General features: G+C 34.8%; 6 protein-coding genes across 7 annotated transcripts; all 6 read right to left on the reverse strand.

The window, feature by feature from the left end:
- Nucleotides 1-3,990: 3,990 nt before the first annotated feature.
- On the reverse strand, nt 3,991-23,476 carry LOC136810948 (dnaJ homolog subfamily C member 7-like). The gene is made up of 14 exons (XM_067067536.1): nt 23,237-23,476; nt 11,288-11,379; nt 10,734-10,972; nt 10,379-10,453; nt 9,835-9,953; nt 9,531-9,600; nt 8,713-8,796; nt 7,642-7,898; nt 7,031-7,104; nt 6,733-6,879; nt 5,950-6,008; nt 5,138-5,228; nt 4,771-4,866; nt 3,991-4,159 (listed from the first exon to the last, which is right to left on the reverse strand). The coding sequence occupies exons 1-14, from the start codon at nt 23,335-23,337 to the stop codon at nt 4,110-4,112; spliced, it is 1,554 nt and encodes a 517-aa protein (XP_066923637.1). The 5' UTR covers nt 23,338-23,476; the 3' UTR covers nt 3,991-4,109.
- Nucleotides 23,477-31,258: 7,782 nt separating this feature from the next.
- On the reverse strand, nt 31,259-36,946 carry LOC136810952 (blood vessel epicardial substance-like). Its single transcript, XM_067067544.1, has 4 exons — nt 36,430-36,946; nt 36,050-36,167; nt 33,033-33,246; nt 31,259-31,482 (listed from the first exon to the last, which is right to left on the reverse strand). The coding sequence occupies exons 1-4, from the start codon at nt 36,861-36,863 to the stop codon at nt 31,403-31,405; spliced, it is 846 nt and encodes a 281-aa protein (XP_066923645.1). The 5' UTR covers nt 36,864-36,946; the 3' UTR covers nt 31,259-31,402.
- A 1,265-nt stretch (nt 36,947-38,211) lies between these two features.
- On the reverse strand, nt 38,212-42,370 carry LOC136810951 (ADP-ribosylarginine hydrolase Tri1-like). Of its 2 annotated transcripts, none has more exons than XM_067067543.1 (9): nt 42,252-42,370; nt 41,996-42,103; nt 41,388-41,528; nt 41,148-41,291; nt 40,660-40,814; nt 39,932-40,088; nt 39,076-39,234; nt 38,614-38,744; nt 38,212-38,357 (listed from the first exon to the last, which is right to left on the reverse strand). In XM_067067543.1, the coding sequence occupies exons 1-9, from the start codon at nt 42,336-42,338 to the stop codon at nt 38,309-38,311; spliced, it is 1,131 nt and encodes a 376-aa protein (XP_066923644.1). In that variant the 5' UTR covers nt 42,339-42,370; the 3' UTR covers nt 38,212-38,308. The 2 variants fall into 2 exon arrangements, with proteins under 2 accessions (XP_066923644.1, XP_066923643.1); XM_067067542.1 differs by having other exon boundaries at nt 42,243-42,370.
- A 682-nt stretch (nt 42,371-43,052) lies between these two features.
- LOC136810958 (partner of Y14 and mago-like) lies at nt 43,053-44,570 on the reverse strand. Its single transcript, XM_067067552.1, has 4 exons — nt 44,371-44,570; nt 43,954-44,021; nt 43,352-43,616; nt 43,053-43,211 (listed from the first exon to the last, which is right to left on the reverse strand). Exons 1-4 carry the CDS (start codon nt 44,539-44,541, stop codon nt 43,137-43,139), a joined length of 579 nt encoding a protein of 192 aa, XP_066923653.1. The 5' UTR covers nt 44,542-44,570; the 3' UTR covers nt 43,053-43,136.
- Nucleotides 44,571-45,254: 684 nt separating this feature from the next.
- LOC136810959 (UPF0488 protein C8orf33 homolog) lies at nt 45,255-46,720 on the reverse strand. The gene is made up of 5 exons (XM_067067553.1): nt 46,625-46,720; nt 46,486-46,538; nt 45,858-45,936; nt 45,665-45,744; nt 45,255-45,398 (listed from the first exon to the last, which is right to left on the reverse strand). The coding sequence occupies exons 1-5, from the start codon at nt 46,653-46,655 to the stop codon at nt 45,333-45,335; spliced, it is 309 nt and encodes a 102-aa protein (XP_066923654.1). The 5' UTR covers nt 46,656-46,720; the 3' UTR covers nt 45,255-45,332.
- A 2,776-nt stretch (nt 46,721-49,496) lies between these two features.
- LOC136810955 (CTD nuclear envelope phosphatase 1A-like) lies at nt 49,497-54,096 on the reverse strand. Its single transcript, XM_067067551.1, has 8 exons — nt 53,946-54,096; nt 53,598-53,664; nt 52,430-52,496; nt 51,829-51,880; nt 51,269-51,340; nt 50,998-51,114; nt 50,591-50,702; nt 49,497-49,750 (listed from the first exon to the last, which is right to left on the reverse strand). Exons 1-8 carry the CDS (start codon nt 54,069-54,071, stop codon nt 49,608-49,610), a joined length of 756 nt encoding a protein of 251 aa, XP_066923652.1. The 5' UTR covers nt 54,072-54,096; the 3' UTR covers nt 49,497-49,607.
- Between the last annotated feature and the right edge of the window lie 16,502 nt (nt 54,097-70,598).

Consider the following 70,598-nt stretch of genomic DNA (forward strand, 5'->3'; position numbering starts at 1 on the left):
CTATGGTCATTTTAAAACGTGGAAAGTGCCAAACGAGAGGGGTTGAAAATCAAAAATTTCTCTGTCAGCGCAAACCACGGTTGTACTTGGCCCTTTCTTTCTTTAAAGCTAGGTTCTAGCCTCAAAAGTTTTCGAGAGGCTTTCTCACTTGCGTAGATACTGAAAGAAAGACCTCTACTTTAACCATGTTGACTAAACATTACTAGGTCTCAGAGTTTATAAAATTTGATATAACCATACTGCTCCTCTATAGCCCCCTCCCCCCAGACCTCATTACATCTCCTGTTACAGTACTGTAAGAGTATATCCACCTGATCAAGATGATATTTCGACGATAGAACTAAGCGGTTTTTGTCTAACAGGCTAACCAAAATTTAGCTCATGCAAAAAATTCTTTCTCGCACAGAGACAGGGGTGTATGAAAAAGAGGTAATCTTAGGTGCCAAATAAACGGGGGGGGGGGTTCGAATAAACGGGGGGGGGGGGGGGGGGGGTTGGAAAATTTTTTCAAATCAAATAAACGGGGGGACCTAATTACCGGGGGGTTGGAAAATGGACTTTTAAAAACCCTGAAAAGGGTCAAAATAGACTAAATTTAGGCTTTTTAGAGAAAAACAAGAAACTTTCCTTTTGGGAGCTGGGAATTTTTTCAAAAATTAATAAACGGGGGGGTCCTAATAACGTCCGGGGGGGTTGGAAAAAAATCGAAAAATTAACAAGCGGGGGGCGTTTATTTGGCACCTAAGAGTAGGGAGGTAATAAAATTTGTCGAACTTGCCAAGAAAACAAATCAAAACTGGCCAAGAACCAGCAAGCCATCTTTGCAGATTTTTATTTTGTTTTGTTAATTTCGCCTAGCGAAAGTATTACGATAACCTTTCGCGGCGGCGGCGGCGGCGGCGGTGTAATAAAAAAATTGGAAAACGAAAGTACTCGATACGGTGGACAAACTCACTAAATTCAATTTACAAATTACACGCTCGTATAACCACGGACGATTTTCGCGGGTTTTCTTTGGATTACGTCATATATCTTTGTGTCTTTAGCTTCACAGTTTGGATTTTTTCTTTATTTTCTTATAAGCATATACTTTATAAGAATCAAATCGATAACTCTTGATAAACGCTGATATACCCTTCGGTAATTAGTTCTTACAAAGTAAACAAGGGATGGCGCACAATAAGCATATTTATTTTTCTTATAAGCATATACTTTATAAGAATCAAATCGATAACTCTTGATAAACGGTGATATACCCTTTAGTCTGGCAGAGATAAAAGTTGACCTGGAAAAAAATTCCGCGTAAACTTTCTGGTATCGTTGGAAGCGGAATTTTACGAGGTTTAACATACTCAGAGCCTCATGTTGAGGCCCTTGGGGAAAAAATTGGTGAAATAAAACACTTAGGACCCATTTTCGATATAAAATGCCTTGAAAAGTGCTATCCTTGCAATGGTAGGTGTCTTTCAAAACACTCAAATATGTATACCCCTGTCTCAAAAATCTGGGGGGGGGGGGATTTCCCAACAAACACATTTCTGGAAACCAAAAGCAATTAAACAGTGTCATCCATGATATGAAATGGGTCAAGTGCAAGGCGAAAGCACATGGGGATAGCGCTGACTTTCAAAGACTTTGAATAGCTTTGATAGGTTTTTAGTGTAGCTGATGACCAGTACACTGCTAAAAACGTATCTGTTTTGGGGCGAAGAAGTACACTTCAGTCTTGATTTTACCGAAAGTTTTTCCCAAGGGCCTCATCATGAGGCTCTGAGTATGATAATCTACATAAAATTTCGCTTCCAACGGTACCAAGAAAGTTTACGCGGAATTTTTTTCTACGTTCACCCCTGTTTTATTGTATTTCGGCCAGACTACTTCGGTAATTAGTTCTTACAAAGTAATCAAGGGATGGCGCGCAATATGAACATATTTACCTTATCGGGGAAAACTTCGTCGCGGAAAAATATTCGTCACTTGCTGGTAGTTGGTAAACGCATTAAGGCCAGGGTAAACTGATGATGGCGTAAGCCGAAAAGCTTTTTATTCAATTTTTCAAATATATTTTACTTCACAACTTAACATGGCGAAAATTCACTTAACTCTTTATAGTTGGTGATATGCCCTTCAGTTATTAGTTCTTAAGGGCTCTGACCATAGTGAATTTTTCATAATTGTCGTGTTTAAAATGTGTTTTCTGACTGATGTAACCAACAAAACTATGGCATGTTTTACATTTTCTGTTAGACAAACTATTCTTGAATCTGAAAATTCAAAAATTGCATTGAAAAAATTTGATGAAGAAGAAAATGAAGACTTTTGCGAGGAAGAGTATTTCAACTTTGAAGAGCTTAGTTTCGGCGAAGAAAAAACATTTTGAAAACATTTTCGCAGTAGATGGTGTATCTTTTACCAAACAATAAAAATTTTTGCGGAAAATTTTTGTAAATGCTTCTTTGTCTCGAAATCTTCAAAATAGTGGTTTTTCATCAATTTTTCATCCGGATTTTGCTTAAAAAAACAGTAATAACTTTTGACACATCTTTTTAGAAAAATTTTCCGCAAAATTTAAAATAGTTCAATTCTTTGCGGTAAAGAAAGTGTAAAGAAATTTTGAAACAAAAAAGATAATTACCCATTAAAACTAAGCACTTTTTGTAAAAGAGGGTGATGCAACATATTATTAACATCTTTTTAAAATTCATAACGTCATTTTTGCAATTAAATTCTAAATTACTCTTAAGGGATTCGATTAAAAAGCAATTTATAAAGGCAATTCTTTGTTAAAAGTGTTAAGGTACCTGAAATATAACTTTTATGTTCAAATACCAAAATTAATTTTTGGACTATGGTCAGAGCCCTTAAGAATTAAATAACCATTGATCGTAAATTGATCTTATCTTTTTAGAGATTTTGAGCCTCGTTGTTCATATAAATTTGTTTCATCAAGGCTCGATGTAAAGTAGACTTCAGATTAGCTTCCATCTCTACTTCTTGTTTTTTCCCATGCAGTTTAAACTTTAGGCGAAATTTTCGACTTCAAGTCGTCTTGTTATGTTTTGATTTCGACAGACGATTCGAATAAAAATGTTTGATCGTTCGACGACTATTGTTCGATTTTATTAAGGCACCATTTACACTAGAAGAACTAGAGGGAAAGAAAAGGGCGGTAGGCGGGGGCGGCGGGTCTATTTAGGGATTTTCAGAGTGTCTCTTATTTTGCTAGCAACTTGCAAATTGAGGTGGAGTCAGGATTGCTTCGCAACCCTAATATAATATGACTAGTTCGTTGCTAAGGAAAATACTTGAGACCGGGGTTTAGAAAAAGCCTTAAAATATCTCAGAAAATATAAATGGTACGGCCTTAAAATTTTTAAGGTATGTTTAGAAAGGGTATAAGGTCATGAAACGCCCAAACTCCTGAAAGTCGATAATTTTTCCACCAAATCTCAAAGTTTCATGTGACTCCCACCTTAAGAAATTTGAGCGACCTGAATTCAATTTGTTTGGGAAGTGAACACAGCACGATATAAATTGAATATTGAATAATCCAAAAGTATTACCTTCATAGCTCTCAATTTTACTTTCACCAACCGCTCTAAATACTGAAACCCCTGAAGGTAACTTTATATAATAAAGATATCGACAACCTTTGTCGGTTATAGTTAAACATATAAATAATGTATTTCCTAGGGACATTTTTCCTGACACCCTTTCGCCATCCAATGTCAAATTAATTTTATAGAAAAACTGAGGCCCAAAATGCCAAAAAAGAGAACAATTTAAGAAAAATTCTGAGTCTGGAAAGTTTTTAGTAAATTAAGGATCGAATTAGTTAAAACAAGGTTAGTTAAAAACACCTCAGTTTCGCCCTAGGAATTCATGTGATCATTAATGTTGAATTGACAATTCTGCCTGTAACATAGTCTTTTACCAAAAGAAAGTCCTTTTTTTCAACGAAAATCTCAGACAAGAAATCTAGAATGAATATCACTTTTTAGTCAAAATATATTCTTAAAATATTACGGTCTTTTTACTTTCTAAAGTACAAATGTCTTTCCACACAAGTCGTTGAGTTGATCCAAAGCTCGATCATTGCCATGGTGATTTTAGCCAAACGAAAAAGTGAATCCGCCAGGGTAGCCACCACCTCCTCCACCTAATGACAATTAGTAAAATCTCGTTCAATTACGCTTCTTTTATTGTCCCACGTGCAAGCCTTACTACACCCCTTTAATTATATTTCTATATTTGGAACTCGTTACAAGATGCTACGAAAGTCAGAGTTTTGAAGAGAAAAAAACGAAAATAAAGATATTTGACGAAGATTTTGATAAGTGCCTTTTTAACTTCTTTCCTTCTAATGTACCCTCTCGTACCTAACAAAGGGTTGTTAACAATCCGTTGTTAGGCATATTTGACTTTTTTAAATCTAATTAGAAAGTGAAGAGTTTGGAATAGAGGAATATCTTGAGTTTAATTAAGTTTTAGAAAAAGGAGTTCACAGAAAAATAGGGTAAGAGTAGACACATCAATTTAAAATTTTCTAAAAAGTCAAAACAAAAGCACTCACCGAACTGAATTTCACTTTGTACAAAATGGTAATTATTTTCCTAGGTCGGGTGAAGGTTCATAAATTCATTATTTTTTTGATAAACGTTACTGATTTTTTTTAACTATTATTGGGCACCCAAGTTTCCTTTTCAGAATCTTTCAGTCACGAAACTGGTTAGTTTACAAACGGGATACAAGATAGTTGTTTAATCTTACCTCGTTGTCTTCCATGCGAAGGAAAGCCGCCTCCGCCGAAACCACCGCCACCGCCACCGCCGAAGAACGATTGGAAAATAATGTTCGGGTCAAAGTCTGTGAGAAATAAAGTGAAAAGGTTAAGTTGTATTATTTACAGTATCCAAGTAGGAGTATTTCATTATGTGTCTCGCTAATACCTACTTTTTGGTACTAGATTGAGGAACAGGAATGTAAGCGTGCTCTCTTGAAAGAAAAAGATACCATTCAACTAAGGTTGAGGTAATTCAAAATTCTAAAAAATAGCCTTCCCTACTTTCCCAAATACCCGTGCGATATTGTTGAAATACAGTAAAGAAGATTTACAGTGAAAATATTAATCTCTTACCAAAATCCATTCCGTGATCGTCGAGGTCCTGTCCGCTATCGTAACGTGCCCTTTTTTGTTGGTCCGATAATATGTTATATGCCTCACTTACCTGGGTGAAATAATTATTTCATGATTATCAGCCCAATTAAACCCGATTAACAGTATCGAACCAATTATTAACCCCGCGAGCATCTTCCTATTTTTTACTAGGGTAGGGGAACCTTGGGGAGGGGGGCTCGCAGCTCCCACCTTAAAACTCAAGATTGATAGTGCTATAATCTTGAACTGGTTGACTGGTGAAAATTTCAGTATCTATGCATAATCGGAGATGATTTGGTTCGGCCACCTGTCTGATTGGTATTTTACATGCCAGAATGAGAATTTTGCTAAAATCATCTGGAATTTGGAATTTTACAAAATCGGAAATTTCGGTTGTAAGCTTGCATTATCAACACCTGACAAAAAAGTCAATGGCATTTTCCAATCCCTAGATACAGAAACCTAGGCCTGATTTAGGCAAAAAGGGCCGGACCAACTTTTACCCAGTCTGTCAAATACACAATACCAGTAGTTGGTAAAAAATGCTCATGTGTTCCAAAAATAAAAGAAATATGATAATAAACGCCACGTGGAGCGGCCGCACGGAATTTGAGAAAAAATAAGAAAGTGAAAAATGTTAGAGGTTCTATTTTCGGTAATTTCAAAGAACGATGACGTCATAAGGTGGCAATGATGTCATCAATGATGCCGAAATTTCCTTGCAAAGATGCTCGAAAGGTTAAAGCGATAGCTGTCCTTATGGAACTATTTTAAGTTGGCACGATACTTACATCTTTGAAGAGTTGTTCTTCAGATTTCTTTTTCTCTTCATCTGCATCGGAATGTCGATCTACAGAAGAAGTGAAGGTTCTTAGTGAAGCGGCGAGTAAAGCTTTGATTCCCTTACAATTAGCTTATTGGCACCATATCGTCATTTACTCCCTCAGAGACATATGTTTTGAATACCACAAAAGAGTTACCCCTGATCGACTTCAATGAGTATGATTTTTACACCCTCGATCCTAGAGCAAACATAAACGGCATTTATATTTGGATGCTATCTGGTAAGTTTTAGCCCCGGTCTCGTTCCCTCAAAAAGGTTACATGATCTCGAAAGGTTGTACAAACCCGATTGATACAACATAACTGAACTGAGTCTCTTGAAAACTGTTTTACTTGTAACAATATATCTTTTGACAGAGCAAAACAAAAGAAAATATATTTTTTGTATAATAAAAAAACATCATTCAATCGTTAAATATTTCTATTCTTTTCTGTTTCTCTTATAAGAACATCAAAATAACGAGATTTGTTACTCTAATGTAATGGTACGAAATGTTAAAACAAACATTGCTTGATCGCAAGAATGCTACAAACGATAAAAAATTTTAGTAGTCAAGGAGTAATCTCCTCCTCGTCAATCAAAAAACGAGAATAGGCATGAGGACGAGGTTGTGATTATTATCGTGTCAATGTGCATCTTCACTAAATTTCAACCATTAATTGCAACTCCTGAATGATCCTTCAGCGAGCCGCCTATCAATTCTCCATAATAAGAACATATATTTAGATACCTGGGTGATGTTTGAGGGCTTCTTTTCGATACGCCTTTTTCATTTCTTGTTCAGAAGCTGTTTTTGAAACGCCAAGAATTTTGTAATAGTCTTTTCGTTTACTCTTTTTCAACTCCAGTTTCGCTTCTTTTAATAGACGCCTATACTCTGCAAAACATAACAATTTGAAAGAAAACGTTTTAGAAAAGTCAATGATAAACCATTTGTTGGTTGAGGAGAAGTAAGAGTTCAAACTAATTGAACGTTTGAAAAAACAGCACGAAAAAAATGTCAGTAGCTGAGAAAATAAATTGTATACCATGGTTGTGATCCATTTTGGTAATTTTTTCATAATCACGCACTGCTTCTTCGTATAATTCCTGGTCCATGTAACTGAAAATAATGAAAAGAGCTATCTTATCAACCGATAGGACTCTGCTTTGTTCAGAAATCTTACTGTGTACGCGAGATCAATTTTTCAGAATTATTATTTCAATTGTTAAACTTACATAACTACACGTATCTGATTGGTCAAGAAGGACGAAATCAATTTACTTTAGATCTTTAGTTTCGCGTGACGTCACTTTTTTGATATTGTTTTTACTAGAAGTAAAATCTCTGCTCTACATTTCCTAGATCCAGCAACTTAAAGTGTTTTGGCCTTATAATAGTTAAAATATGTACCCAGAAATCGCATATTCAAGTCGAACAATTGACGATCAAAAGACCAACAATTTTCACCTATGCGCAAATCCGAGTCATACCCATAGGTTTTGTCACGTTAATCTAAATTGAATATAATTTCGGACTCTAACTATACCTCAACTCTACAGATACAGAAGATGAAAGCAATAATGATGCTAAATGATCTGTGCTTTTAAATTACATCAGTTTTTCAATCGAAAGAAGTAGAGAAGTGATCAAGCTTACCTTTTGGCACGCCTTAAGTAAGCTTTTAGATAGGAAGGATCCAATTCTATGGCACTTGTACAATCCTTTACAGAATCTTCCATTTTTTTTAGTTTGAAATTAACTGTGGCTCTGTTGCAATATAATTTGGAGTTTGTAGATTTGTTAATAGGGTCGATCTCTAAAGCTTTTGTGTACAGCCTCAATGCTTCCTGGTAGTCTCCACCTCGGAAAGCTTTGTTTCCTTCCTCTTTCGTTGCTTCCAAATTCTTTGCTTTCTGAAATTAAAAGTTTAAGAATCAATTGAAAGTACTGCAACTAATTTCTCTTTCATCAGATTGAGTGGAAATAAAGAGTAAGGAGGGACAAGCAGTTAATACACAACACTACCAAATGAATTTTTCAAAAGGACCGCCACCCCTTGACACTTAGTACACTGTGTATTAACTGTTTTTGACCCATTAAATATATACACCACCCCCAAAGTGAGTTTGCAGCGGCCGACAAACCGTCCCATGCAGGTCCACCGCTTATTTTCCCGTTAATTTGATGCAATACAAGGGATTTTAACTGTTTTGAGACTACTTATGTCACAGATTTATGTCATTAGAAAATTTAAATTAAGTTTTTGTAAGTCGGGGTGCAAATCCCTTGCCAGAAAGTTGCCTAAGCAATGCAACAGTTAAAATTTGAGTAAGCAGAAAAAGATTTTGAGGTTTTCCAGTTGCATGGTTGCTTAGTTTCAAAATTTATAGAAAGTGCCAAGCTATGGTAGGCAGTTAATACACTTTTTGAGTTCTAAAATTGTCTTAACACCACCCCTTTTGACAGTTAATACACTGGTGTATTAACTGCAATTTGCAAATTTCAGAAAAGGACCCACCACGGTACTAATTGTCATAGGTGTCGTGTATTAACTGCTTGACCCCCCCCCCCTGAGGGGAATTGAACTTTGGCAATATATAAGTTTTACCCTGTTTGTAAAGAAGTTGAAGCAATAAATCAGCAATCAAAGAAAGTAACTGAGGAAGAGCGTATTATCGCTCTCATAAAATGATTGAACGGGTGAGAGGAAAACTTAAATAGCAGTACCTTGTAAGCTTCTCTAGCTTTTTTGAAGTCCGGAGCAGTTCTAAGCAGTTGTTGAAACAATTTGTAAGCTCTCTCTGTTTGATCCTGAAAAACCAAAGTGAAAATTTACTAAACAAAGAACTGCGCGAGAAAAATGAAGTTAATTACCGGGTAACCAGAAATATGATGAGTATGATGAGTTATGGATACTAAATTTACCCATGTATTTAGCCATAATTGTACAAATACTTTTTGTTGGTTACCCGGTAATCAACTTCATTTCACTTCGATCAGTGATTCCAATTAAAGTCATTGTTTTAGAATACATCACTTGAATTTATTTGAACAGTTCTTTTTCATTGAACCAAATTTAAAAAGTCATGAATCGAATTGCGCTATCCAAAGCGTCGATTCCATCATAACAAGTGTTATCTTTTTCTCAAAGCCAAGTACTAGCTAATCATGAAAAATTCTAAAGCAGTGCAGAGACGAGATTTTTATGATAATGTTTCATTAAATTTGAATTTAAAATTTTTATGACTAGAGGTTCATACAATCATTGAATTTCTAAACTACTGTAAACCTTTTTATAAAAAAGTTGAAACAGGTTAACCCAAATTTGGGGTAACTCTCAGACAGGAATTTTATACACAATTACCAGCCCCTATATATCAAAACATATCAGAAGGGATGCGTGCAGCTTCATATGTTGCTATGTGGCGACGCAAGAAAAACTGAAGTTGTTGGAATGGAGCTCAAAAGAATCTCTCGTGTCCCCACTCCTTAACAGCTCATAATAGCCAAAAATAAAGTAATTACTTATAAGTTTTCTGTGTTACCTGATAATACAAGCATAAGCCACGAACATATAGAGCCTCGGAATGGTGCTGATCTTTGCGCAAAATGTCACTAAAATATTAATGTGATAATCAATGATGATACATATCCTTCCATTGTTTGTAAGTTTGGATTTCAATCAAACCAAAAAGGTGACTAAAAAAATGGATATTAACACACCTATACTTCCGACACTCAGTACTGGGGATCACTTTTGGCGATTGATTGAACAACACATGTAAAATACACACGAATAAACACCACACCATGTTTTGTTTTGGTCATGATACTTAGATAGATACTTACTTAGCAAGGATTTGAGCATCACTATACTTTCCAGTCATGGCCATACACTCTGCCTGTAATCCTTTGTAGCCCAAACAACTTGGTGCATATTCCAAAAGCTTACGCATGCAAAACTCGATCTGAAAAGAAATAATAATAAATCCCCTCATCTAAAGTTTAAATCCCCCCATCAGCCATAGCCCCTCCATGACCAGAAAACAAAACTTAGGGACCCGTCATAGGTCTTTATCATTATTTGCCCTTATTTTCTGAATAAAAATGAAAAAAACGGCATATAATAATTTGACTCGTAGTTTTGTAGAGGAATGTTGAGTTTTACATAATGTGAACGGCGGTGAAAAATTTTCTAAATCCTAAACAACATAAGAAGAAATGCATAAAAAACGAACACAATAAAAGAGAAGGATCCAATGGGTAGGGGGAGCCTAACCTTATGGTACATAGCTATCAAAACATGATCCTTTGGAAGGCTTCGATTGCGGGAGTAGGTCTCACTTCAGTACACTCCGAGAAAAAAAGATTTTAAAGAGATCACAAAGTTTACTTTACGGTAATCCTTGATTTCAAAAGCATTCGCACTTTGGTTTTCGTAATCCGCCATTATTTGAACATTTTTCAGCTATAAGTAAAGAACAGGGCAGTGAATTTCATTTTAATTGGCAAATCAAAACCAAAACAATTGTCCTGAAGGCAGTTAGTTTAAGATAATTCAAGACACCAGAAATAAGACACCAGAATAAGTATAACTTTAAAGTTGATCAGGTACTCTTGGTTACCTAATAGCCGGGGTCGGGCCCGCTAATCCCGCTAATTAATTTTTGAGATTTTTTTCCAACCCCCTTGCTTATTCCAAACCCCCTGGCTATTAGGTACCCGAGAGTATGATCTTACTCACTGACCTCACTCAATACTGATTTATTGGTTGGTTCAAGCGTTTTGGCCTTTTGTAGTGTCATCATTGCATTATTAGTCTGTCCAGTGGCAATATAACACTTGGCTGCTCTTAAGTATGCTTTGATAAACTTGTTATCCAAATTGAAGGCTTTTCGAGCATCTTCAAGTGCTTTGTTGAACTCTTCCACCATCATTAATGCAGCCGATCTGTTTGCGTAAAATGCCGCCTTACTTGGTTCCAGATCTAGGAAATTAAGTAAAAAAAAGAATTGAATTGACAAAAAACCTAAATATTCAATCAAGTATTATTCAGGTATTTGATATTAATTAGATTAATCAGTTTTGTATGAAAGTAGACAATTTCCAATAGGCTTGGATTAAAAATCCATCAATTTCAAGAAGTAGGTAGGTCATATTATATTATAATGAACCATAAGCAACCCCATAAGCTTCCAGTTAATAAAGTAAGCAAAATACTATTATGATGCTATTGAAATTTCTCAATTTGCTTTTCTAAGTTTTATCAACTTTGAGAGAGATTTGATCAAAATAGGCTTACCTATTGCCTCTGAATAAAGCTCGATAGCCTTCCTGTATTCTTTACTCCCATATGCTTTGTTACCCTCCTCCTTTTTGGACAATGCAAGTGCTCTAAAAAATCAAATATTGTTGAAATTTATTACTCTGTCCTACAAGTCCTACAGTATCTTTTTCTGACTCATTTCCGATAAGCTGATGGCAAGAGAGCAATGTTAAACATTGTAAAATGTTGCACATCCCTCTTGGACGTTTACTCTAGGGGCTCAGTTCATACAGATTGTCAAATTGAAAAATATGGGCTAGAGTTGAAACTCTTGGATGAGAAATGAAGCTAATTTTTCCCATCTAAAATTATTTTTTTCTAACCTACTCAGTAGGTTAGGTTGCATTCATTTGCAATTTTTGCTCAAAATTTTAACTGAAACCGAAATAAATAGGTCAAGACTGTCTTGTTTTTTAAAGGTTTTCTAAGAGAAGCTTAAAATATTGAGGTTTCCTCGGAGCCGAAAAATTAAAGCAGAAGGCGGCAACAAGGGTTGAGAGATAAATAAAGCCTCTATTCGTAATGGCGGGAAAGGAAAAATTTTTGTTGATTTCTTTTTCATACTGCATGTGCGGAAAAAATCCAAATTTTTATCTACCCAACGAACAATGGACCTATTATAAAAATCCTCTACAATCAGCTAAAGTAAAATTAAAGTGGGGTCGAAACTGCGCCATAATTTTTAAAGCAGCAAGAAGTGAGAACTTCAAAAGAAATAAACAAAGCATGAAGCGGTAATATAAATTACATATAAATTTTCTGCTTTAATCACTTGTTTCTATGACAACGAAATAAAGCATGCTTTAATTTTCCAGTGTGACCCCCCTGAAAAAAATTTAAATAGTTTACGGATTAAAACAAAAGGATAGAGGATAGACAAAATTACTTTGGTTTTTGAGTACTAGAAAGAGATGAGACTATTTAAAATAAATTCAAGGAAGGTATAAAAAATTGCTTACTCAGGTGTGTGATCTCAAAATCTGAATTTATGAAGCCTACTTTTTATCTCTGCCTTTCTCTGACTTTTAAAGTAAGTGGGCCGGTAGGTGGGACTGGGTTAGTTATAGTTAGTAGTCGAGCGACTTTGAACCCAGAGAAAATTAAAAATACAAACTTTAAAGAAAATCCCTTTTGCTATATTCTTTAAAACCTTTATTCTACCATCTATGAAAATACATAGAATGCACCCCCCCCCCTGAGCTTAGAGGGAGGCTAAACCATTTTGCTTGATTGGGGGCTGTATTTTTCAAAAATTACTGGGGGCTTGCTTTCTAAGGGGGGCTGAGTGTTGTGTAATAGAAGTGGGGGCAGAGCAGATAGGTTGAAGATATTTTAAATTATGTTAAAAATCTATGCTGTGGGGTAGGTTTTTATCCCTCTTGAAAGAAAATTTTGCCTGCAGCGCAATAAATTTATCGAAAATCTGCATGCAAAATTTCTTGAAGGTGGGGGTTTCTAAAATTTAGCCAGGGCTTATTTTCCTTAGCCCCCCCCCCTGAAAAAATGCTTGGGCTGGACCCCTCTGCACACTATGAAATATTGCATCCAAGCGATCATCAAACTTGAAAAATACACATTTTCGTAGGGGTGCTTGAAAAACCGTCAATTTTATGTCAAAAGAGATTTTCTGAAAAAAATGAAAGAGCTTTATTGAAAAGTTAAAATAAAAAGGACAAAAATGAGTAGTCTTGCTTAAACTACAATATCTTAAGTACCTTTGTACACAGAAAATCGAGTTGCAACAATCAATAAATTAGTAAAAAACTAGTCAAAATGTGGGGGTAGGTCGACATTTGAGCTACCTAGCAGACTACTTTTGCGCCATAAAAAGACAGAGACCATTCCAGTGTCGTCAAACTTTGAAACCAAATTACCAGACTGACATCAATGAAGACATCGCATAGAACTCCTTTTTTGACGAAAGATAAACAGAAAGATGAAAAAATGGATGAAATGCATTTTTTTCAAAAGTGACCATATCTCAACTAAAGTCTGATTCTGATAAAAGTACGCTTTGTGAGTGAAATAAAAGATTAGTTGTGAATAGCTAAGAAAGTCCTCCATCAAAATTCATCACGATTTTGCTCTCTTAAAATCGTTCGCCAGTGAGAAATATTGACTTTTCAATATAATCATTTGAACAGGATCTTTCAAACTAAGCCACAGAATGGCGTAAAAAGTTTCATCTTTAGTTAAATTATAGTTTTTAAGAAATTGGCCTGTATAACAAACTGTATACCAAACAATCCACCAACCAGCACCAACCAGCCTAATGACTCTACTCCAGCATTTTTGATTTGATTTTTTTGCAAAAACCTGACATTGCTTACGTTAAGTGCAAAGCTATACCTCAAGTCCTGATATTTGACGTCTTCGATTTTTTCAAAAATGGAGAAATCTTAACAAATCTACAAAAATATGAGGAAAACTGCCAAATTTCAACAAAAAAATTACATCACCTGCCAAAATCTTGATCGATGATGAGACTCAAAATGTAACCAACCAATGTAGCGAACAGGATTGTGTTAAAGATAACGAAAAAATGAGGATCGAGTGTCAAAAATGTCAGAGAACACTGCATTGCAGTGCATTGTGCATGCACCGGATTACCAACTTACTTATTACAAATGTTTCTAAACAAAGGCCTGGCATAAATTGTTGTCCTGTTGATAGAGAGCTACAGAAGAAGGTGACTGATCAATCAGGAAGAATCAAATGTTGTACACTTAGTTACAAAGAAATATCAGCGTGTGAAGGCATTATCAAGGCGAAAAGCGAAAATGAAAGAGGCTTAATGTTGTTATCAAGGAATTACAATCAAGGTGCCAGGAGTACAACAAAGAAAAGAATCAGGTCACCGATCTCATCCAAAATCAATTTTCCATCTTGGAAAAGAAATTGACAGCAAAAATTGAAGATGCAGTAAATGCCAAACTTCTAAATGACCAAACGAAGGGTCAATCAATAAAAAGTTTTGCTGAGGTCACGAAAATACACAAAGAATTAAGCATCACAAATATCAAACAATTGATTCAGAGTGAACAAGTGATACTTTTATGGACCTACCTGGTTATGCATTTAACACATATATAATTGATATCTACATAAGCGTGACCATTAAACAATCATTCAGAACACAAATAGTGACGATCTATTAAAATTAGTCGTTTGTTTCTTATAAAAAAACACGTTTAGAAACCAAAATTTCATACTCTTGAAGAATTCTTTCATATTCAAGACTTCGAGTGCAAAAAAACATCTCATCAAAAAATTCAGTAATTTTAAGAACATTGATGTATGCTTACAGTGATTCTTATAGATAAATATGCGTTTTTTGAGCTGAAAAATTCTTTTTTACGAAAATCTGCTGAAGCCATCTTTTACCTACTTTCATGAAAAAAGTCAGAAAATAACAAGTCCAAAAAACCCTTTTTTATCCGTTTTTTAGCTGAAATTTACCCCAAAATTTTTTTTTCCAAAAATCTAGCTCCGTCACATTCGAGGGCTTATAGTTATGCATCTTTGTGCAAAAAATCATAAAGAATGAAAGAGCCAATCTCGAGAAACGCTAATACCTAAGAAATTGATAGTGTGCTTATAAAAATATATCGAATTTGGCCAGTTTTTCTATAAAAACAAGCCAAACAACCAAAATTTCATGTCTAAACACATATATTCTTTAAAAGTAAGCCCTCATGAGCAAAAAAAACATCTATCTCATAAAAAAAATTGAGTAATTTGACTAAGAACATTGATGTATGCTTATTAATAGTGATTCTTATAGATAAACATGCGTTTTTTGAGGCAACAAAAATTTTTTGCAAAAATTTGCTTAAGCCATCTTTTACCTACGCTGGTACCCTACTTTCATGCAAAAAATCAGAAAAAATTAACGACTTAATTTTTCACAAAGTCCAAAAAACCCGTTTTTTAGCCGTTTTTTGGCCCAAATTCGCCCAAAAAATTTTTTTTTGAAAATTAGGCTCGGTCACATTCGAGGGCTTATAGTTATGCATCTTTGTGCAAAAAATCATAAAGAATGAAAGAGCCGATCTCGAGAAACGCTAATACCTAAGAAATTGATAGTGTGCTTATAAAAAAATATCGAATTTGGCCAGTTTTTCTACAAAAACAAGCCAAACAACCAAAATTTCATGTCTAAACACATATATTCTTTAAAAGTAAGCCCTCGTGAGCAAAAAAAACATCTATCTCATAAAAAAAATTGAGTAATTTGACTAAGAACATTGATGTATGCTTATTAATAGTGATTCTTATAGATAAACATGCGTTTTTTGAGCCAACAAAATTTTTTTGCAAAAATTCGCTTAAGCCATCTTTTACCTACGATGGTACCCTACTTTCATGCAAAAAATCAGAAAAAATTAACGACCTAATTTTTCACAAAGTCCAAAAAACCCGTTTTTTAGCCGTTTTTGGCCCAAATTGGCCCAAAAATATTTTTTTTTGAAAATCGGGCTCCGTCACATTCGAGGGTTTATAGTTATGCATCTTTGTGCAAAAAATCAGAAAAAACTAACGAGCCAATCATGAGGAAAGCTAATAACGAACGAACGAACAGACGAACAGACGAACAGACGAACAGACGAACGAACGGACAAAGGTTAATTTATAGGACCTCCACCGGGGTAGGTCCAAAAAGTAGAAAAGCAAGTAGAAGAACAAAGGAAACAATCAAGAAACTCAAATATCATTATCCACAGTGTAAAAGAAATTGAAAATGAAAACATACATCATTTTGTAAATGAACTGCTGGAAGATGTCAATATCAAAACTCAACCAGCTTATGTATCCTGAATTGGAAAAAGAGTGTAAAATTAGATTGCACCCAATAAAAGTTATCTTCAATGACGGACATGTGAAATACAAATTTATGAGGAGAATGACGGAAATGAAATAGTTTCTACCCCCCCCCCCTTACATTTAGGGGGGTCTTGGGTTTTGATGAACCAAAAGCAAGAGGGGGTGTTAAAAGTATGACTTTCCTAAGGGGGGTTGCCAGTTAAGGGGGGGGGGTCTTCTTACCTAAGGGGTGGTCTTCTTAGATAAGGGTTTCAAACCTGCAAAATGTCTTCAGCTTTAAACTAAATTAGCTTTCTTTTCTAAACAAGTAACTTTTTCCTTTGTAAATAGAAGTCTATATTCAACAAAAATCATCTAACCATCTAATCATCTATCCTAATTATGACTCTTGTACAATCGTTTCATTTATACTGATTTTCTAAGGGGGTGTGAAATTTCAAATGAATTTCCTAAGGAGGGGTTAGCACTTAAGGGGGGTCCTCTTACCTAAGGGGGGTCTTGACCCCTCTAGAAACTATGATTGAAAGAACTTCACAAGTACGACATGATCAGTATAACAGATGATTTGACTAAAATGGAGAGGGATAGAGTAAAAGAGTTAAGAAAGATAGCTGATGTGAGAAATAAAGCACTGTCGTCGGACAGTGATTATAAATGGAGAGTGTGAGGCAGTCCTTGTGATAAATTGTACATTAGAAAGATTTACAGTATTGTTAGACCGGTTTAGGACCTACATGGGCCTGAAACTGTCTTTGTTGTAATAATAATATTAATTATCATTCAATATGTCAATATCAATTCAACGCTAACCTGTTAAATTTTTAAACAGCTATTTTATTTGCTTGATTTTGGAAAAGGATTTCAACTACATTAGCAAGCTTTGAAAAGCAGAAGAAAAGAGCTTATAACCAACGAATCCAGGAAATTGAGAGGTGGACTTTCACACCATTGATTTTTGGTGCTACTGGCGGAACTTCCCGCAAATGTTCAATATTTTTAAATAGACTTTCTGAGAAAATCTCAGATAAGCAAAATTGCATGAAGAGTGTCATGATTGCCGGGATTCGACGCAAGATTTCCCTTCATCTTGATCCGATCAGTTGTTGCTTGTCTGAGAGGTGAAAGTGCGAGTCGCATATTAACCCTGGACCAAGTAGCACTGAAAGATCAAAAGCTGAACGAAGTCTTGTCGTCTTTCTGTGAGTGAGGTTGTGAGGTGTGATATTTAACAAATATTTTAATTTTTATTTATTTGTCTATTCATTTATTTAAAGATATTAACTTTTGATACAAAAGACCCGTCTCGGGACTGGCTCCGGTAATAGTATATAGCTAATTTGTTCTAGGACAAAAAATTGTAGTATTGTTGATTTTTGAGAAGATTGGAATTTGGAAAAGGAGCAAAAGAGAATTTGAAGAAATATTTGTTTCCGATCAGGTCCACCATAAAAATGTTTCTCAAGTTCTATGACTTTTAGCAAACTGAATCCTTCTCTGGAAAGGGGAAGATATAGTATTTTCAATTTTGGTGATATATTGGGTCATTTATCAAATTTGGTTCATTGGATAAAAGTTATATGATAAATGAGTAAAAAAGTTAGTTCCAGAAATCAATCATAGTAAAATTTAAATATCAAACTATAAAAATGAAGCAATACCAAATACCTTTTGCATGAAAGCGAGCTTTTGTTTAAACCAAAAACACAAATCATAAACGTAAACTAACTTAAGTCTTAGAATTCCTTCTGAGAAAAACTCTTTCATCAAAACAATTTCAACTTGTTTTTACCATTTCCTCAGATTTTTTATCCGCTTAGTGTAAAAAATTTTACAAAATTCCCTCTCCAAGTTGAACAATAAATTCAAAACTAAGACAGGAAGAATGTCAAGGTGATCCAATTACTAATTCTTTTGAATTATTTACAATTGTGTCCTATAACTTCCTTACAATTTTCAAAAACATTTTGTTATCATTTTCAACATTCCGGCATGGCCCAAGTACTGGTTATAATTAGATAAAATTTAGAAATGGCTTCACTTGTTCTTAGTCTTCTTTTGTATTTTCAAGCATGCTTAGTGCCACAGTGAAAGGTTTGTTTCTATTATAGTTTGTATCTTTCAAAGACCCCATTGGCAGTCTAGATTTTGCGATATTAGCTTTGTTAGGCTTATGCAAATAAATGGATAGAAATAGATAGACTTAAAACTCCTATAATATCAGGATATCAGGATACTAGGCTAGTCTTACCCCTTTTATCTTTGCCTTTGTATCAATACAATGCTGACAAATTGACACAACACATCAGGGGGGGGTCTTGCAGTTACTCCTTGACACTATGTGGAGTAACTGCAATTTTGGACATTTTCCAAATGCCCAATTTGGCAATTTGTTCACTGAATTCCTCATTTTTGATACCATTTTACTGGGTACGTCTTATTAACGACCATTCAAAAGTTAAATATCTCAACCATTTTCCAAGTTTGTTAAAATATCTTTCATGCCTTGATTGAAGAAAAAATTTTGTGATTTTTTTTTGACTTTTGAAAAAAATGATTTGAATTTTTTTGCTTCCGGAATTTTTAAAAACCTAAAATTTTAAGTGAAAAATTGAAAAATGTGATCACTTAGTACACCATATCCTCCCAAAATCGACAATTTTGGGCTTAGGCACCACCCTTGTTGCAGTTAGTCCACTGGTGGAGTAACTGTTTTCCCAAATTTTGGTTTATATACCACCACGGTAGTAATTGTCATAGTGTTTATATAATAACTGCATGACCCCCCCCCCTGAACACATTGACAAATAATCCGTGTCACTGTGTGAGAAGTTATATCAAAATCTGCAACAAAAACGAAAGTGGTCTATTCTAGTCTACTGATTGCTTCTCGGCACTCCTTCACAGCTGTTCATCAAATTTCCACCAATGAAATTTAACTGCATTTCACACGGCCCTTATTTTAGGCACCCGGGGCCTCTCAGTCAGTTAGTGAAAATACCTCAATTTAAAGTATATTCAAAGTTCACAATAATAACTTTCTTTTTATTACGGAAACCAAACAAGTGAGAACAAAGTCATTAAAACTAAAAGTCAGCACTCTGTGGTTGTGACGTAGGTTTTGTAATCGATTTTTACAGTTTCTTGTTTCTACGTCATTTTCTAAACCTCTTAGTAGGAGACCGTATCATTCAATAAGGAATTTTATAACACTTCATGGCAGATTAAAAAGACAATTAGAAAACGAAAGTTTCTTATTTTTCATTTTCGCGTTTATGGGGAAGAATGGAATTTTCAGAAGATGCTTTATTCGATGCTTTTTCCTTTACAACAATACAATGCTGACAAGTTGACACAACACATGTGTACAATTACATTGACAAGTAATCCCTGAGAGAATTTTCTATAGAAATCTGCAACAAAAACAAGAGTGGTCTCTTCTACTGATTGCTTCCCAGCGCTCCTTTGCAGCTGTTTATCAAATTTCCACCAATGAGGTTGCCGCATTTCAAACGGCCCTTCTTTTTAGCACCCGTGGCCTCTCAGTGCCTTGCACGACGGGCGGCTGTAAAATCCCACCCATTCATATATTTGTTTCAATCTGTGATCCGTGGCTTAGGTTTTTTCCCATCTTCAATTTCCTGAAGAAAGCGGGAATTTGATGCGAGGGTTAGATTGTCAACAAAGTGCTGTAAAAAATCATTGAATAAAAGAAGAACTTGAAATCTTAAATATTTTCATTTTGAAGAATAGGTGCAAAAAAGTGAAACATGGAAAGGTTTTATTTCTTATTGGTTCAATCCAAATAGGGGATTTGGAAAACCATCTATGTTTCGTTTTTTGTACAAACCCCTGTAACATCAGTACAGTCAAGTATCAATATTTGAGGTATTACGAAAATCACTACTTTTGCTTTCGTTTTTAACATAAGGTCTTAGCAACGGGTACCCAGGGCATAGTTACGGGGCATTGAGAAAAAATCCTGACATAGAATTTCAAAAAGATTCACGTATCATATTCTACATTACAAAATACACCTGTTCTATGTTGGGTTTTTTTCTTGGTGTTTTGTAGGCTTAATTATCATCATGCAAAGTAAATAAAAACCCCTGGAAATCTTTAGGTTTTAATAAGAAAAATACTTACATACTATTGTTTACTTTTCAGGTATTCATGCAATCAGAATTCACTCTCAGAAACTTTCAACCAATCAAAATTCAACCGTGACGCGGGAAATGATCCAATCAGAATCCCTAAGCTAAAGACTTAACAGCCAATAAGAATTTGTTAGCGAGCGGTATTCATCCAATTGGAATCGCGTAACACAAAAGCGAAAGTGAAAGTAAAGGCGGAAATATATTCTTTTTTCGGCGTGATTTGCATATATTAGGACAGAAAGAAACGCCAATTTGTCAAAGATTTGTTTAAAACCACCATATTTTTTGTTTAGTATCGCCTAAATTTATCGAAAAAATATGCTTTTCAACATTAATCTTAAAATTTCTTTTATTGTTAAGTATCCCCGGGGCGCTCAACGCCGAAAGAAAAATAAGCGGGCGGAACCGCCCTCATAGTTTAATCCTGGGATTGAAAAAACCTGGAGAAAACTTTTCTGTACATATAATGTAGCTAAGGAATTTTAAAACACGGCATTTAAAGTGAAACAAAATGGCGGAGAAGTAGTGATTGGAGGTTTTTGTAATAGACCTTTTCGCCTTTCCATCCGCCATCTTGAATTGTATGCAAAAATACAGGAACGAAAAAGCCGTGGTTGGATTTAGTTGGAAAATATGCAAAACATATGCAAGTTTACACAAAGATTAAAAAGACAACAAAGCATCTTATAAATAAATTTTATAATCATTAGAACAATAAAAGATGGAATTTCTTAATCCAAAAAGAAATATTTACCGAACAACAAAGGCCTTTTAGAAATTTGTTCTTAACGACATAGCATATTCTGTTTTCATGCCATTAAAAATTTCCACGAAGATGGAGTACCGTGAGATTGGGTAACTTGCATCAGTGGAGGCAAACATGCATAGCCCTCAAATAAAAGACCTGGCTGGTCATCAAAATACAACTACGCAGCTCTACTCGACCATTTTTGTTTTGATTTAACTTTGTATTTTAATGACTAGCCAGGTCTTTCATTTGAGGGCTATGCATGTTAGCCTCCACTGATGCAAGTTACCCAATCTCACGGTACACACACCAACTTTCAAAACACGCAAACTGAAAGCAGTAATTAGGACGTCACACATTCAGCGGGTTCAGATCAATGTTTTGATTTGATCGTTTGGCGGTTCTATTCCCAGGAGAATAATTTACCGTCAGCCGAATAAGGATTATTTTTTACCTTCGCGGGTGATTTTTCAGTTTGAGTTTATGTCTAATGTTATGGTTTTTTGAAGTGCTTGTTCTAAGAGATTATTTGAATTTGATTATTTCTAGTTTTCAAAAGAAGCAAATTTAATCTTTCTTCTACAAGATTACACTTTGATATAATGCCAATTATGCATATGTAAGTTTTATATTAATACTTTCTTTTTGCATATGTTTTGCATACTTTCTAAGGGAATTTCACCACAGCAATTCGGCCACCATAATTTTTGCATACAATTCAATAGACCTTTTCGCCTTTGCGTCCGCCATATTGAATTGTATGCAAAAATTATGGTTGCCGAATTGCCGTGGTTGGATTTAGTTGGAATGTATGCAAAACATATGCAAGTTTACACAAAGATTAAAAAGACAACAAAGCATCTTACAAATAAATATTATAATCATTAGAACAATAAAAGATGGAATTTCTTAATCCAAAAGGAAATATTTACAGAACAACAAAAGCCTTTTAGGAATTTGTTCTTAAAGACATTGCATATTCTGTTTTCATGCCATTAAGAAATTCCACGAAGACGGAGTACACACATCAAACTTTCAAAACACGCAAACTGAAAGCAGTAATTATGACGTCACACTTTATCAATGTTTTTGATTTGATCATTTGGCGGCTCTATTCCCAGGAGAATAATTTGCCGTCAGCCGAATAAGGATTGTTTTTTACCTTCGCGGGTGATTTTTCAGTTTGAGATTCTGTCTAATGTTATGGTCTTTTGAAGTGCTTGTTCTAAGAGATGAGTGAATATAATTGTTTTTAGTTTTCAAGAGAAGCAAATTCAATCTTTCTTCTACAAGATTACACTTTAATATAATGCCAATTATGCATGTAAGTTTTTATTTAATACTTTCTTTTTGCATATGTTTTGCATACTTTCTAAGGGAATTTCACCACGGCAATTCGGTAACCATAATTTTTGCATACAATTCAATATGGCGGACGCAAAGGCGAAAAGGTCTATATGGCGGATGTAAAGGCGAAAAGGTCTATTAGACAGCATGACAAAGGTTTGTTATATTTTAGAAAAATATTTTAACAAAGACAAACTCAGGAGGTAAGGTAAATTGCGTTTCGACTGCTTTTAACTGTTTTTCTAATAAAGAATATCTTCAAACTTGACTTCACTGACTATGGGCAAGTACCTCATTGCTAAGATGTTGGCGCTTAAAATCAAAAGTGAAACCGCTGAAATCGAAAGTAAAACCGGCCGGCACTCCAAATCCCGTAATCTTGATATAGGAGATTTGGTCTATACTGCCAGGGTTTTTTTAGATCTGATCATGGAAACGTCACCCCATTAGCTAGCATAAGAGGGGTGGATGGCTCAAGATTGCATAATTTTTGTTCCGAAATTTCCCATAACTTTAGTGATTCTCACTTTTTTAGTGAAAAAATTCCAACAACCCTGTTATCCACAGGGGGGTACTATAACTTGGTCTAATGTAGACACCTCTTTTCTAATTCCGATAGCGATAACCTTTGTATCAGCTGAAATTGATAGTTAAAGGTTGAAACTGTTTTTCTAGGACGTCCTGTTTTTCTTTGCTTAGTTGTTAGTGGTCAGAGTACAGAGAGGAAATCCTTTTTCAATCAGTTATTCAAACTTTTATATTATTCCTGTCTCGGAATTAGACCAGGGATGTTGATATTACACCAACTTACGGTAATAGTTATTTTTCTGGAACTGCCAAATTCATTCTTACGTTTTATCGATGTCTTCCTCTGCAGTTGAATCTTCAGTATCACATTCCATTGGAACTGCATTCCCTAACGGGCAGTTTAGTACCTCAGTGGTGGCTGCCATCGATAAAGTTTATCCAGAAGCAAAAACAGACAGACCATACAGTTAAAAAATCAGGTTGGTCCAAAAACAAAAAAAGTCAGCTCCCTTCTCGTGAGTGTACTTCAGTCGGATGATCTCTTACTTCGACAGAATTTTCTAGAAATTCGCGGGCGCAAAATAGCCCAATCAGTCTTTGGGGCCCGAGAGCCTCCTCCTCGGCCATACAAAATGATGTCATACACCTCCCGCCCTTGGGTGGTGATGATGGCGTACATGGGGCATACAATTTTTGTAAACCTTCTACAATTTGAAACTTTCAGGGATTTTTTATTAGGTCTAAGACGTTACAAAAATGTTCACTTGCCTTTCTGAAATTACTTAAATTTGGCTTTTTCAACAGATTTTTTCTCAACTCAAGAAAAAAAATTATCGGCTCTGGGGGCCGTTCTGTATAACCAGGACCCGGACCGGACCCTGGCCAGGGTCCATCCAGCTGGATGGACCCTAAGAAAACCCGGACTCCTTGTAAATTTTCGAGAAAATTTTTGAGAAAACACGGACCCCCTCAAATTGTCGAGAAAACACGAACCCCCTTAAATTTTTGCGAATCCCTTCTTCTCAATTATCAAATTTTCAAGAAAACTCAGTTTCTTCTCTCTAGCATGAATCCCAAGGAAATTTGTTCTCGCTAGATTATAGGATAGTATAGAAGTACTTAGAACTTGTTAGGGTTTCTAAAGGATTTTTTATGCTGTTTGAGCTTTCTTAGACAAAAGATTACAAAGAAAACTTTCATACTTTGAGCCGAATTAATGTTCTGACTTAAAAATTCGAGGCTAAAGAAAAACAACAAGTCGAAGTCAATGTAAGCATAAATTGAGGCTGGAAATGAGATTTTGCTAGAGCCTCGACTTGATTTTCCCATATGCTTATAAAAAGAGTGTAGATGATCAGATAATTTGACGGTTCGTTGGAAATTTGATTCATTCTATTCAAACACGGCCATTTGATGTTTGGGAATTCGAGGTCTGAATTATGAGCTGTTTATATAGACTGGAGTCGTTTATAATGCGTGTAATACTAATAATACTAAATAATAATATGGGATTTAGTTTGTATAAAGTCTATAAACGACTGGAAGAATCCGGTGTTCCAGCCTTATAGATACAGGGGCTAGCTACGCAGAAACTTGCGTAGCGAGAAAACAATTTATCAAGCAACAACAAACTCTCAAAACGAAATCAACTCAAATGAAAACTTTCAATACACAAATCCACACATATTTTTTTTCTCAAGAATTATTTTGAGCAGGAAAAAATTATAATTGCAATATTGACACTTTTCTTTTGTTTGGAGTTAGTGCACAAAGGTTTCTAGACGACTAAAATTGTTCCATTCATTACTTTTTGCTTTATTTCTACTATGTATGTAATCCTAGAGGTCAACCAAAGATTGACGAGCTGATTGTTCAGGGACCATTCAACAAAATCGACCCCACGCTTTTTGAAGCCATCGATGAAGAACTCATAAAAAGTATGGCAGCTAAAACAAAAGGTTCTTCCGGCCCCTCCAAGATCGATGCACAAATGTGGCAACGTATCCTTTTGTCAAAAAACTTCGGTGATCGTTCTAGTGATTTATGCAAGGCGATTGCAAGGATGACGAGAATCATGTGCACTGAACAATGCAACAAAGAATCCGGTAGGGACATGGAGGCGTTCTTATCGTGCACCCTGATACCTTTGGATAAGAACCCCGGCATTCGACCGATCGGCATCGGGGAAGTTCTTAGACGCATCGTTGGAAAGACTGTTACAACATTCCTGAGGAATGAAATACAAGAAGCAGCTGGCAATCTCCAACTGTGCGCTGGTCAGCTGGGTGGATGTGAGGCTGCAGTGCACGCGATGGCAGACATCTACAACGACGAGAACACAGACGGTGTTCTACTGGTCGACGCTTCAAATGCATTTAACAGCATAAATCGTGAAGTTATGATGCACAACATTAACATCCTTTGTCCAACCTTGGCGATGTTTGCTACCAACTGCTATTCGAACCACGTCCGTCTGTTTGCGATTGGAGGAGCAGAGCTGTCGTCTTCTGAAGGTACAACACAAGGAGATCCGATCGCTATGGCTCTCTACGGCATATGTTTTGCTTCCCTTGACTGACACCCTCCCGAAACGTACCAGATACCAAACAAGTCGCGTACGCTGACGACATCACTGGTGCTGGTAAACTTGTTTGCACTACGCAAGTGGTGGGATGACCTAACGCAACTCGGTCCAACTATCGGCTACTACCCAGAACCTTCTAAGTCATGGTTGATAGTAAAACCCGAAATGTATCAAACGGCACTCGACACATTCGAAGGTACGTCTATAAAGATCACAGCAAAGGGGCATAAACATCTCGGTGCTTCTGTTGGGGAAAAAAGCTACAAGAAGGAATTCGTTTCAAATAAAGTCGAAACCTGGGTTAAAGAAATCAAAACTTTGTCAGACATTGCAAATAACTCAACCCCAAGCTGCGTATGTCGCCTTCGTTATTGGCTACCGGCAAAAATTCAACTATATCATCCGAACTCTAGACGATATATCAGAATTGCTTCGACCCATCGAAAATGTCATCCGTTTTCACCTCATACCAGCCATATGTGATGGCAGACAGTGCTCCGATATTGAAAGGAAGATCCTCTCGTTTCCGATCAAGATGGGAGGCCTTGGAATCATCAACATCGAGGATGAGGCTAAATTTCAAAACGAAACAAGTCGTTTGGCAACTAAAGTGCTAGTCGAGCGCATCATAACACAATCAAATGAATCAATTGATCCAAGTCAATCGAAAAAGATGTTGAAATCACTAGCCGCTAAACGAATTGGAGAACAAAAACGATCACTCGATCAAATCGTTCAACAACTCCCATCAATCAAACCAAAAAGCTTTGGAAATCGCTTCATCTCATGGTGCTTCCTCGTGGCTGACCACTCTTCCACTGAAAGAAGAGAATTTTGTATTGAATAAACGTGAATTCGCTGACGCACTCCACATGAGGTATGGCTGGGAAATGAAGCGACTGCCCATCAAATGTGCCTGCTCAGCCAACTTCACAATCGACCATGCGCTATCTTGCCATCTTGGCGGCTACGTTATCCATCGACATAACAACGTTCGCGATACTCTGGCAACCATGATGAATGAAGTCTGTCACGACGTGTCGATCGAGCCCCAGCTTATGGATTTGTCTCGTGAACAGGTCGATTTACCACGCTCATCTGTTACTGGGAATGAAGCTAGGGCGGATGTTAGTGCTAATGGATTTTGGCAGCGGTATCAAAGAGCATTTTTTGACGTGAAGGTTTGCAACCTTTTAGCTCCGAGCTATCACATAAAATCTATTGGCACTACATTCACTTCCCTTGAAAAGCAAAAGAAGAGAGCATATAACGAACGGATTCTTCAAGTTGAGAAAGGGACTTTCACCCCATTAGTATTTGGTGCTACAGGTGGTGTAGCCCGAGAATGCTCAATTTTTATGAGCAGGTTAGCTGATAAAATCTCGGCAAAACAAAAATGCTCGAAAAGTGAGGTTGTGAATGGCATACGACGCAAAATTTCCTTCGTTTTGATCCGATCAGTGGTTGCTTGCCTGAGAGGTGAACGATCGAGTCGTTCGTTTACCCCAGAACAAGCGGCACTGAAGGACTCCAAACTGACGGAAATTTTGACGTCCTTGCATGTTTGAGTGTTGTGGGTTAGACGATTACATAGGCTACTTTTTCGAGGGTTTCTTTTCAGTTTTTCATCATTTTGGTCTTTTCAGGTGTTTCATTGTTCTCTTTTTTTACAATTTATACAAAAGTATGTTTGTTAATATATTTGACTCATGTTGTATATCATTTTCATTCAAAAGTAAAAAAAAATTCTACTATGTATAAATTAGTCGTCTAGCTTGCTAGACTACTGTTTATATGGTAAATGGTAAATTTTTATGAAAATAAACTGGAAAATAAAAGGATTCGTGTTTTCTCAAAAATTAAATTAAATTCGCTAAGATTTGAGGGGTCCGTGAAAATTTATACGAGGGGTCCGGGTTTTCGTATAAGTCCGGGGTTCGAGTTTTCTTAGGGTCCAGGGTCCGGTCCAGGTCCTGGTTGTACAGTACACCGCTCTGGGGTGAGACACTTGTTTTATCGTAACACGGACTACAGTACAACAAAATGCTGTGAACATTTCTGTTATTATTAACCAAATATATGGTAAGTAAGAGGCTCAGGAAACTGGATTCAAACAAATAATTTGGTCCTGACGAAATAAATCCAAGGATGCTAAAAGAACTTGTCGACAAAATTTCTGAGCCCCTTTCAAGATTAATGATGAAGACACTAGCTGAAGGGATTCTACCTGAGGATTGGAAGCTTGCTCACGTCACACCCATTTAAAAGAAAAAAGGACGGCATAACTTAGCAGTTAACTACAAACCAGTGAGCTTACTCTTGTCTCCTGAATAGACGGGGGGTCCGAATAAGCAGGGGGGTAGGAAAATTTTCTAAATTCTAATATGCAGGGGGGTGGAATAAGAGGGGGGGGGGGTAATTTAAAGACAGAATTTTTTTAACTGATATCAATTTCAACAACAAAAAAGAAACTTTAGCAAATGAACACGTAAAATAAGAACCAATACTAACAGCAAAAAGGAAAATTTTAACGAGTTTACACTGTAATAAAGTATTGAATTATTCAAATTCAATTAGCGGGGGTCTTAATAAGAGCGGGGGAATAGATTTTTTTTCTCTTAACAATTACAATAAAGGTCATAATATTTTGATAATTTTGGTTATTTTAACGTTTTTCAAGATTTAAAGTTCCGGCGAGAAAGTCGATTTTGGGCTATCTCTTTAATTTAATCGAATATTTCGATTTGGAAGTTGTTGACAGACTTACAGGCTATATTCTGAGCCTTATTGGACTATTTTTGAGCCTTTCGATCCTCAGTCGATTTTTAACGTTTCTGAGCATTTTCCGAAAGTAACTTTTTTATTCAATTGAGCATAACTTTTGAACTAATGAATCGAGTTCAATAAATGACCCATCAAAATTTAAGTTTATCTTTATTCTTTCCAATGAAATAGGAATGGTTCTTTTAAAACTTTTAGATTTCGAGAAAATTAGTTTTAAAGAGAACCACTTTTTTGTGGCGCACCCGGTAGATTTTTAACTCCTGACTGAGTTTTAACATATGAGACTTAAGAGTTTAAGATCTGGGGATAAAAAAGCTTGAGAATGGTCCGACTAGCCCGCAATTGGCGTACTGTTGTACAACCAGGACCTGGGCCGGATCCCAGACTTTTACGAAAACCCGGACTTTGGGACCATGGACTTAAATTTCGAGAAAACACGGACCCCCTCAAATTTTTGCAAAAACACGAACCCACTCAAATTTCCAAGAAAATTATTCCAACCCGCCACGACCCATAGAATGCTGATTGTAATACTTTCTAGCGAAATTAAAAATATTGGGCTTTTCGACCAATTTTTCTCATATATCGTGCATATCTCATATATCGTGCATTTTAAATGAGCTCTTTTGTTGATAGGTAAAATCTTATTGGCTTATTTCAGTTGTAGAAATTAGATGAGACGAGATCCATTGTTTCTGACATTGGTGTAAGAAAATATTTGGATTAAAAAAGGCCTGTAAACTTTGCAATCCTTCATCAAATGACAAGATTTTTCGATCAACATTTTCTTCAAGGTGAACTCTATTGCTTAATACTTCCCTCCAAAATTCTCCAGCGACTTTTTGTCTACAAATTGGGTCTGAAATTGTGTGTGCTTATAAAGAACTTTTTATTTTCTGGCTGGAGAAAATATCTTTTCAAAACAAAATTTAATGGATGACAAAATTGAACGCAAACTTATTTCGTGGAGCTAAATTTTATTTTATTCTCGTATATTAGAATGCTAGAAATCTTCGATGCTGATAGTAAGAATGTTCAGAGAGAACTTGAGTTCTACTAAAAAGTCACATTTCATCGGGCGAGCCTAGAATTTCTTTTGATTTATTACATAAAAGAAATCAAAAGACTTTAACGACCGATTACCGACAAATTCATCTCCTGTCTTTCTTTATACCTCCATGATCAAAAGTTGAATTTGAACTTCCATGGTGCGGAGCTAAATTTTCACAGCCTATTTGGGAAAAAAGCGGAAGAGAAATTCGGGATAAGAAAATTAAATTGAAAATAAATTCTTTTGTTTTCCGTTTTCCCTCCTTTTCTTACATATCCTTTTAAATGTTTAATTTCAAGCCAGTTGGATTACCCTCTTGCATTGTAAAGCCTTTAACAATTACCGATCACTTTAGATAAAAAATTTTCCAATAGCTCTTCCAAGTTTCTAAATTTGTGATGAAAATTTTGAGGAAAACGATTTTTTGCTAACAAGCATATCGAGGACTTGACCTTTTTCGAGGGTTGCGTGCCCTCATGTAGAAAAGAAATAAAAAACGATAAAAATAAAAATTTCGCGAATAGCAAAAAAAATTCAAATTTTTCGCGGAAACTAATTTTCGCGGATGGGCCTTTTTCAAATTTCCAATGGGACTTATTTTCGCGGATGACACCCGAATCCGCGAAATCCGCGAAAATTAATCCCCGCGAAAATTTATCCTATTAAAGTAAAATCCCCCGTAAGAACCATAAAGAGCCTTCTTTTAATAATTTCAGCTTGTCACATGCATTATCATGATATTTTAAAATAATAAAAGCTCGGCCAAAATGTTTGGAAGTTTTACCATGGTTTTACTCAGGATCAAAAAGGAACTAACTAATCAAAATTATTTCTCGCTAAAATTTCGCCAAAATACGTTTCTCGCCAAAATTAGTTTTAAGGTATCCTTTAAAATTGTTCATCACAACTTTTAACAAGCAACATGCTGAATGGACCTACCTGATGATGAGAATCAGATAAAATAGGACACATAGCCAGAGAGTAAAAAAGTGTAATGAGCAGCTTGAATAGATTACTGTGAGTATCACAGCTCATTAATATGGACCTGTGAACCCGGGGGCAAAATGGGTGCCGGGTATGTGCGAGCTATAAGGGTACCTTTTCTCATTCCTCAAAAGTCTCTCAAAGGGGTACAAATTCAAAGGTTAGTCTCCCAAATCACGGGAATCAAAAATTTCTCTCTCAAAGGGTTACGATTTCCAATCCAAATATTTTGACCAAAATTTGGTGAAAATCAAACCAAAATTTGGAAAAAATGGACCAAAATTTAGGAAAAGTCTCTCAGAGGGTCCCAAAATCACCAAAATTTTGTCTCTCAAAGGGTCGATTTTCGATTTTCGGCTCGGACATACCCCTCACCTCGAAAACCTAGTACCCCCCCCCCCCCCGCCGGCCTGTGAAGTATAGTTAAAGTCGTATGACTTATAGTCGTAGCTAGTGGGGTGAATAAATATTTTAGTATGATTTCCTTATTGACGATAAAACGTGATTTTCCATGTTAGGCAGTCCTAAAAAAAACCATTTTTAGGGACTTTTTGGCCTAAATTTGCCCAAAATAATATTTTTTCGAAAATCGGGCTCTATCAGAAACTAAATATTACCATTCTATATCGCTATGCAAAAAATAAGGAAAAAGAAACCAAGCCAATCTCGAGAAATGCTCATTTTCCCTGAAAATGGCAAAAGGGAATTTCCCAGATAAGAAAATCTGATTTTTATCTTAGTCCAAAAACCATTTTTAGGCACTTTTTGGCCCAAATTTGCCCAAAAAATTTTTTATATCGAAAATCGGGCTCCGTCACTTTTGGGAAATCACCGTTTTGCATCACTGTGCAAAAAAATCAGAAAAGCTAATGAGCCAATCCCGAGAAAAGCGGTTAACAGACGAACAGATGGACGGACGGATGAATGGACGGATGAACATCAGTTAATTTAAAGGTCCTCCACCCACCGGGGTAGGTCCAAAAATGGTTTTCAACCGTAACATCTCTGGAAATAATTCAAATTACAACTTCTTTTTTAATCAATGTTTTTGGGATACACTTTATTTTCATCGTTCATCTTCGAAAATTCAAGCTGTAATCGGTTCATCCTCTTTCAGCTTTGGATTGAAGGTTTGATTGTAAACACCCATCACCACACTCCCATTTTCTAGAGAAAAAGTCAGAAATGTTACGAGAAAAGGAGGCTTGCGAATTTAGACATTCAGAGAAAAGATTGTTTGGAGTAGCAGGAGTCCAAATTTTGCATCCGTGAGAAATTAAATTGAATGTATTAGAATTAAACTTGGGATTTCCAAAGTGAATTTCAATGGAAACAAATAATGCCATCAGAAAAAACTCTCAGTAAGGAAATGTGCAGCAACAGGTACTGTACTCGAATACACAAAGAGAAACAAGCATTTGAAGTTCGAAATACAGGCAATGTGAAAACGATCGTCGTCTGCACATTTGACTAAATGATAATGTAACTGAAGGTTTTGATATAATATACGTATCGTGTATAAAATTCGCGTCCGAAAGTTATCCCCGTCTTTGTGTTTGTGAAATTTACTACATCTCATAAGAAACAACTTTGTCACCCCCGGAATTTTACATTGTGTAAGATATTTCTTTTCAGAAAAATCAGTGAATCTACTTTACATTCTGTTGAATAGTGCAAATTTTTAATTATATTTCCTAGTCAAAGTATATATTTTTTAAATTGCCAAGCTTTAAGCTTTCCAAAGATGTAAAAATAACGTTTATACGACCTATCTATAAAAAGTTGAAGTTTTTCTTCTTCATTTTTCTTCATGTTCTTTTCAAATTTCCTTCCTACCTTCGCAACGATACCAAACTTTTTAAGATTGAAGCATTGGTTGAGAAAAAAACAAGCAAAGCAAAATTTAGCGCACACTTATCGTGAATAGATTTATATTAGAGATATTTTAACCCTTGCGCACTCTAGAAAGAGGTCACGGATCCTAAGTTTTGGCTCTCTAATAGAGGAATACTTACCAGACTAAAACAGAAGGGAAATTTTTAAAATTCTTATTTAAAAAGTAAAAGGGTCGTTTAACATTTGTAGAAAGATAATGAAAAGTTCAGACAAAAATATGTGTTTTGCAAATCAGTTGTTGGCAAAGCATATTTAAGGGAACTTTTTTTGGTGAGAACTAATGACGAACGGTCGATTCAATTTTTTTTTAATTTTGGCGAGAACTAATTTTGGCGAACCAGGAATTTGTTTAATTTCGGCGAGAACTTATTTTGGCGAATGACAGCATAAATCTGTTCTATTTTGCCTTATTTGAAGCTTTTTTGTGAACTCAACAAGTTATTTAGGCAAAATACCAAAATTTTTATTTTTGGCGAGAACTTATTTTGGCGAATCAACGATTTTTTTAATTTTGGCAAAAACTTAATTTGGCGAATGACCTAAAAAATTAATTTTGGTGGGAACAAAATTTGGTGAATTTCGAGTTTGCTCGCTAATTTCGCCAAAATCAGTTCTCACCAAAATAAGTTCCCTTAAGGTAATCTATCCTTACTTATAATTTCATGGCATAATTTCGTAACTGAATATCTATTATTCTGAGGTTCCTTTAAAATAAAAAACGTGTATGATTTGTTCGGAAAAAAATGAGTAGTTCAAGCATAAGTTCAGTTTTACTTATTCTCAGACAAATTGCAGAGGATTAGACGGGCAACGTTACTTACCGTGCAGTTTGTCTTCTTTTCCATACATAATGTTTGCCATCTCGCTTCCATTGGCGTTGTCCAGTACTCGGTTACTTTTGAACAACTTCAAAGCAATATCTTGTCCAATGATGGAATTGAATATGTTTTTCACTTGAGGTTGCTGTCGTAGTGTCCTCAATAAATCACTTCTCTTCCATGAAATCAGTGTACAACCTTCAGATATCACTGTAACCTAAAAGGTGTCAAAAAAGAGACTTTTTCACAGAAATTTCTTCGATTGCCAAAAAAATTCTCCGATTCTTGAAAAATAGTTCCTACTTTTCGCCATTTTTGACTCAATTATGTGAAAAACCCGACCCTTAAGAGAAACTGTTTTTGATGTTTTGGTAACCTTTTAACCAGGGATATGTTAAAGCGGAGCGTTATGTGGATAACGCACATTTAAAAAAGCCTTGTGCTATCTCTGTCCCTGACATTAAAATTTGATATGAAATTTAACTTTTTTAATTACAAACTCGTGAAATTTGGATTTCCTCTTAGCCAATGACACAGGAAAAAATAATCAAATACCAAGGTTCGGGAAATATATGAATACACGTGCGGAAAATGCTATATTTACCTAACTGATCACTAACTAGGGATCGTGCTAACTGTCCCTAGGTTGGGATTCGAGATATCACTAACACATTATCCGGATGTAGATTAATAATAAACATGATCTGGATGTTTGTTTTAACTAACTGGTGAAATTGAAATTTCACCATCAAGAAAATGCTATTCCCGAATTTTCAAAATAAAGATCAGTTTGTGCTGAAAATAATTTTCCCGAACTTAGGCTCTAATTTGTGACAGTTTAAAATTTTTGATTGAATTTGTCTCATTTGAAGGTTTGAAAAAGTTATAAGTTATATAATAAGTTCTGATTTAATTAATTGACTCAATTAAAGAGTTCGGGAAATCGAATTTCCCAATCTGGGAAATTTTATTTCCCTAATTCGAGAAATCACATTTCCCGATCCAGAGAAAGAATAGAATAAAGCAAGCAAGGTCACAATTCGTGATACCAAATTACTAAACTTGTGAATTTGTGTTTTCGGATAGGTTTCCATTTCCGATGTAATCTATTTTTCACGATGTGATTTCTAATTATACCTAGTTTTTTTATGAATTAGATTACCAAACTTGTGAATTTGTATTTTCGGATAGGTTTCTTTTTTCATTTAGAAAGAATTTTAGCGGTTGGTGTTATTTTGTTTCCCTACCTTGGTCACAACTTTTACCTATTTCAAAAATTTTAAGTTTATGATTTAGGTTTTGCCATAGAGGATTTTATTGATCCCGAATATGCCAAACAGATTTGGGAAATTATTTCCAGAATTGTAAAAACAAATACCCAATGCTCAAAAGAATTCCAAGTTAACATTTCCTAATCCTAAAAGAAATGGGTTGAAATTCCCAATCTGTTTTTCAATTTTCACTAGTTTGGGATTTAAAGATTTTTTCCTGTGTGACTCTGCTGCTGCATTTATCGTTCACGATTAAAAACTTTTAATTATCAAGAGGGTCTGTAAAACATTGGTGAATGACGATTTAAAAAAATGTAAAACATTGTTTTCATTAGTAAAGTTATAAGAAAGCTTCTTCTCTAAGATTATAAATACAGTGGAACCTCTAATTAGCGGACACCATCGGGGAAACGGGTTAGTGTCCGCTAATTAGAAGTGTCCGCCTTTTAGAAACTTTTAAACTATGAGCTCTAATTTTGGTGTTAGGCAATGTGAAGGTGTCAAAAATATAAATTTTCGGTCCGAAGTGCTTTTCTAGAGACACTAGGTCATGAAAGAACAAGAGAAAAGTTATTGAGATGAAAAAAATTAGTTTTATTGAATCATAAGTGTTGAGGTGTCGATGATTTACCCAATTCTATGACCCAGACAAATTTATTGATAAAGACAAAACTTCAAACCCGTACAATCAATTTGTACAATTAAACTATAAAGTGTTGAAGATTATTTAAATGAATCACTCGTATCTTAAAATTTGAAGTCTATAACCAGTTTGATGCTCGATGTCCGCTAATTAGAGAGGAAAATATAGGGTTTTGGCCATTTCGTGCAAAGATTTTTGTCCGCTAAATGGAGGGTCCGCTAATTGACTGTCCGCCTTTTGGAAACTTTTTTATAAGGATTTGACTAGAAAACGGCTGGGGAAAATAAAATTGTCCGCTAATCAGAGGTGTCCGCCTTTTAGAGTGTCCGTTAATTGGAGGTTTTACTGTAGTACTTTTTCATTTGAAATACTGCGCTACACCGCAGGGTGCCTCACTTTCTAACTGACATTTTCAGATAGCAAGTCGGTATGTCTGATTATGGAAAAAATTTCAAGTCAATTGAAACAATATTTGTCAAAATATTTACATCCGAAATTTTTAAAGAGAAATCCTGAAAGCTTCTCAAATTCATAACACACGCTGATAAAAATAAATTTCATTTACAAGGAAGCTTTTGGGGTATCTTCTACAGATATTATTTTGATGAAAAGCGGGAACATCATAGCAAAATATGTGCAAAACGTACTGCATGAATACTTTGTCTGCTTCATTTTTCTTATAAAAACAGAACACTCAAACAGAACACTGTTTCAGGTTTTTTTAGCAATAGAAAAACTTTAATTGGTCATGTTTCACCGGGAAAATAGGACTCTTCTACCTTTAAAGACGAATTTAGTTAGAGTCAAAAACTTTTCCGTATCGATCTAAATTTCCTGGGAGATCAGTCCTGATCAGTCTTGAAGTCATAATATCCCAGCAAATCATGACTTTGAAGTCCTAATATCCCGGAATCTTAATTTACCGCTACACCGGGCGAAGGTTGGTTCATTCGTCAAGGGAACCGTAGTACTACTGTAAGAATCGAATTTGGACCTCCCTGCAGGACTCAAGAACGATGATCACCACCCCACGAGCCCTTACAAGTTCCTAAGTCATGCAAATATGTTAAATACAACAAGATGTGATTTAGACATTGAATACATACCTCAAAGGTTACAGGAGCGGCAAAGTTACCTTGCGTACTGAGGATCCATTCAGGAGAATCGATAAACTCGTACGGTTTCGTTCGATGCAAAACTTTACCACTTTTCATAACGAGAGCACTAAAGCAAAAGCAATATATGATTTAAATAAGGTTAAATATGGTCAAAAAAGTGCTATTAGAGTTTATCTAAAATACTTTGTTCAAAATTTCAATAAAAGTTTTTGTGGTTCTGCGCAGGTCCAAATGTACAAGTTTTAAAATACTTATTCGAGGCAATTTTGACGAATGATTTGCATAATTAATAAAGTGTAAAATAAGTGTAAAAATGTGCACAAACATACACTAGCAGAACTTATTCTCCCTGAAATCAGAAATTCTACCTTCCAGAAGTAACGATTGAGATGTTTTCACCGTGTGTCTCGTTTTCCTTTGAATAATGTTCACCTTTTGCAAGTTCTTTCACCGAAGAGAGCTGAACCAGGCCATTGTATTGATAACGAGCGATTCCAAGTTGTTCAAAAACAGCAGCATACAAAATTTCGTGCTCCTCACTAAACTTGATGGGGCGCATGATGTACCATAAGTATGAAACATGTCCATAATTAATGACGGCAAAAACAAGATTCCATCCCAGAGTATCAGGTGAACATAAAATGATTCCGGCCCATAAACAAAAGAATACACCAGCAGTACCCAAGAACAGACGCAGAACAATCAATCCCTTGAGGTTGTTTGGACAAAAGTATGTTAAAGCAAGGAACAAATTTGCTATGTGAAAGTAAGTGTGGTTGGGATCAAACCACTTCTCGCACATTCTGCTCAATATTACCAATGGTAGCTAAAAAAACTACAGGAAGCAAGAAGTAACAACAAATTGTTAACTATGAACAGTAAAATATGAAATGTTGAAACGAAAGATTCGAGAGAAACACTTTCAAGTATCAAAATCCAATTACTACGGAAGACTGAGAAAACGATTCAAGCTTTCTTTTACAATCTAGAGAACAATGGGAAGGCAACAATCACCACATCAGATAAGATCTTATCTGGGTCCTGTTTGGACCCTTTCTCAAAGAGAATTGAAAGAAAATATCATTATGTGTCAATGTAATACTCATTAATTGGATTTTCAAATAGAAAAATCTCTCATCAAAAAATGATCACATCACTGCAATTTTAATTAAAATTGCTCTACTTGACATCATGACATACCTTGAAGTAGGTAAGGAAACAAAACGTTATAAAACGTTCGCAACCATTTGATTTACGTGTATCGTTAGGTATTTTTTCTCCTCAGAAAGACTGACTGTGCATTTTATAAAACATGACTGAGTTTAAAGGGAGGTTTGACAAAATTTATCAACATTTATCAGCATGCTGATCAAGCAATTTTCGAAAAAGCAACTTTGATGCGTCAATGAGGATACATACAATTTTTTGAGAAAAAAAAAAGACATAGTATATAATTGGAAAATCATTAAAATATAAAATAAAAAAATACATCTGTGCATATGTGTGATGGATATAATAATGAATTAAATTCAAAATATCTAATTGTAATAAATTATAAATCTTAAATAAATGATGCCGTGTGTTCAGAACGCGGGACAACAATCTCATCTCGTAATTTGTGCCATTGAGTTTCAAGCCTTAGGCTAGAAGCGAATCCTCAAGAAAGAAAAGGTTAAAGCCTTAAAATTTGAACCGTCGTCGGAGGACGGATGGAGTCTAGCACTTTCTTTGTTTTCATGTTTTACATTTATTTTTCATTCTGACGGTACATGTTACTTCCAGTCCAGTATTTGTATGAAGCCGCGCGGGCCGCACAGCTTATGAAGGAAATAAGTGGCTTCAAATAGGAGATCCGACTCTAGCCTTGGGCTATACCTTATTGATTTGTGCCCATATCAATGATTGAGAACTTGAGTATTTATTTTATACTTGCAAACCATGTTTTATTTCCTTGGAGATTGATTATATCGATTGAATCGAAGCCTTTCCACTTTATTGTAATAAATCAAACTCAGTACGACTTTATAGTTTGTTATTTAAATAAAAATAGTTCAACTTATCCTGAACACACTGTAAATAGGGAAAAATTGCAGTACAAAATTTTTTAAGCATAAATATTGAATACATGAAATTTCCGGAAGGGTTTTACGTCCTTAAAAAAGCGGTAGTCTGCCATCGATAAGGAAGTCAATATTTTTCACAATATTTGTCACAAGACAAGACCTCGAAAATGTCAGTACGTTCATATCATTTCTCAATAGCTTCATTTTGGTTGAGATTGATCAGTGGTAAAAAACTGAAGAAAAAAAATTATCAGAAAAAAGAAAAGTGATTATTTCACTACAAGTGTTCTGTATCAATGACCTATCAATCCTTAAGACTTTCTAGACATTAAGAAAACCATCACGGGACATCCACGGGTTATAATGATAAAATGATTAAAGTAGATGTAGGTGAACAAAGAGCTTTGTGAGAATCAACTGCTACCTCGTTCAGATAAATAGTTATACTTAGTAGTTGTATCGAAAACCAAGACTTAGTTGGAATGTTACCTTTGTATATGACCATCAAGCCATGATTTATGACATAATTTTTGTCTCCAGCTTTCGGGGATAGATCTAAATCCCAGCTTGCATCCGAGTAACGCCCCTGCCGCCGCTCCATTGGTATCTGCATCTCCACCCTTTGTGAATAAAAAGGTTAGATTGGTGTGATGTGTGCAAACTATGAAAAACTATGAAAAACAAACCAAAACACCAGAATCATTTTGAAAAAAGAATATTCGAAATCAACTGAAAATTCAAATATCTGCACCATGTCTTCTTGTAGAGTCTGCCTTTTACCATTAGCTTACACGGTATTTCTAAACTAAAGAATTCCCCCTTTCGGCGCCACGCGAACAAAAAATTTGAGAAATTGCTTTGTTTATTTTTCTTTGTCAGCTGACAATATAAGGGATTTCAATATCATAAAAATAACATCTTCAATATTAAACTGTTATTTGTTATTGCTACCTTCATGCAAATCTTTTGCAATGCCTTTCTGAAATCAGTTTGCTTGAAAGCCCAGAATGCAGCACCCAGGCACTTGTAGGTGTATCCCATCTTCCTCTGATCGTCCAGTTCCAGCGGTGTCAATTTCTTCGCATACATGTATTTCCTTAATTCGTCACGCTGAAATAAATAAACTAGTGATGAAATAATCAACATACGTAAATATCTACCCTCATTTATGTTTTAAAAATCTTGTTGTTGTTTGCAGACCATAATACGGTATAATGGCCCTTGGATTAGGGGTCTAAAAAGTGGTACTGAATAATAAATGCTAAAATGACTTTGTACACTGGACGACTGATCAGCCTTTACTGATCGTTTTAAAATCAAACTGATCCTACATAGTTTAAACAATTTAAATATTCCGGTTGGGCATTTTACCTAGACTGCACTGAAATTAAGGCTCAAAAGTATTTACCGAATTGAAACTAAAGATGTACAGCCATGTAAACGATACGAGTCCTTTACCATATAAAATGAACAGAAAAATCGCAAGGTTGGCCAAACGTTTAAAAAACGGTCTGTATCCTAGCACTGATGCATTTGAGACATTCTTAGACTAAACCATACAATTTATCAAACATGACAATTTGTGATCTCAGTGTCGCAAAAACACTTATCGACCATTCCGAGAAGACGGCAACGCGAATGCACCATCTCTCTAAGTGCTTTCAAATGGAGCATGGGTCGCAGCGTTTTTCTATTGGCAAGACCAAAAGAGCATGTAGTAACGTACCTTTTCCTTTAAAAAGCTCGACAACTATTGTTTTTTCCCTCAAATTTCTACCTTCTACCTTTAAAGCGGAAGTTTTTATACCTGCGACTTTTCATCGGGGAGCATTCTACAAGCTTCAGCGTACGATCGATCGATTATAAGTTCAACTTTGAATTCGCCATTCGTCTTCACCAAATCGACTGGCCTCTGGAGCATCAAAGCGATGGCTGTGGTTAGAGCGACGCAAGATGCCACACATCTACAGAAATATGAACAAGGCACCAAAGTCAGGAAAAGAGAGGAAGTAGATTGGAAAAGTTCGAGCCAACTTTATTAGTAATCTTATGTTTCTACCTCATTGAGGACAGAGGAGTGATTGAAATAATTTGGAACACTAAGCAGTTTTGACCTGCACAATGAAGGACAGTAAAAGTACTGATGAAGAGATTAAACAGTCGTCAAGTGAAGAACAAACAAGTATAAATAAAGAACCAAAAGGAAACTTCAATTTATATATACGGTTTTACAATCATTGCGAAAGAAAGTGACTTGTCTCAGCCTAATTGTTATGCCCTTATTTGGTAGTCGCCATATTTTCAAGAAAGAAGACACAAAGCGAGTTATAGTTTTTTATAAATTTCTGCTATACTTTTAAATCAGAAATTATGATCCAGTTATCTTTGGCTTGAGGTCATTTATTCCAAAATGTTCTCCATTAGCGCTGAAATGCCCTTCAAGGAGCCGAGATTTCTATTTGAAACTAAGAAGCATTCGATAGTCGCGGGATCAAGAAAAAAAACTTTAATTCTTTGAGGATTACAATACTATACCTTGGGTCTGCATGTGTGACTTTACAAATGGAAACGGTGTTTTGAATAACTTTTTCCAAAGACTGGTATTGGAACACACCCAATATGGAGGTTCTCATCAAAGCTCCGTTTGGTGCTGCTTGACGACCCAACTCCTCCCAAACATTCAATGAAGCCTGTATATCAAAAAATATTTTTTATATGAAGGCATCCTCGAGCTTTCTGTAAAATTTTATCACTGCCTCGGTATATATTTATCCAAAACATCTCAATATAAATGACAACTTTGCGAAAAGTAATCAACATAACAATTTTGATCACTTTTCTTAAAACAACCTAACTCCTTCAGAAAGTGATAAATGTGGGAATGTGCGAATACCCTAGGATAAAGACTTCAAAACAGCTATATTTTAATTTTTCTTTCTCGTTTTTCGTTTTTTTGTGGTACAGCTTTTCAATATGGCGTGAGTGGTGAGAAAGTTACAAAGTATACACATAAATTAGCATACTTGGTGTGGATCGGTCAGATAATTTTCACGATGCAAAACCTTCTTAGTAGTTGCACCTATCCCCATACCAGCGAAATCTCCCAATTCGGAAAAGCCTTTCAGTGACCAATTCTGTAATTTCGCCGCATAGTCCGTCTTTGATACCTGAAAATATAAAAAATATCACATATCTTGATGAAATATGCTACAAAATGATTAAAAATGAAATGGTTTGAACCAGTTAGCAGTGTTAGCCTTTACCTCTCCTTGTTGATCAATGATGGATAGGATGATGAGGATCATTTGATCCGTATCATCCGTCCAATCACCCGTCTTCCAACGTTCCCGGTGAAAATCCGGAACTTTCATCTCATACTCCAATTCTTTCTTATTGCCGTAATACTGCAAAAAAAGAAAAAGTATCGATGTTTTAAAAATAAAAGACCTACTTCGCTAATGAACATATCATTGAGCATTTCTAAAATGTGGAACATCTAAGCCACGAGTCCTTTTAAATCTTGACAAAGTTTGACAAAAAATTCTGACCAATGAGTATTTTGGTACTTACAACACCAGTCTGTAAAATACATGTGGACACCCCTTAACCTAGGCGCGTTTTTCTAGAAATTTTCATCTTGGATAGGTAGTAACCATCTAAAACTGTGTATAATCTACGTTCGGCCACGTTTTGTCATATAAATGCTTACTAAATTCCATGTCAATAGTAATCCAATCTTAATGTTCAAAATCTAAGGACTGATTCAGTCAAAAGGCAATATTTTGTAAAATACAAAAACCGACAGGCGCAAAATATTGCACCACAAAAAATATATCTCATCTCATATATCTCAAAATTTGAGCCAACTCACAACTTTGGCTTCTCTTTTGCTCATGAATTCCGTCAACAGTCCAATAGCGTCACCACATGCATTTCCATAAATTACTCCATAGATTCGATTTTCCAACTCGCTATTAATCTAAACAGACAATAAAGATAAACTACTGTTTTCACAATTTGATAACAATTGAAAACTGAAAACAGTTTTTCATAAAAAAAAATATTTCACAGATCTATTTTTTATTTAAGTTGATTATTTGTGATGAAAATATACTCACTTCACTTACATTGAGAGTCGATGCCATCTTCTTTACTTCGATCTGACCTTTTTTCACTTTAAGATTCTTTAAATCATGTGTTCGTGAACCATTCATTTTCTGATATTATTTAATAGTTTTTCAATTTTACTAAAAAGGTAATTTTCTTAGTTATAAATTGTGGAGAAATATTGCAATGGGTAGATGAAAAGTTATTTAAAATTGAGTTGAACATTGGAAAAACAGAAACTAACCACACAGTCTTAAATACTTAAAAACTTTTCTTTTAAAATTCCCTACACCTGAATGTTTATAAAACAACTTTTTTACAAAATTATATTTCATTAAAAATTGTAAAAACTTGAGAGGACTTCCTTTAATTGCACAAAAACATGAAGAAATTAAAAATGTCTGGGCTGAATAAATAATATCTTAATAGTTATAAAATGAGAGTTGAAAATTCAATGAGGCTTTAGGCCTACAAACTTTCGCGAGCAGAAGCTTTCGTGATTTTCGCGAATTTTAGTACTTTTCGCGAAAGTAAATGTCTTTGAAATTTCTTGAGAGGCAAATTCGCGAAAATTTATACTCGCGAAAAAAAACTGAAAAGAAAATTTACTCAAATTTTCCTCTTTTATGATAACAAGGATAAAATCTAGTGTAGATAATATGCAAAATACAATCAATTGTGGTTTGAATACATTTGAACGATCAAAACACTAGTTTTATGCACTGAAAACTTGAATTTTCTATTAAAAATATACCTCATTCGAGAAAGTATATGCTGGCGAAAAAAAATATTTTTGTCAAATTCGCGAAAGTAAATGTCGTAGGTTTCGCGATTTTTCGACCTCGCGAAAATTTCTGCTCGCGAAAGTTTGTACGCCTAAAGTACTTGATTAAACCAGTAGTCCATCAAAGGGAAGCAAGTTGTTCCTCCAGTTGTTTCAATTCTTGTAAAAAGCTTTCTTCTTTCGCAAGTTTATCCAGCTATAAAAGAAGTGGGAAACCAAAAAGTGAAAAATAATAATGATATGGAATAATATGGGGGTTGGTGTCAGCTGACAACCACAAAGTATTCTCCATCCGGTTCCAAAGTATGCGTTTGGATAAAAAATTCGTCTCCTCACCTGACACTGTTGCATATCTTCACCTTCTTCTTGCTTTTGCTTCAGTTTGTTTATCTGTTCAACTTTCTTTCGCATTTTCTTCACCTCTTTTTCCACTGAGCTCTTTTCATCCAGAGAGTTCTTTATTGAGTCGTTTGAAACCTGCTCTTCGCTTTTGTGAGGCTTAGAAACAGAGGTGGCTTTTGAGAGGTCCAACCCGTCATTGACCTTAACTTTATTCAAACGATGCATGCTTTCTGCTATTTCTTCCGATTCAAGTTGAATACTGAAAAAATCAAAAAAATCACCTTTTTAAAAAACGTGAGTGCTGTTATTCAAAGATAGGGGAAGGGAAGTATTTCGTTTTAGCGTAAAAACTCCTTTTAAATATGTATTTAAGTTTATTCAATAGTGAGGTTAAGTAAATCGGCAAAATCACGACGACGGACGAAAATTTAACAGGCTAGTGAGTCTCAACCAATCAAATTTCGTATTTTCACTAGCCTATTACATTTTTCGTTCGTCGTCGTGATTTTACCGATTTACTTAACCTCACTTATTTACTAAGTTTACCAACAAAATAATATGGAAGAAGTTGTTTTGTAACTGCACTATGATCTTACTTCTTGCCACTTGACGCATCTTGCAACACCCAAAGGTCTTGTCGAAGTTTCGCTGCCAATTTATGATCCTAAGAAGCGTGAAAAATACCAATTGAAACAGCCTTAGTGAGGCAAGTAAAACTCTAATACCTCTTATGAAAATCCTCGCGATTTCGATAGCCGTTAAGTTTGACTCGAGTGGAATGTTCTTTCAAGAGGTACGCTACCAGTAGAATTTTGAAAGATTTTATACTCTTTAGAAAATAAGGTGGGATATGCTTAAAGATCATTAAAACATGTTATCCAACATCTCAGCTTGAGAAGACGGATATAATCCATAACTGAGATTAGTAACTGATACTATTTTCGTTGCGTAAGCAGTTGTTGAAAAGTTAAAAAATTCAGTGCCACCTGACAAAAAGATCAAATTCGACTTACTCCGTTGGACTTTGCTTCAGCAAGTTGTTTCTTCAACGCGACGACAGGATCGACTTTTTGATGTTCGTTTTCATGTTTCTTCCTTTCTTCTACAAGATCGTTCAATTTCTTCTCCCGTGCTTTTTCTCTCCTTTTTGCATTTTTAGATTTATTATTTCCACTTGTACTCATTACTCTTAAAAATACAAAAAACGTTGTGTAGTTAGAATTTCAGATATCGAATCCAGCGATAAAATAGTTTCCCTTTTACAACAATTAAAGCGCGATATCAAAGATGATGTATTCTGTGTCATGATGGAATTAAATGTTTGGTCTACAGTCTAAGTTTAAGTCATAGGGACACCCAGTTAAAAAAAAGTTAATTGCCTCATGTTAATGACAAATGTAAAATTATAAACTATAAAAATGCAAAAAGATCGTAAAAATTACTCAGTAAAGATAATTACAATATCAAAACAAGGACAAAAACTGCTTCATTGAACCCATTCACGACGTGAAGTAAAGAGATTTTAATCATATCGCTGATACATTTAATAGCCCTGCTTTTTGTAATAGCCCCGGCCGGCAAAAATAAGAATTTTTGTAACAGAAAAAAAGCAATGAAACACTAACTCTGGGAAAAAAGAAAATTTGAAAGTATTCTTAGGCCATAATCATTAACGAGGAAAGACATGGATTTTGGAACAAATAGCCTCTCGATTCATTAAAAACATTTAAAAACCTTACAGGGTTCGGGCTTTTTTTGAAATATTTTCAATGAATTGCGGGGCTATCATTCTGAAATCACTCTCCAAACCATGTTATTTTTAGTACAACCCAAACCAACCAAGCAAATGTATCCCTACCAAGCCCATGGCTTACAAGATATCAAAAGTTAAAAAATTCATGATTAAAGATGAATATCAAAGTAATTCTTCCGGCACTTCTCTCTTCTTCACCTTTCCAATCGTTTGCTGCTGTAATCAATTCGGATCAGGAAAATTGAACATGAACCCCGTGTTGTTGTTATCATTGCCAGAAGTTGGTGGCTAAGAACAAACATTCGAAAATGATAAAAAATGTGTGACTTTCAAGTTTGATATTCAAACAAAAAAGAACTCTTACTCCCAGTTGCCCTTGACTGGTAAATCATTTCAGCTATTATATAATAGTTTAAAATAATTATAAAGCGAAAACAAACAATAAGAAAATTTGACCCTATAATTCCTCAAAACATTCTTATTCGTTGGGGCCCATATTCATTCAGGTTCATCCGTAGCAATGTAATATTTGATTAAAAGTAAAGAGAGAATACCAAATCGTTGGCTTTCTTCTTGACGAAGACGCTTTTCTTTACCACATCCTCATCGACGTCGACAATTTTCGGAGTCACAACTAAACATAATGATCAAAAGGTTAGTAAAAGATCGGCTGGTTAACAAAACTGTGAGATGGTACATAGCGAAATGACAATATTAAAGTTCATTCAGAATGAATTAAAATCTTACTGTTAGCCTTTTTTAATTGTTCTGTCATTTTTCGACGGTAATCACCGAAGTTATTTTTCATCAACATCCTTTTCTTTGGCTGTATAAGAAAACAATCAGCAAGTAGTATAAAGTGAGCCATCCCAAAAAAGATTTTAAAAGAAGTTTAAATACGATTGATAGTAAGTTCAAAAGGCCAACTTTTTGCCATGTCTATTCAAGCAAATGGTGGGCAAAAGATTGAAAGAAGCCATTGCATTAACGTCAATAAAAAAACAATACATTGAATTTAGACAGCCCACTTCATTGACAATTGGATTAGGCGGGACGAGAAATGTACCATCATAGTAGAACTAAAGGAGCAAGGTCTGATTCGCTGTGGAAAAATTATTGAGATTGCGAATCTAAACGAATCACCACAAGAAATAGCGCACGTTACGTCGTTTATTGTTACATTTGACGACAGAATATCTTCTTTAAATCATTATTGGAGAGTGCAAACCATTTACCTAAAACATTTCAACATTAGAAATGTTGAATAGGGATTGTCAAATCTGGTTTATACTATTGATGGAGCAAGTAAATAATCTACACAGTAGATCAGTGTATACTACATATAAAAAAGAACAATGAAATGAAATTGATATACCTTTGGTGTCTTTGTTGATCTTAATTGGGTCAGTAATTTTTTACTTTTGGTAGCTGAAAAGGAAATGTCAAGACAAGTAAAAAACATCAGAGCATACTTACTACATATTTCATACTTCAAAAACTGAACAAGAAAATACCTTGATCACCAGTTGGCTTTTGAGTTCGCATGCCAATTTCAATCTGTTGAATGCACCAACACAATTCATCCTCGAAATTGTCGACTACATCATCGACAACCTAGAAAGAACTCATTGAAATCATTAAAGACAATCTTTTTCTTGGGGTCTGAGGTTATTGAATGTACAGTATAATAGTAACTTTTGATAGAATGCTTATCGGAGAAGCAATAAGAAGGACTTTTTGAAATTCTTTGATTATTAATCCTCTTCATTTGATTTATCACACGAGATATACAAGTTGTCTTACCTGCCATTTTTCCGTCTTTGCATCTTTAGCTGCCAATTCATTCTATTAAAAATATCATCATGATCAGATGTTTTTAATAATGATCAGCTGCAAGAAGCTTTTCATTCTTTGCCACGGAAAGTCATGTGACATATTTTTCAACCAATAAGATTTAATAATTTCGAGGGTAAAACAAACACTATGGTTTAACTCACTAAAAGATTATGTTTACTGAAAACACGTAATTAATCTTTAGTAAGTGTTCTGTTGTACCCCAGTTCTGACGTCACGACGTCATGCCGTGGCGAAGAATAAGCAACAAGTAAAAAATAACAATTGTATTTTTTGCAGTAATCGAAGTTTCATCTCTTTATGACAATTATTAGCAGCTACCTGTCCCTTGTGAATTTCTCTTGACGATTCATACGCGATCACTCATTTTTTCAAAAAGTAGATTTGTTTGAACCAATTTCAAATTTCACTTTCACACTTAGCACCTTATGATTGTCATATTAAGACAGTAAACTTTGAGTACCGCTAAAACGTCAGTTCTTTTTTCTGAACCCTTTAACTGCCGTTCGTATTTGCCACGGAAAAAAATAAAAGTTTGACCGATTTGCCAGATGTCGGCATATGCCGACAAGAGCGACCACAAAGCTTACCATCACATTTAGCTTTATTTTCTGAAAAATATCAGAAATAAAGTGATATGTGTTTACTTTGAGTTGAAATATGTATAATTCATCTTTGAAACATATTTCAATTATTCAACTGTGCTATTTAATGAAATCTAGTTCAAAATCAAACTTCCAATAAACTTCAAAACCTTATTTTGCCTTTTCATTATCGTTATCATTGAGTGCAAATGTCGATTTAGGGATGTAGAAACGGGCCATAATCAGTTCGAATATTAAAAGAATACAATAATTATCGTATATCTAAGTGTTCTTTTATATCATACTTCCCTACAGTTACTTGTTTCAAATAAGACCTCCTCCTAGAGGGAAGGCTTTCGTCCGAAGGGAGCGTTTTATCTTTATGATCGATCCCTACATGCTAAAAAAGGCTATGAAAATGATCTTACACAGAATTATTAAATCCATTAATTTAGTTAAGAAGTAGGTTCGATTAGGCTATATCATTATTTTATTTACTTATAGACCTCGGTCAGGAAAAAGGGTGCCATTCCTAGCATCTAGGTGGATGGTAATTTCCTGGCCTGTTTTCCTTTTTAGTTTTTCTATTTCCCACTGTTAAATTTATAACACATTCAGGTTAATAAATTATTGAAATAAAAAAAGGAAAAAAAAACTATTGTATATACTATTTGATATTGTGTTAGAAATACCAGATACTTATGATACTTATTGAAAATTTCTTGGCTAGCCTAAAATCTTGCATCCTTTTTCCATTATAAATTGTAAAATTAATGTATTTCATTTCAATACATTGACACTTCTGTTAAAATTTGATAGATTTTCAGCAATCTCAGAAGATCACTTTTTTAGTTTATTTTCGTGTACCCATTACAATTTAGTTACACCTTTCCTCTCTAATAAAAAAAGAGTTTGATTCTTTGAATTTCACAGAGCTCGAGAAATTTCACTTTAAAGATAAGAGCAGGCCATTTTTCATGCCCTTTTAGCGTTCGGTCATCTGATGCTGCCCCTCCAGAAATCACTAAAATTTTGGTAAAAACAACCTTTTTAGCGGAAAAACAAAAGAAAAAGTGCCCTTTTTGGCCTCTAACAGACGCTGCAAGGAGGCCTGAAGAGGGTAACTAATTTCTGGCATACGCAGTAAAAAGTCTTTACTTTGATTTTGCAATGAAATCAGTTGGGAAAATTATGATATAGGTTGGAGATTCAGAATCATAATAATATACTGTTCGTCCAAATTCATTTGGATATTCGTTAACGACTTTTGAGTATAAATTCTGCTTTAAGTAAAAAAACCTATCATGCAGATTATTCTGGACGGACTATACATATAAAATTGTAGTTTCAAAATCGATTTAAAATACCTGATGTTCATTAACAACAAGTTCTTTGGCTTGCTCTTTCTTTCTTTTGGCAGCTTCTTTCTTTTTTCGGTTCTTTTTTTGTTGTTTTGATAAATTTTCTTTTTCCTTTTCTTCCATCTCTATTAAAAAATATTCGAATAATTCAAGAGCTTGAAAGAATTTCAGAAGCAAAGAAAGGATAAAAAAACATGCAAATGGAATGAACCATTCATTAAACAAAACGATGATTTTTTTATTTAAAATATCTATTGTTCCTATTTCCTATGCATGACACGACCAAAGATTTTGGCAAATTTTCAAGGAAAATTCTCAACATTGTATTCTATTCACAAACTTTTCAAATGATCACATAACAACCTATATTTTTATTTCGAATATTAAAAAAATGAATGAAGATTTTTACAAATTTATCAAAATGCATAATGTATATTAGCCTCTTTCATTCTCCAATGTAATGCAATTCAGAACAAGATATAAAAAAAGTCTTGCTATAGGCGTTGTTATCTTTAGCTGTGTTAATTTAAAGAGATTTAATATTTTAATTATTGGGAGATTTGGGTAAAAAAAGTAAATTAAATGCATTGTAAAGTTAGTCCCTTTTATTAACATTAGTTGTATAAAAATATTACCAGAGCATGAAAAGTAATACAGTAAGTAAAAATGACAAAACAAAGCATAAAAGAAAGGGTGAATCATAAGACTGGTCGATGAAGGTTCCTTCCGAGTATAGATCGGACATCATTGGTGAACCTTAAAGCGTCTAATATGGGCAACAAGTTGAGCAAAGCAGTATCTGATGGATCAGCAAACCAAGAAACTATCGGGATTGCATTATCTAAAAAACAAACAGAAGAATAATTAATGAAATAAATATCAAAATAGTAAAATTTTGTATTTTTTAAGATTTTTGTCTAGATTTAATGACATGGGTCAATCACTAAATTCAAAAAGAAGAAAAGTTGCACAGCGTAGTGCAATTATGTTTAATAATCTATCCAGCCTTGTCCAGGCAGCCTCTATCCAGACTAAAGAATCAACAGATGAAAAATTTTCTTTTTTCATATCAGATAAGTCACGTTTAGGTAAAATTTCTAGGAGAGGAGAGTTACAGTAAAAATATCAATGATCTATGGCCGGATCGCGGTAAATCGTTACCATGGAATGAAACTAACGGTGTGAAAAGATTTCGTAAATTGAAGTAAAATATACATAGCTTCAGCCAGGTTTCTAGGTCCCCCCAACAAAGTAAGGTCCCCCCAACAATTTAGCTCCCCCCCCCCCAAAAAATGCCTTGTGCTAGGTCCCCTAACACTTGGGGAAAAACAAAAACATTGTTCTCCCGCCCCCGTAGAGAATTCAATAAAAAATATATGCGAGTAAAGTACTGATAAATGAAAACTCAATTTTACTTGTATTAATATTTATGTTTACAAATCTTTTGCTTTTTATACTTGATTTAATAGTAAGATAAGAGATCTTTTGAAATTAGCTGAACAGCCCCCAGAGTCTCAGTCAGATCATATAGGCCCCCCCCCCCCAAAAAAATCTAGGTCCCCCCAAATATTTTGGTAATTTTAGCCCCCAGGCTCTTTAAAGGCCAAAATATTTCTTTGCCCCCCCCCCAAAAAAAAAAAAGTAAGGGGGTCTGAAGCTATGGTATATCAGATCTACATACCTGGATTTCCTCGGTAAGCACTTGGTGAGTTATCCAATATAAAAACTTTGGATAGATCAGGTGAAATAACAGTTAAATCTTTCGAAAATCCACCAATATCTACTTTACAATGCTGAAAAAGAAAATCTCCGGAAATTATAATTGTCAATTCGATTCATTCATTCGATTCGATAAACAAGGTGGGCCTTTCCAGAATAAATGAGTTCCTAAGAAAAAATCTTTTAGTGGAAAGGGAACTTAAAAATCAAATAAATGAGATTTAATGACAAACAGACAAATTATGTGAACAATTCAATATTTTGAACACAAATTTTCCTAGGTCACGTTTACATTTTTCTGTGAAAAGTCATCCGATCATTTTAATTGTCATTATTAATGAAATATATTGCACAAATTGTATTATATACTTGTCTATAGTATCTTCTGTTCAAAATTCCTTTATTTCTATCAAGTTTGTCAGTGACAGCTGATCCATATTGCTCCATGCTTGCAGTAAAGACAACCAAATCATACCATTGACTTATCTATGAGTAATCAATTCAAAAAAAAATATTTTTCTGAACTATCATCTTTTACGAAAACTACTTAAGAAAACAGCTGCGATAATGTAAGAGGAGAGAAAATGTAAATCACCAAAGTTGAAAGGACAGACTCTAAACTCTAGATACATCTACTTACAACATCTAGAAAATAATCTACATGAGGTCTTTTATGAACATAAAAACGAACCAAGTGTCTGTCTATCGTCACCTAATACAAATAGAAAAAGAGTTCAAGATTGGAATTGAGTACTTTTTTATGGTCCATTTGACATCTTATGTGGGATTTTTGATTCTGTTATTCTGATTAACGTAAAAAACTCTGTGGAGTCTAATCATAGTGTGTAGAGGGGTCCAGCCCCCAGCATTTTTCAGGGGGGGGGCTAAGGAAAATAGCCCCCGACTAAATTCTAGAAACATAGCCCCCACCCTCACAAAGCAAAATATCAAAGAAATTTTACATGCAAATTCTCGATAAATTTATTGCGCCGCAGTTAAAAAAATTTTTCAAGAGGGATAAAACCTCCCCCATAGCATAGATTTTTAACATAATTTAAAATATCCTCAAGCTATCAGCTCTGCCCCCAGTTCTATTACACAACACTCAGCCCCCCCCTAGCAAGCTAGCCCAGTATTTTTTGAAAAATACAGCCCCCAAGGGGGGGAGTGCATTCTATGCTAATGAAGGCAAAATATTACCTTTAGGACAAAATCGGGAGGTGTTAAAGGTTTGACGGTTGGCCTGGCCACCCTGTAACAAAAAAAACAAATTAGTTAAATTAAGTTATAATAATTATCCTCCTTCGCATCGTGCTTTCACTTTTATGGGTAATTACTCTCTTTTAAATACTTTTTTGTCCTTTTTTACAGTTTACGACGTTTCTTTTAGAATTTTATGGCTCTAATAATGATGTGTTCACGGTTTAATATATTCTGTAGATAGACTTGCATATATAAATTTCCTTTTTCTAAAAAGTTTCGTTTTTACTGATACCATCATCGGATGAGGCCGAACGTTTATAAATATTTTTAAGTTTACAAAAAAACAAGAATGAAGCTTCCGTGTTTAAATTTTCTTTTAAAAACCTTCGGTGAGATCAACTTATTTTATGATGAAACAAACTAGCCATGAGCACTGTTTTTGTTTGGGCACAGACAAGGGAATTTTCTTTTTTTACCACAAGCGGTTAACAAGTTGTTAATTGAGTATTTTAGATTCAAGCTTTCTTCTTTCTTCTTTCTTCTTTTTTGTATTGAATTATAGAAAGTGGAATGTTCAAAATAAGAAAAATTGAAATACCCATCGTGATGCGAATGTATTAAGGTCTCATCTAAATCTAACACCATCACTTTTCTTGGTACCAAATCTGTTAAAAAGAAAGTAATGCGGCTTTTCTATAAAATGTTTCAAAAAGGGGTACTGGTCGGAATTGAGATTATCTGAAAACTTAATATATATCAGTGGAGAATATAATACAAATAGTGTTTCAGCTCTGAAATTTTGCACAACGTGGTATATAAAAATTTAGAACGTTTTTTTTTCTTCATCTTTTTGTATCTATCACAACTTGAGGCGAGGAAAGGCAGCTGCGAGCACATAGAGCCTTTGTTTCCATTGCATTCACTGGCACTATTTATTTCAACATTGCATTCACTAGAGCCTTTGTTTCCACCATTGCATTCACCTATGACAATGATTCCACCATCATATTCACAAGCAATTTTTGGTTTTTAATTTTTTTGACCCCCCAGAACAACCATTTTCAACCATTATCGTCATCAAACTATATCATCAGCCTTTTTATTCATTTATCAAAGTAGTATTTGGTATACTTTTGGCGTTGTTACTAAAAGGTGTCACAGGGGGTAACAGGAGTAACACAGGGTAACACAGAGTAACAAGGTAACAATCCTAAAATTTGTTTCTCTTTACATACTTTACATATTTTTTTCTGGCCGTTTTCTAGTCAAATCCTCATAAAAAAGTCGGACACTCTAATTAGCTGACAGTAATCTGTTTCCCCAATGGTGTCCGCCAATTAGAGGCTCCACTGTACTATAAACATATCTTTATCAAAAATCACGATTAATTGCGAGACACAAATTATATCCTTCTTTCATGACTTTCTTGAGAATCTTGTTTAAAAGTATATCATAAAATACAATTTATAACTATTTTGAAAAAGGATCTAAATTGATTTTTGACAATACCGGACTGTTTCCATCCATTGAGTACGATTTCAGGGTGATTCAGCAAAGAGAAGAGGCGAACCTTAACTAAAAATTCCTTATTTGCTAATTTGCGCACCTTTTAATTTTCGCGTGGCCCAGTGCGCGAAAATTAAGGCTAAGGCCACGCGAAAATTAAAGGCGTTAAGGTAGGTAAATTGCAAAGGTTGCAAAGTGAATTCTTGCAAAAAAGCTGAAATCTCAAAAGTTCTTCCCTGATTAAAGTATAATGAACTTACTCAATCTTTCAATTGAAAGGGGTGACAAAGGTTGCATATCATACTTGATGGTTTGATGCTGGATAGCCTGCAAAAAGGTGAATAAAACAGGTTAAGACCATACTTTATGTGTGCAAGAAAAAGATATAATCAAAAATTCTGCACAAAAAGGTTTTTCTTCTTTCAGTTAAAACCTTGGTTTATGTCTTGCTCAGTGATATGCAGAAGATATCAAGCTGATGTTTTTACTTTCAACAAAATCAATACAACAAGAGATTAAGCTAAACAAAACAAGCTTTCAAATTACTTTTAATCTCGGATGGCTAAATTCCCAGGAAGAAAAAGTATGAAAATGCAAATTAGACTTACTGTTCGTAGATTCTTTTTTATTATATACCCAAGAAGGGTCCATATTTTGCAAAATACTAAACAAACTGCTCTAACACCCATAACATTTCCAATAAAATGTTTCAAAGAAAGATATAAAGATCTCATCTATGGAAGCAACTATTTTTCTATCTAAAAATAGAGACAGGAATCATGTCATGAATTCCATGAGAATCGTAATATCTGTCAAGACTTCAAATTGACAAATGAGAAATCACTGATTTAAAAATATTATATAATAAGTGAAAAAAAAGTCTAAAAGCAAAAAACTTTTTATAAGGGATTTAAGTTCAAAGTACTAAAATCTGTAATAATTGTTATAAAAATACCCTTTTTGTGGCTTTGTGTTGACTGTTGCAGACCAAATTTTGGTCAAAATTACTACTTGATGATTAGTGACTCCCCAAGCGATTTAAGGTACCTGAAAAGCTGATCAGCCAAAAAACCGTACTTTCTTTTACCCATTCGTTTTCTGGCCACTTAGTCCGTTCAGGCAATATTAAAGGCTGATAAAAGTCCGCTACAGAAAGCGGCCTGAGATGCCTAATAAATCGGCCAAGTAACCAGCTTGCTGTTTTTCCCTGGCGGCTTTTAGTCTGTTTTCAATTGCCAGCATCATCCAGTGTCTATACTTTTTAATGACTATCAAGATTTTTCAATGACGACAGTCAATATCTGATATGGGCAGTCAAGAATATTATTGACGTTCAAATGTTTCTCTTAACATTTGAATCTCCTCCAAACGTTCGAATAAAGACACAAAACATTCAAAATTTTATAGAATGTTGTGACTAGATATTTTTTGAAATAAAAACAAAAAGAAATGAAGCGAAGGAAGAAGAAAAAAGTTCAAAGAGTAGTGATAGATTTTTTGTATATATACAGTAAGACTTTTAGAAAACCAGTTATTTCCAGCTGCAAAGCGAGATTGATTTACTATGATGAGTGAGAACTTAGAAACCTTAATCAAAGATAAACAACAATGGTAAAAAATTGAGGCTCTTTTTATCAGTCTTTTTGTTACAGTTGTTTAATTCTATGAAAAGGTAATAATTCAGGTAACATAATTCAGGTCTTGAATTGAATCTTTTTATTTAAAGAAAGAACTCAAAAAAGGTGGAAGACCCCTTGTAACTTTTGGAAATCCTTCTGCAATTAAGCTTCAAAAAAGTTTGTTTTTATGCTTTCGTTGTTGGCAAATGCACTGACCGGTCTTTCTACCACACTTTAGCCTGATCAAAAACAGGCCGCTTAAAAAGCTGCTTTACATCCTTTTCATTGGATAAATACCACTAAGTTATATACAAATTTAACATAACATAAATTTATCGCCCGCACGGCTTTGCTAAGCGGACCTCTCTAATCATTTTCTAAGAATTGAAGCGGACAAATTATTAACGTGCGGGCTTATACAGGCTTATGGCAGACAAAGGTTATTTGCAGATATTTTCAGTTATAATCCAAGGTAAAACAAACTAAACATAGAAAGGTATTTTTAATTGCTCTATACGATGATCAGTATTTTTTTTGAATTCAATATTTAGATTTTTCTACCCAGCCCTGTAGCTATGTACGCGCGTCCTGTTGCTATGTGCACGCGTCCTGTTGCTATGTGCACGCGCCCTGTTACTAAGACCTTTTTTGCTTGAAATCGAAACCAAAATAATTTAGCACACATTGCTGTTTGCGTAATGCTGATAAAGTGAAAGGAAGTCCTGACTGGGCATACGAGCCCATTGTAATTGCTTTTTTACAAAATACAAATCAATCGATTTCAAAGATAACTTTTCTAACATATAACAACAACAGCCTTTCCTGCCAAGCCTGAAATCGATTGGTCTGGCACATAACACAAACACATTGATGATGAAATCTCGATAATAACTTTAATAACTTTTCTGTAACACACCAACATTCAGCACAATACAAGAGTATGGGCAAAACTAAAGAAGAATAAACTTTTCCCTTTGTGACATAATTGACACTACTGCTACTGGAGCTGAAAATCGATTTTATCAGTGTCCCAAACGCATTTCCCGCTTTACAAATACGTGTTGAGGTCATTCGTACCATTTGTTGTAATGATACTTCCTAAATATGTGAACTGATTGACGATTGGGATGTATCGGTTATTGATATTGGTTAAAACGATGTCAGAGAGATCAGCTTTATAGTAATCTTGATAGCGATTCGTAAAGAGAAGGAGCCTTGGCACAGAAGAGCAATTCAGTTATTCAACTTTGACGAGGCTCTGTTATTCTGGTGTGAATTTCTGTACCAAAACGAGAAAAGTGGTGAACTAGTGATTGCGTCTCAACAACAGCATCATGACGATTATCGAATACGACTTAAGCATCATCTGTATATTCTGAATCAAGCAACAAAATTGGTTCTCCACGTGCTTTGATTGATCTACCTGTTATTTGAGCATCATTTTTTGTCATGAATAACAAAAGGAGTGGCAGAAAATTTTATTCTCCAACTACTGATGGTTGCTGTGATGAAGAACGTGAAGAGCATGGGGCCTAGGACATCCCCTTGTTTGACACTGATAGTATTGTTAATTGCAGTACAGTCAAGTATCAACAGTCCGTCACAAATGAATATTCCATAAACTGATCATAAGAACACTCAAAGAATACTTTAAGAATAGTCGTCGGCGAGGAGGAGGATACTTACTTTTTGATACTTTTTGAAGGCTTCTTTGTTCGTCTCAACAATCATCCAATTTGAGAAATCCGATGATGGACCATGACTTTGGTGCTATTTGAATCAGCTCTCCTAAGAGGAAAGTAATTCGGCAGCAGTGGCTTGTCCGGTAGTGAATTGAGAAAATGGTCCAATTGATGTTTAAAATTAGTTTTGGAGCAGTTTTTGAGGTTACGGATGGATTGTGGGAGGGCATTAAATAGTCTGGGAACCTGATGTTTTTTGCCTCATGTTCACCTCTTTTAGATAGCATTTTTTACCCAGTCCCTGGTTATCGTAACTGAAGATGCCACCTTTGTTTTCAGCATAGTTAAAATTTGGTAAAAGTTGTTCTAGGATGCTCCAGGTGTAGATAATCCTGTATCTTTCTCTGCGTCGCTCCAGGCTGTATAGTTTAAGTTCTTTGAGCTTCTCCCAATAGTTGAGATGTTGAAATTCCATTCAGGTAAGATTTTTGAAGTGATTCCAGTTGTTGGAACAGATATCTTTTTGAAGGTGACCACAGCTGGGAGCAATAGTCAATGTGTGGTAGTACCAGTGACTTCCAAAGAGTTAGCATTACTTGACAATCTCTTGTTTTGAACGTTTGATGGATCCAAGCAATGATACTTTTGAGTTTCTTGATCTGGTTTGTGATGTGTTTGCTGTATGTCATGTTCACATCCAGAGTGACTCCTATATCCTTCACGCCCATCTTGGTTTCGATAGGAGAGCCAGTGTCTGAGAGGTAACTTGAGTGTTCTTTTAGTTCTTCATTTTTTCCGTATAGTTCAAACTTCAAGCCATTGAGCTGCATGTTGTTTAATGATGTCCATTGATACACCACATCAAGGTCGTTTTGTAGAAAATCTCCTTCATTAAACGTGTATCGTCAGCAAATGAAGATAGAAATATGAATGTAGGATGTTAGTGTCAATATCTTGGATCATTATCAGGAAGAGAAGTGAACCAAGAACTGATCCTTGGCGCCAGAAATGACTTCTGCTTTTTTGGAGAGGTAAAATGCCCATAACAATTTTTTGGGCACTCTGTCAAACACTTATGACTAACAAGCAGTCCATCACAAAGTGCCATATAAACAAAACTCAACATCCTTACAAAAGTTGTCTTTTTGATTTCCCAAACATTCGTCTCAAGCGTACACTTCCACAATAATTTATGTAATTGCAATTTTGGTTAGTCCACAGTCAGGTACAACATATACGCGTGTTTTAATTCCCGTGACTGAAGTGCCTACTAAAACAATCCGGGGGTAAGTGGCGAAGCAACACAGCAGATTAATCGTAAAGCAAAGAAATATCTTTTGGCATTGACAATCAAATATAGTATATATTACATTGTATATTTCCTTAAAATTCAAAAATCAAAAATTCATTTTGCATTTGCAAAAAATGAAAATAAAAAAAATAATGAATTAATATTACATACTAACACACCCGCCCCTTCTTTTACTCTTCTCTAATTTTCGATCTCGGAACGTACAAAACGCCTGTCCGCCCAATATCCACCCAATCACCTTAAATTCACTTTATAATTGTCCTTTGACTTCCAAAAAATAGAATTTAAAACTATTTATGATAATTACAAAAAACAAAAAGTTTGATATATACTTCATTAGTGAAATATTCATATTGGGGGTTATAGTCTTGACAAGCCTACGCGAGATTGAAGCGCGTTTGGGTAAACGAGACAAAACTCCAAGAAAGCTGGTGTTTTGAAGCGCTTCCGTGCGATCGAAATATCGCTGTTTATGACGCACTGTTTACTAGATCTTAAAAATCCAACAAAATTTACTACCGACTGACCGACCGACCGACCGACCGACTGGATTTAAAGATGTTTTAGGACCCGAATGGAACATATTTTTGATTGCCGCCTTTGTTTGTAATTTTCAGGGGGGCAGACGACACAGGATTTCCAAGGACAAAAGTTTTCACCAAAATTCAAAATTTCCAAGTCGAGAGAAGAAAATGTATGAATTTCCAAGGCAATTGAATTAAAAAAGGCATAAAAGAGTGGAATTTCTGATGCATTTTGCAAAAGTACATGGATTTTCATCGGAATTTCCGACCACCACTGGGAAAAGAAAAATTATTTCTGAGACTATAAAGAATTAAAAAATGCACGTCGTCCGACGGGGGGCGACAAATATTTTCTGGGATGGCCCAATCATTTACGAGATCAATTCATATGCGATCATGTTCATTTTATTCATGGAAAGGCCTGAATCGAATCAATTGAACAGAAAATCCTGGGTTATGTTTGATTATGATTTAATTGCATTTGACAATCAACCTGCAATTGATTGCGTTAAATTGTGTTCAATATATTAGGTGTTAGATTTGTTCGTTTACACCGTCTCTGTCTGGAAATTATGATAGGATTCATTACGCACGAGCGAGCGCAGCGAGGGAGTGCGATTCTTTTGGCAAAAGCGCGGGAAGAAAAGCTGATATGCGGGGTGATAAAATCAATTTTTACCCTTTTTCAGCCTCGTTTCCATTCAGACTTTCGTCGTCGTGTGCAACTGTCTTAAGTCACAATACGGAGAATTGTCGCCTGCACCCGACTGCCTGTTGGAAGCATTACGTAATGGATTTTTTCCAAATCTCTTTGTAAATCGAGCTCCGGCGTGAAAAACAGTAGGGTGTTTTTTGTACGACGACTAAGACGTCATATATTCGAGAAACGTCGCAGGGAAAATATAAGTATCCTTCTCGATCGGGAAACGTCGCCCGGTTCGAAAGCGTATTGTTAATCGGACCATACTGCTTTCTAACAGTCAAAACAAAGATGGCGGCAAAAGTAAACAACTGGTTGCTACTGCTTTTTTGCTATTTTTCTTTGGTTTTTATGCTTTAATGAGTTGAATTGGATCATGATTTTTGTGTGATTGTGCAAGAAATGGTTGATGATGAAGTTTTCTTATTATCCCTTCCTGGATTTGATGTTTCGTTTGGTTTGGCATGAGAGATTGATGCAATCTCTTGAAATAAACAGGACATTATTTTATCAACTTTCACAACAAACTAACTTCAATTTTGCCCGTAGGTGCAGGTGACTGAATATTTGTGGATAAATCTGACCATGCTATATTTGAAAAATTAAATACTTGCAACATCAAAAAAGTTTGAACTCACTTTTTTATGATGGTCAGATGGATGGTAGATATGAACTGGTTAGCTTTAATGTAAAAATTGAAACCCGGAGCAAAATTTACTGATTGATAATTGAATTTCCCTTGGTGTTTTAAAATGCAACGTGGAAAACTTTTGGTTGTCTGAATTTGGACATTTTCTTTCACGTGCGTTTAAAACGTGGAAGCTTTTGCTGTGAATTTGGACATTTTCTTCCACTACATTTTAAACGTGGAAAACCTTTGGTTGTGAATTTGGACATTTTCTTCCACGTGCGTTTAAAACGTGGAAATTTTTGCTGTGAATTTTGACATTTTCTTCCACGTGCGTTTAAAACGTGGAAATTTTTGCTGTGAATTTTGACATTTTCTTCCACATGCTTTTAAAACGTGGAAATTTTTGCTGTGAATTTGGACACTTTCTTCCACGTGCGTTTAAAATGTGGAAAACTTTTTTTGTGAACTTGACATTTTCTTCCACATGCATTTAAAAAATGTAGAAAAGTTGGGTGCATGTCACTAGTCCGACACTTTCTAGTCCGACAGTAAAACAGTTCGAATCTATAAAATAAATTTACAATTTGGAAGTCTTTTTTTCCGACGTCACTTTTGTCCGAAAACGAAAGATTTTAGAGTGTCGAATGTTGAATAAGAGTTTTTCACTGAGAAAATATTTTAATAAAATTTCTTTTTGGCGGCATTTTGACATAATTAGAAATAAAGGACCAAACAGGGTTGTAAATCACTAAAGAAGGGTCGTAAAAACAGCCAAATCCAATTTCTCTTAAAAGCCTAATCCTAACAAGCTTCCCAAAATTTAAGAAAAGTCGGGTTTAGGGGCCTAACCTCAAAATCGGGACTTTGGATTTTTAAATAAAAGATGTGCCTCCTCTACACGATTCATATTTCGTTTTTTATGTTTTTTTTTGACTCGTTGTCGGACAAAATTGTTGTCGGAATACTGACGCATTTGTCAAATCCAACGTCGGATATTTTTACTGTCGGACTAGAAAGTGTCGGACTACTGACGACCTCCCGAAAAGTTTTGCTGTCAGGCAAAAATAAAAAAATGGTTTCCGGAATGCGGGTGAAGGAAAAAAGCTTTTATGCGGCCGGCCAGAAAAAAAATTTGATTTGATTTTTTTGATGACTTAAGTAATAAGATCATTGAAATAGAACTTTAAAGATAACTTTATTTACAAACAGTATGAAGTAAGCCCTGAATAAACTAATGTATCAACTATGGTACTAACTAACAAACAAATCTTGATTTACAAGTGGGAATATCTAACCAAACTACTTTGATAGCTTAAATGCTCCAACTTGATTTTTTTATAATGAACTATTATAGATGAACCCATAGTCTGCAGCCAGATCAGAAAATTATCATTTTTCAGCCGGTTGGTTTCCAGAAACACTACATTTTTTTATTTTCGCCTCAACTGAATATTTTTTTGAGCAATATCCTGGCATGAAGACTTTTTCTTTTTGGAAATTTTGGAAATTATGATTGCCAAAAATGTGACATTTTTTGCTTTTGCAGCATGCTTTTGAAAATTATAAAATGCCTTCTGGTAGGGGAATTTTTTCCTTTTGACGTTCGTTCAGATTATGAAAATGTTTCACAGTATATTATATATATGAGATTTTTTTTTCTTCTTTTGCATTACACTTTTTTTTCAGGCTCAGCATTGTTCTTAAATTGTTCTTATTTTTTGGCGATTTTGAGCCTCGTTGTTTTATAAAATTGTTCTTATATTAAAAAAAGTGTACAGTATGTTTGAAATTATTTTTTGAAATTGTTTTCCTGTTTTGAATGCTATAATTTTTTACCTTTTTTTCAATTTTATATATTTTACCTTTTCTCCAAAAATCCTGCCTCGAATTATTTCCCAATCACGCATCACGCAAACGGCTGGGTACAACTTTTTAAAATTGTAACTTTCTCATTCCCCGGAAAACATACCTGCCCCATCTCCGGGATCTTTTCGCTTCTAGGCGTCTCCGGCAAAAATCGGTGTTAAATCTACTTTTGTGGCGTTTTGGTCCTTTTCCGTTGTACACTAGCAATCGGAAAGTTTCGCTGGGAATAAGGAAGTTTAGCAATCCTACGGTATGTAGTGTAAAAAACCTTTCGCTTGCGAACACGAGATTTTCCTATCGTGCGTAACCCCTTTTGCCTTTTACAATTGATTCATTTGGAAGTTTTTGTTGGGATAAAATTCATTTGGCAGACATAGATTTATGGAAAAGGAGAGATAAAAAAGAAAGATTAATAAAATCTCAATTGACATGCAAAGACTGCCGGATGAACTTACATTAAAAGTAAGAAAAAACAAATTACATTCATGATGGATTCAATTCAGTAGCCAGTAGCCATGTTCATTACCTTCCTTCGACCGCCAATAAAGTCGACTCTATTTGTTACATAATACTTTTTTAATTAAGTATGTTCTTAAAACTCGATATTTTCATGTATTTTTCATTATAATGTAGAATTGGACCCGACTGAACTGGACATGTTATTTGTCAGGGTCAGAAATTCGCCGGAAATTTTGGCGTCGACTTTATACTCTAGGGGCTGAGTTAGGTCTCGTATGCACATCGGCGTATAGTCATTTTTTCTTTTGATCATAAAAGTATAGTCCTTGAAGAGTCAGAAAACGTGTGTGGCGTTATTTGGATCAGGCACAAATTTCCATAATGGCGGATTTTAGATTTTCAACCCTTTTTAGCCCTCTTGCTTGAAAAAAAAAATTTTTAAACTTTAAACATAGTAATATTATATACCAATCGATCACAAATTTTATGCTGATTAAGAAAAATGTCAGAACCATGGTCTGAAAATTTCGTTATCTGGAGATATGAAGCACTTTCGATTTTGATTTTTTGAAATGACTACTTTTGGTTCCAAATTTGCGTGGCTGTAACATTTGATTGGCTTACTTGATTTACTCGAAATTTTCGGAGGGTCTTGCCTACCGTTCAAATAATCAATTGTAAAAGGGGTTACGCACGATACGAAAATCTCGTGTTCGCAAGCGAAAGGTTTTTTACACTACATACCGTAGGATTGCTAAACTTCCTTATTCCCAGCGAAACTTTCCGATTGCTAGTGTACAACAAAAAAGGACCAAAACGCCACAAAAGTAGATCTAACACCGATTTTAGCCGGAGACGCCTAGAAGCAAAAAGATCCCGGAGACGGGGCAGGTATATTTTCAATAAGCCATATAGACAAACAACTGATAATTATTTAACCCTTAGAAGCCAGAATACGTATATATACGTTTTGAAAAGGTCATTTTACCGATACACAGTCTTTTGGTCATAACTCCTGACCACTTGAGATTCAGAGAAAAAAAATCTGCTATTTTTTGTAGCTGAGAGAAAGAGCTTTCCAACGATATCAAAGTTGATACCTGAACCCTTTGTCCTGGTCGAGAAATTGCCTTTGAAAAAATAAATTTACAGAAAAAATGAAGAAATTTTTGGCCTTTTTCAAAAAAGACAGCGGCTTTGAAAGGTTAATAAAAATTTTTTAAATCTTTAAAACTGGTCCAAACTGTCCAAAATGACTATTGGTACAAAAAGAAAGTAGATAAAGGCATTTTAAATGAAAAAGAAAAAAAAATTGAGTCTCTGTTAACCCTTAGAAGCCAGAATACGTATATATACGTTTTGAAAAGGTCATTTTACCGATACACAGTCTTTTGGTCATAACTCCTGACCACTTGAGATTCAGAGAAAAAAAATCTGCTATTTTTTGTAGCTGAGAGAAAGAGCTTTCCAACGATATCAAAGTTGATACCTGAACCCTTTGTCCTGGTCGAGAAATTGCCTTTGAAAAAATAAATTTACAGAAAAAAATGAAGAAATTTTTGGCCTTTTTCAAAAAAGACAGCGGCTTTGAAAGGTTAATAAAAATTTTTTAAATCTTTAAAACTGGTCCAAACTGTCCAAAATGACTATTGGTACAAAAAGAAAGTAGATAAAGGCATTTTAAATGAAAAAGAAAAAAAAAATTGAGTCTCTGTTAACCCTTAGAAGCCAGAATACGTATATATACGTTTTGAAAAGGTCATTTTACCGATACACAGTCTTTGGTCATAACTCTGACCACTTGAGATTCAGAGAAAAAAAATCTGCTATTTTTTGTAGCTGAGAGAAGAGCTTTCCAACGATATCAAGTTGATACCTGAACCTTTGTCCTGGTCGAGAAATTGCCTTTGAAAAAATAAATTTAACAGAAAAAATGAAGAAGAAATTTTTGGCCTTTTTAAAAAAAGACAGCGGCTTTGAAAGGTTAAAAAAATTTTTTAAATCTTTAAAACTTGTCCAAACTGTCCAAAATGACTATTGGTACAAAAAGAAAGTAGATAAAGGCATTTTAAATGAAAAAGAAAAAAAAATTGAGTCTCTGTTAACCCTTAGAAGCCAGAATACGTATATATACGTTTTGAAAAGGTCATTTTACCGATACACAGTCTTTTGGTCATAACTCCTGACCACTTGAGATTCAGAGAAAAAAAATCTGCTATTTTTTGTAGCTGAGAGAAAGAGCTTTCCAACGATATCAAAGTTGATACCTGAACCCTTTGTCCTGGTCGAGAAATTGCCTTTGAAAAAATAAATTTACAGAAAAAAATGAAGAAATTTTTGGCCTTTTTCAAAAAAGACAGCGGCTTTGAAAGGTTAATAAAAATTTTTTAAATCTTTAAAACTGGTCCAAACTGTCCAAAATGACTATTGGTACAAAAAGAAAGTAGATAAAGGCATTTTAAATGAAAAGAAAAAAAAAATTGAGTCTCTGTTAACCCTTAGAAGCCAGAATAACGTATATATACGTTTTGAAAAGGTCATTTTACCGATACACAGTCTTTTGGTCATAACTCCTGACCACTTGAGATTCAGAGAAAAAAAATCTGCTATTTTTTGTAGCTGAGAGAAAGAGCTTTCCAACGATATCAAAGTTGATACCTGAACCCTTTGTCCTGGTCGAGAAATTGCCTTTGAAAAAATAAATTTACAGAAAAAAATGAAGAAATTTTTGGCCTTTTTCAAAAAAGACAGCGGCTTTGAAAGGTTAATAAAAATTTTTTAAATCTTTAAAACTGGTCCAAACTGTCCAAAATGACTATTGGTACAAAAAGAAAGTAGATAAAGGCATTTTAAATGAAAAAGAAAAAAAAAATTGAGTCTCTGTTAACCCTTAGAAGCCAGAATACGTATATATACGTTTTGAAAAGGTCATTTTACCGATACACAGTCTTTTGGTCATAACTCCTGACCACTTGAGATTCAGAGAAAAAAAATCTGCTATTTTTTGTAGCTGAGAGAAAGAGCTTTCCAACGATATCAAAGTTGATACCTGAACCCTTTGTCCTGGTCGAGAAATTGCCTTTGAAAAAATAAATTTACAGAAAAAAATGAAGAAATTTTTGGCCTTTTTCAAAAAAGACAGCGGCTTTGAAAGGTTAAAGAACTTTGCATATATACGATATTTGCATGGTGAACAAACCTTTTTTGGTAATTTTCATGATCGTCACGAGAGCAAGGAAAATTTCTATCAATGCATTTTAAACATGTACAAAGTCTGGTGAACCAAAAGAAAGTTGATATTCTATTTTCAAAACAAACTGCTTTTTTGAAGTTTTTTTAACTCAAAATCAAATATCTTAAAATTTCAACCTAAAATACTTTTTCTCTTTTCTCGTTTTCTTAGATCAGGGGGTAATGTATATCTACAAAAATTGATCTTATTCATCATAACCTGATAACAGCTGTTCATAATTTTCTTACGTGCAGGGTAAACCTCTGAAGGCACCTGAAAATTATACATTTGAGGAAAATAGTCCTCCAAAAATCTTGTTATGCGCCAGAAAGTCAAAAACTGATACGGCGCCCTATTCGTAAACACAATCAGGCAACTTTGTTGTCATCCCCAGTCCTTTTACAATCAAGGTCATAATATTTGTGAAAAAAGAGAAATACACCGGGAAGTTTTTGAACCACAAGCGATTTGTAAGTGCTCTAAAGTAGGTTGGAAGGGTAGAGTTTTAACTCTGAGTTTTATCATGAGACTTAAGACCTTAGGATCTGAGGATTCAAAAGTTCAAAAATAGTCCAATAGTGCTCAAAATATAGCCTGTAAGTCTGCCAACCCCTTCCGAATTGAAATATTCGATTAAATTAAAGAGATAGCCCAAAATCGACTTTCTCGCCGGAACTTTAAATCTTGAAAAACGTTAAAATAACCAAAATTATCAAAATATCATGACCTTTATTGTAGACGAACGCGGTCCTTACGAATTTGAGATAGAATATTCGTCAGATTGTATGTTTTCACCCATCCCTTTAGAGCTTCAGCGTGGTGGGCAGAAAACAACACAATCTGATCTCAGGTTAGTTCATCAAAAATTGAGAATATTTTACAATAAGAAAACCAAAGGAAAATTTATATATTTTCAAAATAGATGAAATATTTTGCATATAGTTTTCATATATAAAATATTGGAAAAAAGGTTTATTATATAAAATATTGGAGAAAATGTAAAATATATAAAATATTGAAAAAAAGGTAAAAAATTATAGCATCCAAAAGTTATAATTTTTGAAATGCATGTCAAAAAGTAAAAAACTTTCAAAACAGGGAAACAATTTCATAATTTCAAACATACACTTTTTTTAATATAAGAACAATTTTATAAGAACAACGAGGCTCAAAATCGCCAAAAAATAAGAACAATTTAAGAACAATGCTGAGCCTGAAACTACTCAATTTCAATCAATTTAGGGGTAATAAAAATTAGGTATAATTCCTAAAATACCTGACTTACATCCTATTAATAAGAACATGATAGAAGCTCAAAGTGCAAAAAAAAAAAGAACAGTCAAGGCTCAGAAAAATTTTACTGGTTCTTATATTAAAAAAAAGTGTAATGCAAAAGAAGAAAAAAATCTCATATATACTGGGAAACATTTTCATAATCTGAAAGGACGTCGAAGAAAATGTCACATAATTGGCAATCATAATTTCCAAAATTTCCAAAAAGAAAAAAAGTCTTCATGCCAGGATATTGCTTGAAAAAATTTTCAATTGAGGTGAAAATAAAAAAAATGTAGGGTTTCTGGAAACCAACCGGATGAAAAATAATAAGACTATGGGTTCATCCATAGTTTAGTTAGATATTTCCACTTGTAGATCAAGAATTGTTGGTTAGTTAGTGGTTGACACATTAGTATATTCAGGGCTTACTTCATACTTCTTTTACATAAAAGTTATTGTTAAAGTTCTATTTCAATGATCTTATACCGGGTGACCCACAAAAAAGTTCAGACGTTTCTTGACGTCTTGAGGCCGAACAAATGTCCTAAAGTACTTGGAATTTAAATATTTAGAAAGTAGATATCCTAACTTAAAATTTGAGCTATCACTTTTTAAATTTGACCAATTTGTTCTCTACTTACGAGCTTTTAAAGTCAAAATTCACTTTTCGGAAAGTGTAAAAAACATGTAAAAAAGGGGTATCAAATTTGGTATTTTTAGACGCTTTTGATATACAGTTTTTGAAAAAAATCTGAAAAATCTACAAAGCGCCAATTTTTATAAAAACTAGTCTTGTTTTAAGCAAAAATTACTTTTAAAGATGTTTTTATTAATTATTAATGTCATAGAACTCGTTAAATAAGTCAATTTGTAAGTGATTTTCTAATTGATTGCATAAATTTAATACCTCTTTTTTACGTGTTTTTTACACTTTCTGAAAAGTGAATTTTGACTTTAAAAGCTCATAAGTAGAGAACAAGTCGGTCAAACTTAAAAAGTGATAGCTCAAATTCTAAGTTAGGATATCTACTTTCTAAATATCAATACTCCAAGCACCTTGGGACATTTTTTCGGCCTCAAGATGTCGGGAAACGTCTGAACTTTTTCGTGGGTCACCCGGTATATTACTTAAGTCATCAAAAAAATCAAATAAAAAATTTTTTTCTGGCCGGCCGCATCAATTCAAAGCTTTTTTCCTTCACCCGCATTCCGGAAACACTACATTTTTTTTAATTTTTGCCTGACAGCAAAACTTTTCTACATTTTTTAAATGCACGTGGAAGAAAATATCAAGTTAACGACAAACATTTTCCACATTTTAAACGCATGGGGAAGAAAATATCCAAATTCACAACCAAAAGTTTTCCACGTTTTAAGCGCACGTGGTGTGGAGGAAAATGTCCAAATTCACAGCAAAAGTTTCCACGTTTTAAAAAATGCACATGCAAGAAAATGTCCAAACTCACAACCAAAAGTTTTCCACGTTTTAAAGGCACGTGGAATAAAATGTCCAAATTCATAACCAAAAGTTTTCCACGTTTTAAGCGCACGTGGTGTGGAGGAAAATGTCCAAATTCACAGCAAAAATTTCCACGTTTTAAACGCACGTGGAATAAAATGTCCAAATTCATAACCAAAAGTTTTCCACGTTTAAAACGCGCGTAGAAGAAAATGTCCAAATTCACAGTAAAAATTTCCACGTTTTAAACGCACGTGCAAGCTCTGAGTTTAAATTTTTACATTTGACATTAAAGCTAACCAGTTCATATCCAACCACAACCATTTCCTTGGCTTGGGTGCCGCATCTCTACCATCTCATCTGACCATCTCCATCATAAAAAAGTGAGTTCAAACTTTTTTGATGTTGCAAGTATTTAATTTTTCAAATATAGTATGGTCAGATTTATCCACAAATATTCAGTCACCTGCGTTGTTAGAATTTGTGTAGATATGCGGGCAAAATTGAAGTTAGTTTGTTTTGAAAGTTGATAAAATGTCCTGTTTTTCAAGAGACAGCGAGATTGCATCTCTCATGCCAAACCAAACGGAACATCAAATCCAGGAAGGAATAATAATAAACTTCATCATCAACCATTTCTTGTAACAATCACACAAAAAGCATGATCCAATTCAACTCATTAAAGCATAAAAACCAAAGAAAAATAGCGAAAGAGCAGTAGCAACCAGTTGTTTATTTTTGCAGCCATCTTTATATTTTGACTGTTAGAAAGCAGTGTGGTCCGATCAACAATACGCTTCCGAACCGGGCGACGTTTCCCGATCGGCAAGGAGGATGGACCGCCGTGCCCATATTTTCCCGCGACGTTTCTTGAAAAAGTGACGTCTTTATCCTCCTATAAAATACTCTACTGTTTTTGACGCCGGAGCTCGATTTACAAAGAGATTTGGAAAAAATCCATTACGTAATGCTTCCAACAGACAGTCGGGTGCAGGCGACAATTCTCCTTATTGGGACTTAAGACAGTTGCACACGACGACGAAAGTCTGAATGGAAACGAGGCTAAAAAAGCTGAAAAATCGATTTTATCACCCCGCATATCAGCTTTTTTTCCCGCGCTTTTGCCAAAAGAATCGCACTCGCTCGCTGCGCTCGCTCGTGCGTAATAAAATTCAGGAAAAGTTTTTTTTCTACATGAATTTCGAAATCCATGATGGCGGATTCAAAATTTTCTTTCGTCACATGGGCTCTTGGGCTCTGCTTCCCTAAGAAAAATATTTTTTGAGCTTAAAACCCTGCATATTATATACCAATCGATCAGAAATTTTATGCTGATTAAGAAAAAGGTCAGAACTATGGTCTGAAAATTTTTCTATCTCGAGCTATGAAGTACTTTCGTTTTCAAAACTTAGAAAACGTAAGTACTTCGTATCTCTTGATAACGAAATTTTCAGACCATGATTCTGACCTTTTTCTTAATCAGCATAAAATTTCTGATCGATTGGTATATAATATGCAGGGTTTTAAGCTCAAAAAATATTTTTCTGAGGCAAGCAGAGCCTAAGAGCCCATGTGACGAAAGAAAATTTTGAATCCGCCATTATGGATTTCGAAATTCATGTAGAAAAAAAACCTTTCCTGAATTTTATTATTTGAACGGTAGGCAAGACCCTCTGAAAATTTCAAGTAAATTAAGTAAGCCAATCAAAAAACATTTTTTTTTTCAAGCAAGAGGGCTAAAAAGGGTTGACATCGAAAATCCGCCATTATGGAAATTTGAGCCTGATCCAAATAACGCCACACACGTTTTCTGACTCTTCAAGGACTATACTTTCATGATCAAAAGAAAAAATGACTATACGCCGATGCGCATACGGGACCTAACTCAGCCCCTAGAGTATTATAGTCCCGCTGCTGAGATCGAAAAAAGTGGCTAGAAAACGATTTTCGTGACACACATCTTAGAACTAACTTTTTTGGTGGAAACTCACAAATTAGTGTATGTAGATTCCAAAATCAAAAAGTTTCCACGATATTATCGTGCAAGTAACGAGTAATTGGCGTCAAAAAGGTGTTTAATTTTGCATAAATTAATGCAGATTGTGGGGAAATTCCCTGTTTTCCATCAGTTTTTGACCACAAATAGGCCCATAACTTTTGATCTAGAGAAGTTGGGACTTTGGTGTAGGGAATACACTTTTTTGCTCAGTTTGAAGAGCTCTATCATGTGATATAGGTATTTTTTTAATTTGAAGACCCCCCAAAAATCATAAATTTCCAGGCCTTGCAATTTTGCCTGGAAACGCAAAAAATCGCCAATTATGCACGATAATATCGTGGAAACTTTTTGATTTTGGAATCTAAATATACTAATTCGCGAGTTTCCACCAAAAAAAGTTAGTTCTAAGATGTGTGTCACGAAACGAAACATTTATCGACCTCAGCAGCGGGACTATTATAGCATAGATTTATAAAGGAGGCCCGGAATTCCCGAGCTATTTT

The sequence above is a fragment of the Clytia hemisphaerica genome, unplaced genomic scaffold (assembly GCF_902728285.1).
Source record: "Clytia hemisphaerica strain Z4C2 unplaced genomic scaffold, Clytia hemisphaerica genome assembly, whole genome shotgun sequence".
NCBI lineage: Eukaryota > Metazoa > Cnidaria > Hydrozoa > Leptothecata > Clytiidae > Clytia > Clytia hemisphaerica.

Excerpts from the sequence above, each read along its gene's own strand:
- LOC136810948 (XM_067067536.1), bottom strand. The coding sequence starts at position 23,337 with ATGGCAGCCACCACTGAGGTACTAAACTGCCCGTTAGGGAATGCAGTT. Across the intron at positions 7,899-8,712 it reads AAGCTAGAGAAGCTTACAAG|AAAGCAAAGAATTTGGAAGC; the intron begins GTACTGCTATTT and ends TTTTAATTTCAG. Across the intron at positions 4,867-5,137 it reads CGATCACGGAATGGATTTTG|ACTTTGACCCGAACATTATT; the intron begins GTAAGAGATTAA and ends TATTTCTCACAG.
- LOC136810952 (XM_067067544.1), bottom strand. The coding sequence starts at position 36,863 with ATGTGCGAGAAGTGGTTTGATCCCAACCACACTTACTTTCACATAGCA. Across the intron at positions 36,168-36,429 it reads TCAATCGTTACTTCTGGAAG|TGCTCTCGTTATGAAAAGTG; the intron begins GTAGAATTTCTG and ends CTTTTGCTTTAG. Across the intron at positions 31,483-33,032 it reads AAAAGAAGACAAACTGCACG|AAAATGGGAGTGTGGTGATG; the intron begins GTAAGTAACGTT and ends CTTTTTCTCTAG.
- LOC136810951 (XM_067067542.1), bottom strand. The coding sequence starts at position 42,338 with ATGAATGGTTCACGAACACATGATTTAAAGAATCTTAAAGTGAAAAAA. Across the intron at positions 41,529-41,995 it reads GCAAAAGAGAAGCCAAAGTT|TATTACGGCAATAAGAAAGA; the intron begins GTGAGTTGGCTC and ends CTTTTTTTGCAG. Across the intron at positions 38,358-38,613 it reads CTTGATGGTCATATACAAAG|TTTTTTACCACTGATCAATC; the intron begins GTAACATTCCAA and ends TTTTTTCTTCAG.
- LOC136810958 (XM_067067552.1), bottom strand. The coding sequence starts at position 44,541 with ATGAGTACAAGTGGAAATAATAAATCTAAAAATGCAAAAAGGAGAGAA. Across the intron at positions 44,022-44,370 it reads CTGAAGCAAAGTCCAACGGA|GATCATAAATTGGCAGCGAA; the intron begins GTAAGTCGAATT and ends CACGCTTCTTAG. Across the intron at positions 43,212-43,351 it reads AAGATATGCAACAGTGTCAG|CTGGATAAACTTGCGAAAGA; the intron begins GTGAGGAGACGA and ends CTTCTTTTATAG.
- LOC136810959 (XM_067067553.1), bottom strand. The coding sequence starts at position 46,655 with ATGCGAACTCAAAAGCCAACTGGTGATCAAG. Across the intron at positions 45,745-45,857 it reads ACAATTAAAAAAGGCTAACA|TTGTGACTCCGAAAATTGTC; the intron begins GTAAGATTTTAA and ends CATTATGTTTAG. Across the intron at positions 45,399-45,664 it reads AGAAGAAAGCCAACGATTTG|CCACCAACTTCTGGCAATGA; the intron begins GTATTCTCTCTT and ends GTTTGTTCTTAG.
- LOC136810955 (XM_067067551.1), bottom strand. The coding sequence starts at position 54,071 with ATGAGATCTTTATATCTTTCTTTGAAACATTTTATTGGAAATGTTATG. Across the intron at positions 53,665-53,945 it reads TAAAAAAGAATCTACGAACA|GCTATCCAGCATCAAACCAT; the intron begins GTAAGTCTAATT and ends ACCTTTTTGCAG. Across the intron at positions 49,751-50,590 it reads TGCTTACCGAGGAAATCCAG|ATAATGCAATCCCGATAGTT; the intron begins GTATGTAGATCT and ends TTTGTTTTTTAG.